The sequence below is a fragment of the Macrotis lagotis genome, chromosome 1 (genome assembly GCF_037893015.1).
Source record: "Macrotis lagotis isolate mMagLag1 chromosome 1, bilby.v1.9.chrom.fasta, whole genome shotgun sequence".
Lineage (NCBI taxonomy): Eukaryota > Metazoa > Chordata > Mammalia > Peramelemorphia > Peramelidae > Macrotis > Macrotis lagotis.
The window spans coordinates 756,977,615-757,049,703 of NC_133658.1; the positions used below are offsets into that span (position 1 = coordinate 756,977,615).

Sequence of the window (72,089 nt, forward strand, 5' to 3'; positions counted from 1 at the left end):
AACTGAAGTGTCACAAACCTAAAAAAGACAGGCAAATATCCCTATTTTCAAGAGGATAGATTCTGTTATGTAGATTAGCAAATATGACTTCAAATTCAGGCAAAAGCCTATAAAATATGAAAGATACAAGTGTGAATGTTTTCAAAAGGAAGCAATAGGGGCAGAGGTGACAGAATGGATAGAGTAGCAGCCCAGAGTAAGGAAAACCCAAATTCAAATCCAGTCTAAGACACCTACTAGCTGTGTGACTCTGTGCTAGTCATTTAACTCTAACCTCCAAAAAATATTAATTTTTAAAAATAATAAAAAGGAAGCAATAATCACCAAGACCCAGTCTGGCTTCATTGACAAGTCATGACAGACTAAACACATTTCCATTTCTGACAGAATTACTAGGTTGACAGATAAGGGGGTTGCTCTATCTTTTATCCAGATTTCAGCAATGGATTAGGTAAGTCTCATGTCAAAATTATAAATGAAATGGAAAAATGTAAGATAGATAATGGTATAATTAGGTACATTCAAAACTAGTTCAAATGACCAGATTCCAAAATTGTCCTTGAAAATTTTTTGTCATCTTGGAGAGAGTTCTCTTAGGGATAGCTAATGAATAAGAGATTCTATACAAAACAAATCTCAACAGACCAGAATGCTGAACTGAACCAAATAAAATAAAATTCATTAGATATAAAAGTAGAGTCTAGGGGTTTAGAAAAATCACCTTCACCCTACAGGATGTGAGATGCAAGGCTAGTCAACATTTTGTGTGCAAAAGATCTGGGGGTAAACTCAATATGAGTCAACAGGGTGTCAAGGCAGCCACAGAGGCTAATTTGATCTTGGGTTGCATTATAAAAGGCAAAGTATTTAAAACAGAAAGGAAGGCAAGAGTCGTGCTGAACTCTGATCTAGTTATATTACAACTACAATATATACTCAATTCTGGACAACAAATTTAAGGACTCTGGATAATGTCCAGGCTCAGGGGAACCAGGCTCATGAGTGGCCATCATAGGATCAACTAAAGTAACTGGGGATGTTTAACCTGAAGAGAAGGTGACTTAGAAGGTACGTAATAGTTCACTGAAGAGGAATTAGAATTGTTTTTCTTGGCTCTTCAGAGCAGAACTTGGAAAAATAGGTTCCAGAAAAGACAACTGAGGTTCAAAGTGATTTCCTAACAATTTGAGCTAACCAAAAGTAGAAGGGGCTGCCCTATGAGGTAATGTGCTTCCCCTTACTAATGGTCTTCAAGTGAAAAAAAGTTAGATGACTACTTGTTGAGGATCTAAAGAAGAAATTACTGTGCATGTACCATTTTAGACTTGATGGTTTCTAAGTCTCTTCCAATTCTTAGATTCTGCGCAGTACCTGATACAGTCTGTGGTAGTTTGGCTGACTTGAGGCAGAAGAAAATAGCTTTACCCTCAATTTATTTGGGAGAGGGATCTCTGTGCAAACATCACGTCTAGTATCTTCCCTTCTCTCAAAGCAATGAGAATGTCTGCCTCCTATGGGCCAGTCAGATTAAGTCAAACCAAATAAGACACATTTAAAAATTTTTCTTCCCCCTTTAATTGACCATGGTAAAGCCATGACATTTCATTTGGTAACCTGCTTATAATTATAAAAATCATTCCACCTGGCCCGGCCTATATTGCCCTGGGCAAAACTTCCAGGCAATTCCGATCCATTCTGCTGTATTCTTACAAACTGCATATAAAAACGATGTCTGCGGCATCCTAGATGAAGACGATTTCAGTGCGATGAATATTAGAGGTGAAGATGATGATTATGTTCTTGACAAGCCTCTATTGTCCAGGTCCTTTACCTGCAAGACAAATTAGCTACTTTAGCCTTTTGCTAGACCCTTTAAAATCAGGAAACTTCACTAGTCAACAAAAACTGTTAGGAAAACTAGAAAGTAGTTTGACACAAACTAAATTTGTTAACATATCACACCATTTATACCAAGACAAACTTCAAATGATGTAGACATAAAAGAGAACAGTATAAACAAATTAGAGAAGGATGAAAGAAATTATCTATAGATAATGGATCAGATCTATGGCTAGGGGAAAAGTTCATTACCAAATAAGAGATAACATATATAAAGTACATGCAATATATAAATATATTAAATATATATATACTATATACAGTACATAAAAAAGACAACTGTGATTTCACATAATTAAAAGTTCCTGTACAAACAAATCCAATTAAAATTTATAAGAATAAGAACATTTCCCAACTGATAAGCAGTCAAAGGATATGAGTAGGCAATTTTCAAAGAAAGAAATCCAAGCTATCAAAGTCCTATAAAAAATGTTCTAAATCACTTTTCAGAGGAACGAAAATGAAAACAATTCTGTACCATCTTATCTTCAGTTGACTAGCAAAGCTCTCTAAAAAAAGGAAAATTGCACGCTGGTGAGGCTAGTTGTAGAGCTGGGAAGTGGTCCAAACATTATGGAAAGCAATCTAGAATTATGTCCAAAAGTTATTAAACTGTGCATATCCTTTGACCAGATAATACTATTAGGTCTATGCCTCAAAGTGACTAACAAAAGAGTAAAAAGACTCTGTTCAAAAACATTTATTGCAGATTTTTTTTTTTTGTGGTGGCAGAGAACTGGAAACTGTACAGGTGTCCACATAAATTGGGAAATGGCTGAATATATTATGGTATATTAAGGTGATAGAATTCTATTGTTCTGTAAAGACATAATGAAGGGGGTGGTTTCAAAAAAATTGAATTAATGCAAAGTAGAGTGAACAGAATCAAGAAAATAATTTATATAATAATATCAAAACTATAAAGATTTAAAAACTTGAAAAGAGTTAGGGACTCTCATCAACACAATGATTAATCATAATTCTAAAAGATTTATGACAAAACATACCAGAGATTCAATAGACTGAGGTATATTTCTTTGGGCATGGCTATTTGTTTTGCTTGACCATACATAATTATAGTAAGATTTTTTTCCCTTGCTTTCTCAATGGAGTAAAGGGAAAGATGGAAGAGAGTAAATATGAGCTAAAAATGAAATAATATTGAATTTTTTAATTAAAATAAAATCAGAGAACATTTCCTCCTTTGGCTCAGAGAAACTGACATCCCATTCCTTATTTTTGAAAATATCTAATACCATATAATAGATACCTTATAATAGATAATAGCAAATTCTTAAAATATATGTAAACAAGCTTAATTAAAAACTAATCCTACAAAAAATCCTTAAAGCACATATTTCTTTTCTACTCAACCACAACCCAAAATAAAAATATAAACACAGATACAGATACACATACAAAAATTCTGATTCAGTTATAAGTTTTGCTGAGAGTTGCTTATGGAAATTCTCCTAGACGAGAAAGAAGCAGTCCATCAAAATCCAGGATTAATCCCCCCAAAATAAAGGATTTAGTACTGATTAGAGAAGATATAAAATTCAGAACTAGAAAAGCCCTCAGTGATGATCCATATGGTTTTGGTTTTTTTTGCAAGGTAAATGGAGTTATGTGGCTTGCCCAAGGCCACACAGCTAGGTAATTATTAAGTGTCTGAGACCAGATTTGAACCCAGGTACTCCTGACTCCAGGGCCGGTGCTTTATCCACTGCTCCACCTAGCTGCCCCCCTCAGTGATGATCTAGTTCAACTTTCTCATTTTATAAATGAGGAAAAGTGAAAGCTAGGAAAAAGGGTTAAATCATTTATCCCAAATCATATATGTACTAAATACTGATACCAGAATTCAAACTCAGATTTTTTATTCTAGTGCTTTTCCCCACAATACAGTACTGTAAAATGCACTAACCTTGTATATCCTGACCAGCCAGTGTTCTGTGGTATATGCTTCTTCCAGGACATCAAGCTCAAAATCTTTGTTACCAATTTCAGCATTTCTGACCCTGTCATAGCCTGGTGGATGCTCTAGGAAGGGGAGGAAAAAGAGAAATATAATATTATTTGCATCAGAAGATATCTGCTGGAGTGAGCATTACACAAAACATTTTCTCTACAAAAGGATGCCCAGTATAGAGCTCATCCTTTCTCAAAAGCACACAACAGCTGGCCTTTAGTTCCCTTAAGGAATTATGAAGATAATGAAAGATCCAATTAACTAGGAAGAAAAAACATACAAACACTCCAGAAGACTCCATGAGAAACTCAGGTAGGAATCTAGATTACATTCTTGGCACAAAAGTTTCCCTGTGTTAAAGAAGGGACTTAAGATATCAGGTTCCTAGACCCAATGGAAAACTCATTACTGGCACAGCTCTAAGATATGCAAAGTAATCAGGGGGTTTTATGGCTAAAGCAGGTTTCCCCTCAAAGTAGCAGACTAATGAAGTTAGGGCCCTTATCCTATTCAACCTCACATCATTCCCATTCTTTACCACAATGTCCTTTACTCACTGGCTTCTGTGTAGACCTGTCCAAAGCGGTAATAACACATCTTGTACATGAGACAGTTGAGAAGCACTGGGGAACCTTCCCGGTCAACACGGAACTCTCCAGTTGGAGTATAGTAGTCATGCTCCTTGATGTGCTTGCCTGTGTCTGTGCTCCCTCCAATCCGTACCATCCATAGAAACTTGTTAATGTCTACAAAACAAAAGGAAACCAATCAAACCAGACCAATCCAGACAAATAAATTCTCATATATGTCATTATTTCCAAGGAAATTTCTTCTTGAGATCAAAACTTTTTCTTTTGTGGTGGGAGGAAAATATCTAATCTTAACCAGTATGCCAAGTAGTAGTGGAGGGAGGGGAAAAGTAAGATACTGTGTTTAGTACTCTATCACAAGACCTCTTCCTCAGCATCTGAGACAATAAAACCTAAACATAAAATTTTTAAACTGACATTGAGCAAGAATGCATAATGGTTTTCAGCTGGGGACAATGTATAACTGTAAGCCCCTCGAGAGATACAGAACAGGCTCTGCCTTATCAGTCACAAAACCTCATAAATATGTTATGTATGATGACTATCAACAAAGTATATACACTAAAATCTATTCTCAATTATCCAGTATGGTCACATCATCAATTTTAATCCATCACCTTCAATGTTGTCCCCTTTGCCAAAAAACACTAAACATAGGATTTGAAGAGTTAGATAAATAACTAGTCAGAAGGCTAGTTTGAAAATGGTCTACGGGGGGGGGGGGGGGGAGTTAGGTGGCGCAGTGAATAGAGCACCGGCCCTGGAGTCAGGAGTACCTGAGTTCAAATCCAGCCTCAGACACTTAATTATTACCTAGCTGTGTGGCCTTGGGCAAGCCACTTAACCCCATTTGCCCTGCCCCCTCCAAAAAAACCTAAAAAAAAAGAAAAAAAAAGAAAATGGTCTACAGACATTAGAACTTTGCTGCTTTCCATGAACATACTTTCAACTAGGCAATATAATTTTCAAGGCTACATTACCATCTCTATCTTACAGATAGAAAAGCTGAGGTACAAAAAAAGTAATTTGTTCATATCATATAGTCAGTTGGGGAAAAATTATATTTAGAGTCCCAGAATCCTCAATCTTTCTACTCTCTATTATTAGACCAGTTGTCCACATAACATTGGCATTGTGGCTACCTGTCTGGTAGTCTCTGACTTGGAAACCTGAAGTTATTTAGGGATAGAACGGTGTATGTGATCAGGGATAAGATAAACGACTATGCAAAGATGAACCTTCAAATAGTTAAAAAAGTGTGAAATGTCATGTAATATCATACTATCTCACACTGTCCAGAGAATCTCTGATCATTTTTTATTTTGTTGTGTGACTTCTAGAAAATATATATTTATAAGAAATAAACAATACTTAATTTGAGGAAGAATATAGTTTGCAAAAATTCAGTATTTTTCATGATGGACATAGAAAGGGACTGAAATTATGGACATTTAAGAATTCTAATAATATAATAAGAGGTATTACTATAAAGTAATTAGAGAACCTATCAAGATTTAAACACCCAGGGGCAGCTAGGAGGTGCAGTGGATAGATCATTGGCCCTGGAGTCAGGAGTACCTGAGTTTAAATCTGGCCTCAGACACTTAATAATTACCTAGCTGTGTGGCCTTGGGCAATCCACTTAACCCTACTGCCTTGCAAAAAAACTGAAAAACAAAACAAAACAAAACAAAAAAAGATTTAAACACCTGAAAGATTATGATTCCCTTAAAAAGAAGTCCCTTTAGGATGCTATACTTTTATTCCAATAATGTGCCAATACTCAAAACATCTCACACCCTTGGAAAGTATCTACAGAGACTATCACCAACTTGAACAAACTCAGTGGTACTAAATCTTAATCACAAGAGTGAATTTGATTTTCTAAGATAATAAAAAAAATCATGTGATATTGAGTCTGAAAAATAAAATGGATGGTCAAATAGGATTAAATACATTTGGTCAAAACCTTTCACAGAACATACACCAAGTTGGAATACTCTTATAATGAAAAATATCACTGAGCTTTAATTTATTTTATCATCCTACAGACTCATTCAAATCCTTTAGAATGTCTACATGAGGTTAACTGTCCACAAAAGACAAAATCTACACAAACAATGCTAGTAAAATCAAAGATATAACATCCCCTAGAATTCTGACCTCAACACTTTCCTGAATAAGGGTTGTTAGAAATTTTTCCACTGCAGACTCTGATACTACTTTTGGGTTATATTGCAACATTATACTTCAACACCAGTTATTGTTTTCCTCAAAAAAGCATTAAGTATATCAAATTTCCCTTGAAAGACAAGTCTTTATTGTTTCTGTTCATCAAATACATTATGCAATTTGCAGAAATTTTCTTGCAAAGTCTGTTTCTTTAAAGATAATTTTGTAGCTAACATTCCCACTGTTAACCATTTATGTGAAAACTAAACCTTTGATCTTTTCATTATTCTTTTAAGTCTCATAAGGACAAATATTTTATGTAGCACATTTTCTTCACCTTCTCTAAACTTTTTATGTAAGCCATATGCATTTGTTCTTGATCATCTATCTCCATAGTTTCTTTTACAGAATTATCTATTTGCAGATATTTTTATATGCTCATACTAAAAGATACACTCCTTTTAAAGACATAAAAACATGTATTTCTAATAGGAAAGACAAGCTCAAAACTGATTAACTGAGAGTTCTTAAGTATTGTTGATGCATTATATTGTTATATGTCCTTGCTATGATGATCTTTACTTCTAGAGATCCCACAAAAATTTCTCATTACTGGTAGTCTCATCTAATACAGTAAATAAGACCTGGAGGGCAAATAATTGATCTCTAAGACCCTTAGCACTAATTCAATCCTGTATTCTTTGTCAGTGCTATATTTCTCAGAAAGCAAAGATGATCAATGATGTGAACTATCTTAAGAAAACAGCACATGGTTTGATAATGTGTGTTTAAGTAAAGTAGGATTATCCCAATGGGTATGTAATCTCTTTGGCAGCAAATATAAAAGATACATAAACATATGGCATAATTCCCTTTGCAATGGCAAGAATCTATGGTCAGGAAAAGAGACTGTTATTTAGAGTACCATAAGACTAATTATTTACTACATTCGCATTAGGCATCTGAGTAATTTGGGAGTGTGGAACTGTTACCAATTATGTAGCCAGTTTCAATATGACAATCCTAAAAATCACCATTTTTAGCACAAAGCATACAAATAGTTTCAATTTCACCATAGCCTTACTGGTTATTTATTTTCTACCCTAAGACAAATTACTAAAGAGTAAGTCTTTGGCTGAAAATGCTTTCTTAGCAGGATACTGCCAAGAAGAGGAAAAAGATTAGAAGCTTGAATTTTAAAAGTCCTCTTTAGGAGTTATTTCTCAGGCTGCTCAGTGAAATAATCCAAAAGAGAATCAGGGACATTACCATCAGAAGAGTATCCAGTGAGGCCTCCAAATATGACTAGCACATAGCTGACATCAAGCTCCCTCATGATCTCATAGGCCTTCTCTTCTGTGGATGCCATAGCCTAGAAAAATAAAAGAGACATCTCAGTTTCACATCAGGGTCCTACTGATCCCTCTAAAAAAAAAAAATCTCCTCCCAGGTCTCATATTCAGAATGTGTGAAGAGACCTTCCACCTACCTGCCCTACTCGAGAAATGTGAGTATTGTTCCAGGTGTTGTTGTCCACTAGGATTGTCCTGTTTGCCATCGCTGTAATCTGGTAGCCATAATCCCACCATGACATGATCTTTGCATCCTGCAAAGGAAAGAAGAATAGAAATTGGGTTCCTGCTTCCACATACATGTCATGTTTGTAGGGAAGTTAAAGGAAGAGGATGTATAAGTAAAAGGTTATCCAATCATCCTGAACAACTAACTCAGCATTTTCATACAGCTATGAATTCATATGTCAGTATACACATCCTCTCTCTTATAAAACTACATCCAAACCCACATTCTGCAAGGGAGAAAAGTGAAGTAATTAACAAAATAAATACCCATGAAAATGACAGCACTGGTATAGAGAAAACAAAGTACAGCTGAAAGGTGGCCAGGAGTTGAAAATATGGCATTATGAAGAATGTGGAAACCAAACATTTATCAAGTGTTTAGCTCAAATATGAACTGTGCTAGATGCTGAGAATATATAAAATTAATAACAATATATGATCCTGCACTCAAAATGCTGATAACCCTGGGAAACAAGTCAGGGAAATAAATAATAACTGCTACTTTTACCTATGTAGCACTTACTTTTTCTAATTAGAATATGGCAACTAAATAGAAAAGACATAAAATGTTATGAGAAAAAAATTTATTAAAAAAATAAGAGAGGGGCGGCTAGGTGGCGCAGTGATAAAGCACCAGCCCTGGAGTCAGAAGGACCTGAGTTCAAATCCAGTCTCAAGACACACTAATAATTGCCTAGCTGTGTGACCTTGGGCAAGCCACTTAACCCCACTGCCTTGAAAAAAAAAATCTAAAAAAAACTTAACAAAAAAAAAAAGAATAAAAAAATAAGAGAAAACTTGAGGAACTAGAAATATTTAGTCTGGAAAAGAAACCATGGAGGATAAGAATGCAAATGATGGAAGGGAAGGCATACAAGACAGAGGAAAAAAAAAAAGCTTATTTCATGCAATTACAAAAGGGTAAAGTTAAATTCTACATTCATAGCTATCTCTGTATGCTTATTTTATGCAATCACAAAAGGGTAAGGCTAAATTCTACATTCATAGCTGTCTCTGTATGACAAAGATGTTAATAACTCAGTATTTTCATCTACAAAATAAAGAATTGGCCTAGATCAGTGGCTAACTTTTTATGTGTCATGGACCCCTTCGGCAGGCTGAAGAAGACTATAATCCCTTTTAAGAATTACACAAAATAAAATAGGATTGCAAGGGGAACCAATTATTTTGAAATAGTTATCAAAATATTTTTAAAAACAAATTCACAGGGGTGGCTAGGTGGCACAGCGAATAGAGCACCGGCCTTGGAGTCAGGAGTACCTGGGTTCAAATCCGACCTCAGACACTTAATAATTACCTAGTCATGTGGCCTTGGGCAAGCCACTTAAACCCATTGCCTTGAAAAATCTAAAAAGAAAAAACCCAAACAAAAACAAAAACAAATTCACAGATTCCTGATTAAGAATTGCTGTAGTAGATCACTTCTGAAGTCCATTCAACTCCAAGAATCTATGATTTTATTGTGGTATATGAATGTAATGGAACCCTATCGTTCTCTAAGAAATCATGAGGGATGAAACTTCTAAAATAGCCTAGAAAAACTTGCAAGAACTGATGCTAAGAGAAGTAAGCAGAACCAGAAGAACCTTATATACACTAACAGCAACACTGAATGATGATCAACTCTGATGGACTTGTCTATTTCAGCAGTACAATGATCAAAAGACATTTCTAAAAGACTTTCAAGAAAACCCCCCATCCATTATTATCTTCAATTCTTAAAAGCTGTTTTATGTACTACATTTTGTTTTGGGTTTTTTTAGGTTTTTGTATGGCAAATGGGGTTAAGTGGCTTGCCCAAGGCCACACGGCTATGTAATTATTAAGTGTCTGAGACCGGATTTGAACCCAGGTATTCCTGAGTCCAAGACTGGTGCTTTATCCACTACGCCACCTAGCTGCCCCTGTATTATGTTTTAATTCTTTTTTTTCCCCTCCTTTTTGATCTTTTTTCTCATAATATAACCAACATGAACCTATGTTTAGCATGATTATACAGGTATGGCTTTGTTGGATTGCTTTCTGTCAAGGGGAGGACAGAAGGAAAAGAGAAAAATGTAAAAATTAAAACCTTGCAAAAAGAGATTGTTGAAAACTACTATTCCATGTAGTTGGAAAAATAAGTAAATAAAAATTTTAATTTCTAAAATAAGAAAGAAAAAGAAAAAAGAAGAATCTAAGATTTTACTCAATCAGGACTTAGTGTACTGGAAATTGCTATTCTAATCATCATGAGCCATTTCCCCATCCCTTAGCACCCCAAATCTTTACCTCCGGAGTGTTGTGCCTAAGCCAATAGTATGCCTCTCTAAAGTCATCAAATATGATCCTGCTTCCATCTCCACCTCGTGCAGAAAGTACAATAGAGGGAGAAGAGTAGGCTTCACTGGTGACCCATGTTGAGTGGAAAGTGTAAGTGATAAGGAAAAAAGCCATGACCAAGATCATCCCACTTGCCACCTAGGAAAGAAATAAATCTCTTAAAAGACAACACTTCAAGTTTCTCATTATCATTTCTCAATCTCTGCTCTTTACTTCAACAATCTCTTGGCTTTCTAGAAACTCTCTAGTTTCTTAATACATTCAATTACGAATGCCAGATGAACCAAAACAAGAACTGGATTAAATTTGAAAGGATATAAAATTGTGTCTCTTTTGAGATAAAAAGAGCAAAAATTCCAAAGAGATGAATGCTACCATAGAAATACTCCAATTATAATTAGCATTCATGAGGTTGTGAAAAAACAGGCACATAAATTCAAACTACTGTTGGTAGATGTATAAACTGATCTACCATTCTGGAAAGTAATTTCAAACTGTATTAAGACACTAAAATGTTTAATTCTCTTTGATTCTGAGATCCACCACTAGGTATATATATACTCAAGGGACAGTCAGTGGGAGGGGGAGTATTTTTTTATGGTACTGATAAAATTTGGTGTTTATATGGCCTTTTTGTAGCAGTAAAGCATTAGGAAATAAAGTAGATCCTCATCAATTGAAGACTGGCTCAATTACATGAATGTAATGGGGAATTATTGTTCTGTAAAAATTAGGAAGATATAAGCATGGTTAAAAACCTATGGGAATTAATACAAACTAAAATAAGTAGCATCAGGAAAACAATATACACACTGACTACAACAATTTAAATGAACAACTAGACAATAATAAAAATTGAATGTTTTGAAATTATAGTAACAAAGCTTAGCCCCAAAGAGATATGAGAAGGCATCTTTTCTTTTTGGCAGAGGTGGGAGAATATATTAAACTTCTCTGATGTGATGGTTGATTTTATTAAATTTCTTTTTTCATGTCTTTTATTATTATAAAAAATGGCTCACTGGGAATAGGGGAAAGGATATACTGGAAAATAGGGGGAAAGGATATATTAAGCTATCTAAAAAATAGCAAAAACAAGTTTTAAAAATTTAAATAAATTCCATCTACATAAATCTAGAAGTCATAAACAGAAGCATCGGTTTCTTAATCCTAGCAAAGACAAAAATGTTAGCAACTCAGATTTATTAGTAATTAACATAACAGTAAGGAACCAAATTATTTAGGACTCTATAAATACACGTGGAACCAGACAAACTTCTGGTAAAGACTGGAAGGCAGAAATTATAGTCTTCCTTTGATTTCTACAAGTTAGTAATTGTGCCATTAATAAAGTAGTCCCAGGTGACCTATAAACCCTACCTATCTCCAAAATGCTTTGGTTTCATTGGTTATTGCCCACCTCATTCTTGATAGGATAGGTAGAATCCTGTTGCTTCTTGCTCTTCTTATCTGGACGACTGATGTCCAGATTTTTCATGTAGGTGGACAGGACCTGGGAGACTCCAATGCCAGAAAGAATGCACATCACGGGGGCAAGGACTAGCATCAGACGTACCTAGGAAGGAGAAAGGAAGCATGATCAATAACAAATCACCTCCACAGATAAGTAAAATTATTTCTCTTTCCTTCTTTTAGTTCTGAACCTATAAAGTCTAGCATTAATCAATCAATAATCAATAGAAATTTATCAAGTGTCTATTACATGCCAAATATTATAAGAGTTGGGAATAAGAAGACTTCTACTTTAAAGGAATTAACATTTCTTTAGGGGAAATGATATATACACATATAAATGTAAACAATTATGTACAAATTAAATACTAATTCATTTCCACCCAAGAGGCACAAGCAGTTGGGTACGTGTTGGTGAATGAGGATAGAGGAAATTAGAAAGACCTCATGGATGAGGAGATACTTGAGCTGACTTTTGAAGGAAGCTAGAGATTCTAAGAGACAGAGGTAAGAAAGAAGTGAATTCCAGCCTTGGGGGGAAGAGTTAGTGCAAAAACACTGGGATGATGAGATATGGACTGCTATGTTTAGACAGAAATTTATATTTGATCCTAGAAGCTTTTTGTGACAATGTTCACACCTGTACTTTAATAATATTACTTTGGTAGAAGACTGGTATAAGACTGGAAGAAGATTATTGAAAAGAAGAGATCAATTATGATATTATTACACTAGTTCAGGTGAGAAATAATGAGAACCTGAAGTGAGGTACTTGGCCATTTGAATAAAAAGAAGCACAAAGATGTGAAAGATGACAAGGAGGTAATGACAACAAGACTTGGCTAACTGTATGTGGAGTAAATGAGAGTAAGGAATTTAGAATGACACTGAGAAAAGGGTTTGGTACCCCAAATAGAAATAGTTAATTAGTAGAAATATTTAAGAGTAAAAGCCATTTCCCCACAAAAATAGTCAAAGGATGTGAATAAATAGTTTTCAAAAGAATTGTAAACTATTAACAAAATCAAATGAAAGAATGCTCCAAATCACTAATAAGAGAATTGCACATCAGAACAACCCTGAGGTCGCTTTGATAACCAAAACTCTACTTAGCTCAAATAATTTTTCAGTCTCTTGAAGTTAGTGTAGACTTCTATGGTATGTGCTAGAATAACATAACTCACTACAATATACTTGGTGTGGAATTTGTGAAGATTGTTGTTGGCTTTTCATTCTTGATTAATCATTGTTACTGTTATCTTTTGAGCTTGTGTAATGGAAGGAGTTTGTTTTTCTTTGTATAAAATATTTTCCCTCTCTTGGTAATTCAACCCCAAAGAATTGTTTAACTTTTCCATGGTGTTTTTTGCAGTTGATTCCTTTTGGGTATGGTAAGGCTATAGTTTATCTTAAATATGCCAAGCAGCTGTCGTGTCACTCTTCTATGTGAATGACTGAATTTAGGGGGGAGGGTTTGACTTTGCTTATCATTTTTCCTGAATGAGTCTCATACTGTCTAATTTATAACTCATCTTAAAAAATGTTAGAACAAGACCTAAGTTATGCTGTGTGTATGTGTGTATGTGCTGTGTGATGTATCCCCTATTATGTTTGTTGGTTTTCAAAATATTAATAAAAATTAAAATAGAAGAGAAAAAAGTCAATGACAAAAAGACAGACTCTCTACATATGTCAAAATGGTTATAGCATGGGGTGGCTAGGTGGCGCAGTGGATAGATCACTGGTCCTGGAGTTAGGAGTACCTGAGTTCAAACTCGGCCTCAGACACTTAATAATGAACTAGCTGTGTGGCCTTGGGCAAACCACTTAACCCCATTTGCCTTGCAAAAAACAAAACAAAACAAAACAACAAACCCTTAAAAATAGTTATAGCAGTATTTTTTGTGGTAGTAAAGAACTGGAAACAATGTAGATGTATACTGTAATTTGGGAGAATACAAATGAATTCAATGAAGTATAATATAACTGTGCCATTAAGACATGACAAATATGATGAACATAGAAAAACATGGAAAATCTTACTTGAATTGACACAAAGTAAAGTAAGCAGAACCAAGAAAATAATATATACAATGACAACAATGTGAATGGAAAAAACAAAGACCAAGGGGTGGCTAGGTGGTGCAGTGGATGAAGCACTGGCCCTGGAGTCAGGAGTACCTGGGTTCAAATCCGGTCTCAGACACTTAATAATTACCTAGCTGTGCAGCCTTGGGCAAGCCACTTAACCCCATTTGCCTTGCAAAAGCCTAAAAAAAAAAAAGAAAAAGAAAAAAAAAGACAAAAACAAAAACAAAAGACCACAAACACTTGGAAATTTATGAAGCAAAATTACAAAGAACAAGAGGAAATAGGAAAAGATATGGGAAAGGGTGGGGGTATCAAAGTCCATGGGTGTAGAACATTGCATATGTTCAATGGATTTTTTTTTAATGTATGGATTCATTTTGCTGAATTTTCTTTTCTCTCTTTTTTTTTAATTATTTGTCATAAGAGATGGTTGTCTGGGACATGGAAGGAATAGAGGGGAAAAGTTAAATGATATAAAAATAAAATATATCATTAACAATTTTTTAAAGAAAGACAATGACTTCAACAGTGTCACCCAGAATGACTGGAAGGATGGTGCCCTTGATAGAAATAGGGTAAACCAAGATGATTGGTTAATCTTCATGAACCCCTAAAAATATCATGTCCTGATTTCCAAAAGATAGAAAGGAAGTGACTTGCTCTAAATCCCCCAAGGAGGAAATATTTGGACACAACCTAGTTCTTTGACCAAGGTTGGAGAAAAACCTAGGATAGAAAGTAGGTAGCTACCATTAATTCACTGTGTCTCCCCACATCATGCTGCTGAACTACTTGAAGTAAACCTACTACAGGCAGAGGTACCAAACCTCTCACTACTATAGTCAGTTCAGGTTCTGGCCTAGAACCAGAAGGGAAATAAAAATTAGCAACCCCTTAGCCCTCCATTGCCACCAACCTGGGTACTAGGGTAGACTTGTTTCTGCTTCTTATGAATGTTGAGAAAACTGTTATGGCTAGCAAATTCCCACTTCCATTTTGAAATCCTTCAGCACCGAAGGCAGCATAGGCAATAACTTCCCCCACCATCATTCCCCATTAACTCAAGATCCTATCCCTCTGGAGTCCCTATTCTTTTGGAATTCCTACTCTTTCATCAACAAACTTCCCTTCATATCAGACTACTCACTCCTTCAGTTTTCTTACACTCAAAGAAACCCAGTTTTACCACAAGCAGACACTGCATTCAAAGATCACCAGTACTGGACGAACTTTCTTTTCTCATGCTCTCCAACACATTAGGCCAGGAAAGAATTGCTGTATATTCCTTGCTAAATTTCACTTCTTGACCCTTTCTGTATCACCATTTAGTCATCATTTCATCTTTCCATGTCACCCCATCTTGATCCAATTTACTCTTAACAACAGGTTCCCCAGCATTCTACCTCCTCTCTCAAGGATTTTAGCAACTGGATCATACTCTTCCTCTACACCACAACTTTTGTCTTCACAAAAGATACAAGTTGATATCACTTCAAACACTCTGGTCTCCTAGTTCATCAATCCTTCCAAATTCCATAACTCAAACCTTCATCTTCACACATAGAAACAGTCATACTCCTCAACTCACCATCATCCATAATTGTTCAATTCCTTTGATTTGGGAATTTGATATTCCTCTCCTTCTATCTCTTCCTCACAATCATTCTTAAATTTATTCTTCATTTCATCACAAATTCTAGTTGATTCACTATTCACTGCTCTCTCAGCAATCACACCTGCTCTAGTCTCACTTTTCTCCTTTTGAAATATTAATTCTGTAGACTAAGCAATTCAACTTTATGCTATCCTCTACCCTCAAATTCCCTGCACCCTTCTATTACTACCACAAAAATCAAATACCTATTCCTAATCTCTCCCATCTTTAAAAAATTTTTTATAAAAATTTTTATAAAAAATTTATATCCATCTCTTGCACTCCTGTGGACACCTCCCTTTATTGGCGAGTTCTTTTCAGAATCTTTACTTTGGGGAAGGATCCCAGACTAATCATTCCTTATTCCCCAGTCTTAGCCACCAGACCCATATTTGGGTATTCCTCCTACCCACATCTCCCCACTTCTCACTTTTCAGTTCTCCTTTTATGTGTTGTTTTTTCCCTTTAGAGGGAAAGTCAGGGTATGGATTTTTTTTAAGGGGGGGGGCTTCTATTTGCCTCTCTAGCACTTAGCAGAGTCCCTGGCATATAGTAAACACTTAACAAATACTTTTTGTAGGACTGAATCCTTTGTCCCCCTCAACTCATTATACTAAGAAAAGCTGTCTACACTCACTGCCCCCACTTTCTCCTCTTCACCCATCTTTTAACTCTTTGCAATCTGGCTTCTGACCCCAGTCAACTGAAGTGGCTTCCTCCAAGGCTGCCAGCACTCTCAGTGGCCGAACCTCTTACCCTCATCATTCTTGATAGGTTACTGCACTGAACACTCTTGACCTCCAACCTCAAACTTCAAGCCTCCCCCCCACCCCCCCTTCATTACATTGTTCTTTCAGCACTCTCTTCCTCCCTATCTGATAACTCACTCTCTCTCTCTCTCTCTCTCTCTCTCTCTCTCTCTCTCTCTCTCTCTCTCTCTCGTCTTGGTGAGATCTTTTTCAATAATCTGAGCCCTAAGCCAGAACACACTCCTGACTCCTGTCCTGAGTTTCCTCTCTCTACACTCTAATTCATAATGTGTATTCCTTGCCTCCACCATGAGAACCTAGTTCCTTGGGAACAGGAAATATACTATTCTTTATATTTGCATAATCAGCACAGTGGCTGGCATATGGATGATTAAAAAAAGTTCACTGTTTAACTGTTCATTTGTTTCTATATAGAAAACTCCTAAATCTATCTAACATTCATCTCTTGAGCTCTGGTTTTTTTTTTTAATCAACTACCTGCGACATGGACTAAATCTGAAAAACCCATGGGATATCTGAATTAAATGTCCCATAGGTTTCTCAAATTTAGTCCATTTAAAACAAAAGGCATTCAACTTCTCTCTAAACTTGCCCCCCTTCCTAATTACCCTGCCAAGGCACAAATACTGATCACCCAGGTTTACCTCAACTTCCTCCAACCCTTCTTTCTCTTGCATACATCCAGTCCAATCATACCTAATTTAGATCCAACCCACCTCTAGCCAAGACAACAGCAAGAGATTCCTAGATAATTTCTCTGCTTTTCTAATCCACCTTTATACTGCTGCCAAAGTAGCCTTCCTAAACACTAGGTCATTCCCCCTAGGAAGACACTTAAATGGCTCTACTGCCACTGGAATACAAGTACCCTTCTTCAGCAATGACAATCCTTCAATCTGACTTGAGTGCCTCTTTCTAGACTTACTTCACTGTACTCCACCCCTACTGATCACCCCAACCTTGCATACAGTTTACATTCCAGTCTCTTCTATTTCCTCCCTGCCTATAGATGGAAAGCTCTTTATCTTCAGGCTCATCTTTCAGTATCCCTAACTTCTTTCAAGGTTCAATTCACAAAGCACATATATTATACCATGTCTTTCCTGATCCTTCCAGCTGTGAGTTCTCCATACAATCCCAAGTCCCCACTACCAAAATTATTCTATCATTGTATTTACTTATCTGTGTATGTTACATCCTGTTAAAAGAATATAAGCTCCCTGAGAGCAGAAGCTGTTTTACTCTTGTATGCTCAGTATCAAACACATTGTCTTGCAGATAGGAGATTAATGAGTACATACATATTGATTTGAATCATAAATTGAAAAAGCTAAATCAGGTCATTGAGATGTGTCAGTGCCTATGGGAACAACAGAAGTAGAACCTTATCCTGGCTTCTCTAGAGAGATTCTATCTAAGGCCCCTACATTCTTAAAGATGGTACTCCCCCAACCATCTGCCTAACATCTCTGAATATCATGAACCTCACCAAGCGGGAAGGAAATGGAGAAAAGAGAACAGAAGACATTTCTCACCATGACAGCTGAGAAGTACATACTGGTCACACCATACATGATGATAAAGATACGGGCATCAGACAAGTTGCTAAAGCAGTAATAGAGGCCAACTGCAAAAAAGGAAAGGAGAAAAACATAGTTGAATCCTCAAGAACTGGACAAGCAGTCATATCCATTGTAACAACAACAAAAAAAAAACTTAAAATACACCTCTAGAAAGGAAAGAACATTCAGCTCCAGCCTGAAGATAGCATGCTAGGGTTTTCAAAGTTATTTCTATGGAAGCTTGGCAAGTGCCCAAACTTCCTTGTAAGTGAAAGTTCTTTTAGATTGGCATAGAATTATGTCTTTAAACAAAGAAAATTAATTTTGAGAAACAGGCAGAAAAGCTATCTTCTGCAGGGTCTTTGTGGAACAAGAATAAGAGTTATAATCAGGTCTGTATCCAAGAGATCAAGATAAAGGGTAAAAAAAAAACAACCCACACATATCAAAATATTCATAGCAACTCTTTTTGTGGTGACAAAAAACTGCAAACTGAGGAAGGGTTGAACAAATTATGGTGTATGACTGTAATGGAACACTATTGTTCTATAAGAAATCATGAGGGATGGGATTTCAGAAAATCCTAGAAGGATTTACATGAACTGATGTTGAGTGACATGAGCAGAACCAGAAAAATATTATACATACTAACAACACTGGGTGATGGTCACTATGATAAGATGTATTCATTTTAGCAGTATAATAATCAAAGACAATTCCAAAAGGCTTGTGATGGAGAATACTATCTATATCCAGAGGGAACCGTGGAATTTAAATGTAGACCAAAGCTTAATAGCTTCAATTTTCATTTTTTTTCTCTCTGTTTTTGTTTTTCCTTTCATTTGGATTTGATTCTTCTTTCACAACAAGATTAATATGAGTCTATATTCAGCATAATTACAGGTGTAAAATCTATATTAGAATGCTTTCTGTCAGGGGAAAAGGAAAGGAAGGGAAGGAGGGAGAAAAAGGTAAAACTCAAAAATCTTACAAAAAAATGACTAGTGAAAACAATTACGGAAAACCATAAATAAAAATATTTTTTAAAAAGAAGTTATATATTCTGTTTTAGATACCTGTCCCAACAAAATTGCCAATGTTGTTCCCACCCCTTTTTTTCTCTCTCTCTCTTCTTTATTTCTATTCTCCTTGAGATATATAAGAAATATTTTTAGCCATCCTCTGTGCAACGTAAGGAAAAGAAACAGTGTTTCTCTTGGGAAGCTTAGATTTTATTTCATGCAGTAACCTCTGCCAAGGAGGCTAAGTCAGAGATTTCAAGATAGACAGACCTGGGAACATGAAGACTAAGAGCTGCAGGTCGAAGTAGTAAGAGGACCAGGTGGTAGGTTGATGCTCAGACACAGAGGCAATGATAGGGATATTGTTCTTAGCATAAGAAGGATCCAGCAGAGAATAAAAACGTCCCGTCCAGGGAGAAATTTTTCCTGGTAAGAAAAAGAAAAATTAAAGTTTCATAACAACTCCTGAGGCTGCAAATATCTAACAACTCATTGTACGCATTTTCTCATCCAAGAAGATGATCTAGAGTCATCCAATCCCTAAAATTAAGTTATCAGATCAAAATTCTATATCAGTCTCTCATATTATTTTGCTTTGAAGTTTTCACTCTCTTCTCTCCATTTAAGACCAGAATGAGAATGCTCCTATTAGCATGCAGAGAAAATAGAGAAAGACTACATGAATAAAATGCTGAGGAAAATGGAATAAAGGCATATTCATTTGCCCAGCATATCACCTTTCTAAATTTGTAGGCCATATTGATTCTAGAATCTCTGAAGAAGATTAATAGAGTCAACATGATCTCTATGCTCAATTACCTTGAACAAACTGGTAGTACTAGAGCTAGAATCAACCTCTGGGATACCAAAACATAAGAGGAAATATAGAGGGAATTAAGGACATTGAGTAAAATAACTGGTCTCTACTCCCTGGAACCATATTGAGGCCCCCATATACTCATAAATAAGAGGGAGATAATCCAGTGTGTAGTTGAGATGTAACTGACAAGGCTTAAGATTTACCCCCTTCCCAAACCAATGAAAATGGACAGGGAAAAGATGGAGATAGAATAGGTCACTCATTTAGTCAACTAGTTTTCCTGACATCAGAGGTCATTCGACAAGACATTCTCAAGATGTACTTAATTCTCGGACAGGAAAGGTAGCTGAATTTAGAAGAATTCAGTATTTGGACCCAAAACAGAATAAGAACTCAAAATAATCCCACTTCTCAAATAAAAGATGATCAGAGAATGGGGAAAGAAGAATGGAATGTGTGGAGAGAATCTTCCTTGGACAAGGAAGGGTCTTTCTTCACATACCCAGTATTCCTGAGGTTTATAATACCTCTGTACTCAAAGAGGTAAACTTACCACAGAGCTCCTGGCCTATCTGTGGCATGAGGATTTCCCTACCTGTCAGCATGAGGACAGCTCCCAGAGTGAGGAGGACAAAACCAACCAAGGAGATAACACTTCGGAAAAGGACTTCAAATTGCTGAGGATTTAGCTTGCTACGCAGGTAATCCACAAAGGCATGGATCTGACACAGACCAAAGACCCCAAAGGCTGCCATATGTTCTGATGATAAAACAGGCTGTGAAGGAGAAGCACTGTGAATAGTAACCAAGGGATAAGGGATAGCTGGATACAGCCCCAGAGCTCTAGTTCATATATACATTAAACTCAATCCAGAGGGCTAGGAGTAGGCTATCTGGAATGATCACTCCAGAACAGGACATTGTTCATCTCAAAGTTTCTGAAACAGTTTCTTATTCATGTGGGAAACAAAACTCAGAAACAAAGCTTCTGTTTGTCTTAGCAATTGATCTTTACAAAGATGGGCCCTGTACATCCATCAAAGGACTTGGGCTTTGGTCTCTTAAAAAAATCTAGGTTCCAGGAGGTGGTCAAGAAATCACTACTGTTAAGTGAAGATATTAACAACTAACAAGAGAGGAAGAATAACTTTTCTTATTCCCATTAACTCAAGTTTCTTCAAAATCCATCCCCCAAACTTTCCCAAGATAAATTAAAGATAAACCAGTCCAAATAAAGGTGACAGAGAAAATAGTCCACCAACAAACTGTTCTAACCAAACTTTAGTGTGTAAAGATGTTTTTGGGGAGGTGGGTGGGAGAGTTTAAAGTTGATAATACAGAATTTTGTAACTATGATTTCACTCCCATCATTAGAAATAAAGTTAGGTTATTAGCCTAGTCAGGCAATATTCCCACGTAGCCTAAGGCTCACCTGGAAGCCCACAAAGGAGATCTGCATAGAAAGGATGGTCCCCAAGCAGTACACAGTACAGTAAGCCACATAGATCCGGTGAGAAAAACGCCCTGTCAGCATCAGCACCAGTACGTGAAGAGGGATCAAGTTGATCAAAAACACATAACCTCCCCATGAGGAGACCTGAGCAAGAACAGAAAAAGACAATTTCTTTAAGTTTTTTCCCTTGATTCACAATCCATATGCCCTCAAAAGGTGATTGCTACTGCCTCTGGAAAAAAACTTCTCTTTGCAGCAACTATTACCTTTCTTCCAAGATTAATTACTTATAAATGATGTCTAAATTCATTGGTGGGGATGCTAAAGTCTTATCTATTACTATTAATTACCCCCCCATGCTCTTCTGGGGCTACTAAAGACAAGGCCATGCTTTTTAACTATTCCCACCCATCCCAAAGAGCCCCAAGAAAAACAAAAGGTGGAAGGGAAGGGGAGTCAACAACAATAGCAACTGTTCAATTCTATGGCCTGTACCTCAACCTCAGTGCCAGCCCAGATGCTGCCTACTCTCAGGTCACATGGAGACCCTAGGGATGTAAGGGAAAGGTATAAGAGTGGAAGAGAGAGTGCATGCATATATATGCTTGAATAGAAAAAGTAGAATGGGTAAGGAAAATATAAAAAGAAAAGAGAAAAAAGAACAAACTAATCAAGCAAGGAGGACCCCCACGGTATATAATGCAGTTCCAAATGTGAAGGTATTTTTTAAAAAAGGGAGGGGAAAACCCCCCATATTTACTTGCTATTAGGCTTGGCATCCACCCCTCTATTAGACCATGATCCTAATGGGAATCAAGGAGACAATTCATATTGTCTGCCTCAGCCCTAACACGGTTCAGGGGAGAGGATCAATAGCTGATCTCTATTTATGTCAGCTCCCAGCATACTACAACCCAAGCCTGAATATAAGGCAGAAAGAAGAGCAGATGGTTACCATGTAGAAATAGGCAAGGGCACATTTGGCAGCCCAGTAGGTGGAGCCTGTCTTTACTGCCTTAATCCACATGTAGTAGGTAAGCAGCATGCAGAAGATGGCAATCCCTGCAAAGAAACACACCATAGTTCATTCAAGGAGGGAATGACAGTTATTCATTCACAAATTCTATCAGGAAAGTCCTTAAAATAAGAGATCCTCATTTAGGACAACAATGTCTAACCAGAAACAGATCAGATCAAAATGCTGATGATATGCCTTCAAATAGAACTTCTGTCTAGTCCTTAGTCTTAACAAAATCCTCTGAACATTATAATTGCTAGGCAAGGAATGGGTAACAAACATCTCCTGAGATATAAAATCAAGGAGATTTAACAAATGATGTCCTCTGGGTGGCCTCCCAGACCTCATCTTCTTTCTTCTCATTTCTTCCCAACATCAAACACTATTTTAGTTCTTAATGCAGCGTAATGGGCCTGGAGCCCACATCTTATAGCTTTTACTGAAGATATGATTAGGAAGTAGGGTGAGCAGACTTCTTTAGCATTTTAAAAGATTTACCTTCATTATCATAGGAACCAGCCACAGATCGGGATATATACCCAGGAACCACAGCAATCATGGCAGCAGCAAGGAGTCCAGCACCTGCATCCTGACAGAATAGAAGCACTAACTTAACACCAACACACCACTGGTTGATAGGAGTACATGAGCTGGGTCTCTAGGTCTCTCTCTATGCCAGGTTCTCTATGCCAACAGCTATTACAAGTAGTTTCAAAAACACATATCAGATAAGCAGACATGTTCAAAGCAAGTCCATGGTATTGCTAAGGAACCAGTTGACACACATACTGAGAACAAACAGGTCATATAACAGCAAACATCAAACAAGAGGGGAAGCAGAAGTGTGATGAGCAGTCACATTTGGGTCATAAAACCATCAAAATATAAGTTAAATAACCCACCTAAGATAAGGTTATCAAATGATTCCCCTATTGGAATACTTGTAAATCCTTTAAAATGCTCCCAAAATATACTTGATGGAAAAATTATATTTCAGTTATAGTTCAGACAGGGGAAGTAGAAGAGAGGTGAGACAAGGGCTTGGAATGCTGGATCATTATTAGGCAAATTGGGAGCTCAGAACAGAGGAGCAGGACTCATAGTTTACACTGCAAAAGATACAGGACAGGTGCTCCAAGAAGCTAAGAGCTGATTTGGCCTATAATAAAGATAGTGCAGGATAGAAGCAGGAAAAGAAGTATCGTCTTGATTTAGAAAAATGAAGGAGTTAGAATATACTCTCCCTCAAGTATCATTTCAAAATCATTCTGCAGCAAGACAGCGCTGCAGAATGTCAAACAAACATTCAGGAAGTCACTATTGGCAATGCTGAAATCTAAAAGGATGATTAAACAGCATGAAATTCAGTAAAGAAAATAAATGGTTTATAAACAAAATCAATAAACCTACATTTATTAGTATCTATCATGTGACAAACACAGACCTAAAGTTTAAACCAGAAAGTAAACACATAGAGAAGACATCAAAGACTCAAGAGTTTTGTCTACGGTAATTCTAACAGTAGGATGTGCTAATCATAATCAGCAATTAGCAGAATAAGGCCCTCATCCAGAGTTCCCAATATTGGTGAAATCGTAGGTTTAAAAAAAAAAGTATTTTTTCACACATAAATGACAAAAAGTTCTCTATGTTTTACAGAAAGGAATGTAGGATCATCAATGGTGGGTAACAGCTTTACAAAGGGAATAATAAGAAAGGACTCACTAATCCCAGTCTCAAGTTATTAGTAATCTTTCCTCTCTTTAGTAATGACTAAACATACACAATACCATTCCCAAGACCCTTGCTAATTCTTCACCTTGAGCTCTTTGGTAAGGTGGTATGTGACGATGGTGGTGAAGGAAGAGAAGAGAGGGGCCAGGAAAACGCAGACATTCCGAATATCAATAGTGATGTGGAAAAAATGTAGGACATGGTAGATTGTAGCAGAAGTGATCATTAAACCTGTAATAAGCAGAAGATAATTAGACAATCCAAAGTGGTTAAGGAATTAGGAGGTAGAAAAGGGGACTATAGTCAGCATCAACTGACTGGTTAGAGAGATCAGAAATACCATTTTATTAAGGCTTTCTCTCTTAAAGAATTTAATCACACACACTTCAAAAGCATGAAAGAACTTCCAATATCCACTTTGTCTTTATGTAAACATTTAGAAATCTACAATTACAATAAAATTAATGGAAGTCCATGAAGCAAGGCTGTTAAAATTTAAAAAAGGAACTCTAAACTGAAGCATACAAATTCCACATTTGAGATTTCCTGTGCACCTGGATAAATTGTTCCTCCGATGATTCGCCCCAGAGGGTACCAGGCCCGGTCATCAAACCAGTTGTGGAATTTATAAAATCCCTCCTCAGTCAGGAACCGGGTAGTTCGATAATTAAAATACCTACAGCAAGAAAGAGAAGCTTATTGTCTTAACTTTTTATTTATTTTTATTTTTTTTTTAGGTTTTTGCATGGCAAATGGGGTTAAGTGGCTTGCCCAAGGCCACACAGCTAGATAATTATTAAGTGTCTGAGACCGGATTTGAACCCAGGTAATCCTGACTCCAAGGCCAATGCTTTATCCACTATGCCACCTAGCCGCCCTGTCTTTACTTTTTAAACACAAATTCCTGTCTCTCTCTGAACAACAAAATAATGGGCTTTGCTTTTCACATGACATTAATGAAGAATTAATCAAAATCATTGGTCCAATAAAAGTTGCCTTGATGCCACAATTACAAAATCATGTTACATCTTATCAGTCTTATTTTCTAGCTGCTCAAATATAGCTAAAGTTCTAATTCTCCATAAAGGAAAAACATAAAACCTTAACACTATCACAAAAAAATAGTCATGCAGGCAGCCTTAAAATGCAACTTTCTAGCAGATTCATGCTTTGCTTGGGCAAAGTCAGCCAGGGAAGTCCAGGAATTCACTTAAATAATTTAGTGATGGCATGGACTGCCAATACCTTGTAGTACCCACTATGGCATTTTTCCAATGGCAGGTTTCCATAAAATAGTTATTTTGCTAATACAGAATGCTGTCAATGGTGAGCAGACAATTCTAGCAGGGTGGTTGCCCCTAAGATAAAAATTTACAATCTCAAAAGATGTTATGAAAATGTTAATCTTATTCATAAAAAACTTTCTACTGTACACTGAAATTTGAAACCTGAGGTATATTCTATTTATTTTAAAAACTTCTGATTGCCACGTACACCATCAATATCAACCACAAAATTTTTTTTTTTTTGTCTTTCATTGTCAAAGAGGACCATGATATCAGGGAACTGATGAAACAGCAAGCCCATGGATTGGGTATGAGTGAGAGGGTGCTAGCCTAAGTCACCATCTTCCCTTTCTCTTCCAGAGCCATCTGGTTCCAGTGGTCAGATATGAATCAGAACTGGAGATGGCCCTGGATAGGAGGCAATGAGGGTTAAGTTACTTGCTCAAGATCACACACTTAGTAAGTATCAAGTATCTGAGGCTGGATCCATACTCCTATTCTCCTGACTACAAAGTCAGGGCTCTATCCACTGCACCACCTAGCTGCCCCCAATATCAACCAACATTTCATAAGTACCACAGAAATCTAGACTTCTCCTAGACTCTCTTGTAAAGATGTTCAAAAATTACCTGTTACAAAAATGTTTCAAGCTTTTGTGGGGATCTAAGATCTTCAATTCCAAGAAGAAAATCCCTGACCTTAACTATAAGCTGACAACAAAGACACTTCACAAATTCTCCCTTCTCTGCAACTTCAATTTTATTGCAACCCTTCAAGGATCTATGACTTCCTCAGGATGGTGTTCCTTACATGGAAATAGACTGTCTTAGTAGAAAATTTTCATGAGTTGCCCCAACTAAAAAGAAAAAGTCAGTTTCCAAGGACAAATCTTTTCTGGTAAGTGACTCTGAACTTTAGCTGGTTCTTGTCCAACAGACAAGGGTTACAGGACCCAAATGTGAAGCCTCTTCAGATTAGCCTAAACTTGTATGTATTTAGCATAATCTAAGGACACATTTATGCCACACTGAAGCACCACAGCAGGATTGTAGATCTATTCTGCATTTTATAATGGGACAAAATGACAAACTTTGTATCTCGGAAGAAGTTCTAGCATTTAGAAGTCTGATGATATTTTACATGTTTGCAAAGAAAGAAAAAAGAGGAATAAATAGCAGTAAATTGCCACCGAATTCTAAGCTCAGGTTGGTAGCCAAATACAATACAACAAAGAATGTTTCATAAATAAGTACACAAAAGAGTTATAATATGCTGAGAGTTTGTAAACATTACCAGGAGCAACATATATAAGCTTTAAGATTTGAAATGCACTATATATTGTCTCATTTGACATTCACAGAAATCCTGATAGGTGCTATTATTATCCTCATTTTGCATATGGAGAAACTGAGGCTGAGAGACATTATGTGGTTTGCCAAAGGTCACAGCTGTTAAGAGTCTAAGGCAGGATTCCACTCACTGCTTTTGAGTTCGGATTAAAAAAGCTACATGAAAGATGAAACGTTTAAAAAGGGCAAGACTGCAATAGGGAAAGATGAGAGATTAAAAAAAAGGTATGCTACCCATAAAAAAAATTGTCCGAGTAAAGACCAAGTGGTAAAATATACAATCTGCTTGAAAAACAATGAGACCAGTTGAGTTGTTACATCAGTTTGAAACACTGGTCAAACACAACAGGAACTGCATATAATGAAAAACTTAAGTCTGCCAAAGTTGATACTTAATGCTTAAGAATGACATGACACTCTATTTCAAACTGATGGGATCACATGCTCCCCAAACAAATAAATCCTCATCACTCAAAATTAACTGGAATGTGAACATTAAATCTGGGAGTCTATACAAATGACAACAAAATAAGTACTTACGGGTCAAACTCATGGATGACACTTTCAAATCTCAGAACAGCAAACAAGCGTGTGGAAAAAGCTACAGGACCAAAGAATTGATGCATTAGTGGTCATGTGTAGAGAGTATAGTTACACTAGATCAGTACTAAGCCCACAATGAACTACCAAATAATACTTGAACAAAATATCATTTATCTTTTTGACTAAACTAAATCAAAAAAGAGGACAAATATACAAGTTGCATTCCTGACAGAAACCTTTCTGATTTATGCCCCCATAAGTAGGATGCCTTAAACCCTATGGAAAGCACTATAGATATCACAAAAAGGTCACTGGATTTATGTTTAGAATATCTGTGTTCAAATCCTTTCACTACCACTTATTAAATGTGTGTCCATGTGAAATCATTTAAACTCTCTAAGTCTCAGTTTCCTCATCTATAAAAATGAGGTGATAAGAAGTTCTAAGGGTCCCTGTAAATCTAAGATCATGATCCCAAGCCCTACTATAAATAGTTAAACTCCTGAAGACCTTGTTTCTTTACAAGGGAAATCTCAGATTCTAAGAGAGCTGGAAAGAAGGTGAGACTGTCTAGTTCAATCCCCTCATTTTACAAATGTGGAAACTGAAGCCCAGAAAGGTAAAATAATTTGTCAAAGATAATTCAGGTAATAAATATTAAGAGTGGAATTGGAACACTTACTTTCTAACTCCAAATCCACTGCATTTTCCTTTCTGCCACAGATACATTTCTATGTAGCACCAAACAGACCAATAGTAGAAAGAAATCAAGAGATAAAGAAAACAAAAGTCTACTAATGCTTCTTAAGGAGCTAAGAATATGTAGGGAGGACAGGACACAGAGGCTTTCTGAAAATGTTAAAATAGGTATATGGATTGAAGATAACTGCTTGTCTTCTTCCCACATTATGTATCCAAAGTTCATCTGTATCCATTTCAGCATCAGTACAGGATGGATCCTTGCCTGTATATTTCCTAATTTCTAACAAAAAAGCTTTGACTTTTATCTGTCTCACCTCCTTTCCAGTTCAAGTACGGGGAATAAAAACTAAACTTCTTTTTAATTTACATATATGCTAAGTTAATGAAGAGGAAGTAGAATAACAATATTTTTCTCTTTTGGAAGGCAATTGAGGTTAAGTTATTTAGCCAGGTTCCCATTAATAAGTATAAGAGAATGGATTTCAACTCAAGTCAGGTCAGGTACTTTATCCACTGCAGATGCCCCTAGAATAATAATATACATAACAGTAGTTCATTTTACAATATCTGAGATTTGTAAAATGCTTTACAACTATTATTTCATTCTACAGTCACATAATAACCCTTTGAGGTAAATGCTCTTAGTCCCACTTTGTGAAAAGAAAGTTAAATCAGAAAAAGATGGATGGATACTCACATAATACAGCAGCCATTGACAGGATAAGAAGCTTCAGAAGAGTGTCTTGCTTCTCATAGGATAGCCGCAGAAATCCCAGCTTGGTCATCTTGGCATCAAAGATAATGACGGATGGCACTCAAACAGCTAAAAGGGGGGAAACAAAAAGATCAACTACTCTTAAAATCAATTACCCAAGAATTTAGTAAAAACTATCAGCCAACCTTCTAACTTTGCCATAGGAGGAAGAGACCTCGTTAGAGAAAAACAAATACTTAATAATCAAAAGAGATTCAGAATTAAACTACAGACTTTATGAGTCTTGCCTTTATAAAAAGAAAAACAAAAAGCCAAACCAAAGCAAACAAACAAAAAACATCAACAGAGAACTTAGTGCAGGCCTGAAAATATAACAGTCTTCGCATAAGAAAATTAAAGAAGTAACTTGTGATACTTATTTCTACACTTCCTTATATCCCAACAACATATTTAGACAAGTGACAATAGTTATGGTATAATGAGTATCAGTAAGAGGCATAAGAGTAGAAAAGAGAAGGAATAAAGGAAATAGGAAAGACAAGGATAAAATAAGCTCAAAAGAAAATTAAGGATATATATAAAAGAGAGAATATTATAAAAAGCAGTTAAATTAGGAGAGACCAAGGTGGTGGCTGCCAAGTCAGCATCATTCTTAGTTCTAAATCCCAGCTCCAACTAATGCTACAACCAGTTTTTTCCACCCCCTAAATTACAGTAGACTACAGTCATTTAATGGTCATGACTGGCCAATAATCATTGAGGCCCAGATACCCAATTCCAAATCCCAAGGAACAGAATCTCTCCAATCCTCTCTTATTGCATTACCGTTATTGTGCTATTAGACACACTGCATAACTAATTCTCCTAGCGTAAGCATTTGTTTCCAAGACATTAATGGCATCTAATAACCAGAGCAAAATGAAGATCAGTTTTCTCCTCTGAAAAAGGATAAACTGATGCTTTCTGGAGAAGCAACTATGAGCCTAATCTATCTAGCTACATTCATGTTCAAATTATACAATGGGTCTTCTCTTGAGGAAAAAGTGAGATGAGTATCTTTGTGCAAATGTAAAATTGTTAGGAAGCAAGGATGCTCCTGGATGCTGTTTGTTATTATTATCACTAAGGGATTGGACCATGATTTCCTTAGTGTAGGGAACCAAGGAAGGTCAGATCTTTGCTGCAATTTATAATTTCAGAGAGTTGTCCAGAGCTCTGAGAGGATAAGGTGATCTGTCTCTGATGACACAGACATTAGAGGAAAGACTTGAACCTAGATCTTCCTTGCTCTAGTCCAGCTTTCTACCCACATTGTCTCCCTAATTATTAGATGTACGGGGTTCATTCACATAGAAACAGTCACTAAAGACCTTAAATCCTTTGAGAAATGAGCTACCTCTGTAGAAAATAACAATATTAAGCATCCCCTTTCATGCCATAAAATACAGAACAATCTGATGCCTTTAACGAAGAATGTACAGAGACCCGGGTCCTGCATCACGTCATCAAGCATCCAGAAGAAAGAAAAGGCTTCCCTGGATTGGGGCTATGGCTAGGACGAGGAGGAGGATTACTACATCCAAGAACGTATAAATCTGGGCATTCTCGGATTGTGCACCATCGCGGTGCCCCCCATCTGCGAGCACCGGCGGGCCGCCCGCTCCCGAGTCCCCACACCCCTGCCAGGGCCCTGCAGGTGCGCGGCCGGCCGCGGGGGGCTGCAAGCCGGCCTGCGGATGGCCGAGGGGGCGGCACACCGGGGCGGCACCGGGAAGCGGCGCTGCCCGGGAAGGCGCCGGCTCCCGCCGCCCCCCGCCTCCCCAGCCCGGCTGCCCGCTCAGGGGCCACAGGCCCGCCGCTCTCCCCGGGGCTCCTCATCCGCCGCCGCCGCCCGCGCGCTCCCGGGCCTGCCCTCCGCAGCGCCACCTCGGACAACGTCCCATTCAATCCCGTCCACCGTCGCCTTCCCGGCCCGCGGCATCCCCTGAGGCCCGGCTCCTCCAGCGACGCCCCCCTCTCTGCTCCAGCCCCATCCAGCGCAGCGCGCCGGCCGGCCCGCGCTTCTCCCCGCGGCACCCGCCCCTTCTCCCCGGGCTCCCCCTCGGGGCCCTCACCTGGCTTGGATATTGCCGGGCTCGGCTCCTCTCCCTCTGCCATCCGTTTAGCGGCCGGCGCACCCAACCCTGACTCTCTCCTGCTCCGCCCCTCCATTGGCCGCCTTAGCGCCCATCCGCGGTTTTCGGCGAGAGATTGGATGAGACAGCTGTCTGTCAAATGCGGAGGCGGAGAGACGGTTGGTATTCCACGGTCCCATTAGCGGATGACTGTGCCGCTTAGCCGTATGGAGGCGGGACGATCGGCTCCCGCCGAGCTTTTATTGGTCCAAAGGTGAGGGACTAAGAGAAGTCCAGAACATGCTCCACAAAGTTTGGTTGAAGCCCATAGAGTGACGTGTCCGTCTGCCGACCGAGCTGGAACCGGGAACAGTGGGTGTGACGAGCGTAGGACGGTCACGTGACAGGAAGCGGGCCCGGTCCCCGGAAGGTGGTGGAGGCTGGCCCATCCCAGCAAGCACAGCGGCAGGAGGTTGCGGCGGGATGGAGTCGCCGCTTTTCTCAGCGCCTCACTGTTGTCCAATGAGCGACCTCTGCCCGCGGCTGACCCTCATTCTCACCCATTGTCCACCCCCCCCCGCACGTGTCCGGGGCGGCTGCGGAGAAAGCCTACAGGAAGGCCCCTTCTACACCAGAAGCTGCCCGGGGGTCGGGGGCTCTGGCAGATGGCTTCTGTTGGCCCGAGCTGCCGACAGAACCGGGGAGAAACTCTCGTCCTTCTTATCAAGAAAAGACGCAAGGGCGGCCAGGTGGCTCCGTGGACAGAGCACAGGCCCTGGGGTCAGCAGGACCCGAGTTCAAACGGGACCTCAGACACTTAGTTACCTAGCTGTGTGGCCTCGGGCGAGCCACCTGACCCCACCGCCTTGCAAAAACCTTAAAAAAAAAAAAAAAAAAAAGAAAGAAAAGAGGCAAAAGCTAGCAGCCCAGAGCACTCCTAACAAGTGGAAGAAAACCCCACATCTGTCTCCACATTCCTGGGTCCAGTAGGACCAGTTTTCTAATTTGAAAAAATGAGAGGGTCAAACTACAAGGTCTCTGGGATCTCGTCCAGCTACCATATTAATAACAATGTTGTGGATGATGACGATGTCCTTCATTCTCTTAGAAGTCCATGACATCAGGAAGGTAATGCCATGACAAGCGCATGAATTGGATGAGTGAGGGGTGCTGCGCTGAGGCACCAGTCTGGGGCCGGTGGCTTGCAGAAAATGACTTCAATCAATCAAGAGAAATGTGCTAGGTGGCGCAATGCATCAAGTGCCGGGAAGATTCGGTTTCCCTAATTCAAATCTGGTTTCAGACACTGAGCCAGTCACTTAGCAAACAGCTCCAGTCTCTTTCACGAGGAAATCACCAATGAAGTCATGAAGAGTTGGACACAATCGAAAACCACCGAATTAAAGAATTAACCTTTTTTCCTATTCACCTATAAATTAGTAGACTCAGACTCAATTTTTTTGCTGAGATCCATATGTGAAGCAGAGTTGCAAAAGAACTCAAGATCATTTTACTCCAACCTGTCAATCTTCCCTACTACATCACCTTAGAGATATCAACCAAGCTTTATTTGAAGATCTCCTACGAGGGAAAATGCACCATTATCTATGGAAGCCAATCCATTGTGGGACAATTCTAGTTGGAAAGTATTTTTTTTCCCTTTCCAGTGAACCTAAATAGGTTTTGTAAAATTGAGATCTTCAATATTAATCTCCACTGACTCCTATACCCTCTTTCTTCAAAAACGTTCATGTGTGGGGTGGCTAAGGTGTCACAGTGGGTAGAGCACCAGTCCTGGAATCAGGAATACCTGGGTTCAAATCTGGCCTCAGACACAATAATGACCTGTGTGGCCTTAGGCAAGCCACTTAACCCCATTTGTCTTGCAACAAAAAAACCGTTAAGGTGTCTTTATCCTTTTTATTTTTAAAGCCTTCCCTTAATTTTTCTACTTGATTTAATGATAATTCCCTCTCTTCTGTTATACCTGGTGGGACTGAAAGAGCTATATACTTCTCCACGGGATTTCTGACTTTTTACCTCAATTCTTTGCAATTTGGTTTGTCCCCAACCATTCTCCAGAAACTCTTCCAAAAGTCACTTAATGTTTCACTCCTTTACTGCTTTGTGGAATGACTTGATCACTCTTTCCTGGACTCTCAACTTCCTTTATTTCAGATAACCATGTACCTGATTCTCTTCCTACCTTTGCATTTCAGCTTAGTTTTGATAGGATCTATCATCAGAACACTTCCCAGGCAGGATGTCCCAAAAGTTGAAAACTTAAGAGCTTTAAACACTTTGAAACTTCTTTCAGATTTTTAGGACACCCTTCTGTACAATCTCCCTAGTCAATCCCAATTTTCAACTGTCATCTTTATATAGATGATTTTCAGATCTATGTGTCACCTTTTTGTAGAGAGAAAATCTGATTGTCACACTGCATCTGAAACAATAGTGATCAAAATTAAACATCATTCTCCCTAAAGCAGCTCCTTTTAAATTGAGTGGTACCAGAATCAACTCATCCCATGTTTGAAATTTGGGAGCCTTTCCCCTCCCCCAATATCTCAAATCTATTCAATCTACTTCTACAATACTTCTGGCACTATCCCCTCCCCCTATTCTCACTACCATCACTCTAATACAAGTTCATTATCACCCATCTAGAAGAGGCCTAACAAGTCTTCCTGCCCCTAATCTCTCTTTCCTCCAATATATCTGGATATATTGCTCTATCATATGAACAGATTTGGTTATATAATTCCTCCTTTTGTCTTAAGTTCAGATTCATGTCTTAACTTTCAAGGCTCTCTGTAATCTGATGCTACATCTTTTCAGTCTTATATTATTCTCAGCTCCAGCCAAGCCTGACCAATCTCTATCATATATTCTTATTTCATCTTTCCCCATTGTCCCCTAAACTGAGTGCACTTTCTCTTCATTTTCATCCTCAAAACCTAACCCAAGGGGCAGCTAGGTGAATAGAGCAAGAGGGACCTGAGTACAAATTCGACCTCTATGTGGCTTGGGCAAGTCACCTTACCTTGCAAAAACAAAACCTAACTCAAATGTCTCATAAGTTTCTATGATTCCCATCAGTAGCTTCTATTCCCGAGATCTCAAACAGCATAGAACTCCAGAATATCGGAACTAGAAGTGGCCATGTAGTCCAACCCATATTTTAAAAGGAATTCCCTAAACAACATACTCCATGAATGGACATCCAGTCTTTGCTGGAAAATCTCAGATAAGAACTCAGTACATCCTAAAGATGGATATGTACTATTAATAATCAGAACAATCTGGTACTGGCTAAGAAATTAGTGGATCAGTGAACTAAATTAAGTACACAATTCAGTAACACAATATTAAATGATCATAGTAATATAATATAGTTTGACAAAGGTAAAAATCCAAGATAATGGGACAAGAAAGCCCTATTTGACAAAAATTGATGGGATAGCTGGAAAGCAAATTGGCAGAAAAAAGTTATCTCACACCATATACTGAGATAAGGTCAAAACTGAAACATGATTTAGACATAAAGGGTGATATCAAAAGTAAATCAGAGATGCATGGAATACTTTACTGGTCAGATCTATATATAAAGGAAGAATTTATGACCAGACAATAGATATGGAACATTACATAATATAAAATGAATCATTTTGATTACATCAAATTAAAAAGCTTTTACACATATAAAACCAATGCACCCAAGTTTAAAAGGAAAGTAAAAGGGGGGGAGAAATTTTTACAGTAATTTTCTGTGATAAAAGTCTAATTTCTCAAATATCTAAGTCAAATTTAATAAGAATTAACCAACTGATAAATGGTGAATGAAGTTTTCAGATAAAGAAGCCAAAACTATCCAAGTCATGATAAAATGCTCCAAATCACTATTCTGAGGCAGCATCTCACACAATCAAACTGGCTGATACAATAGAAAAGGAAAATGACATGTTGGAGAGCATGTGAAAATAAGAACACTAATGTACTGCTGGAGTTGTGAATTGATCCAACTATTCTGGAGAGCAATATGGAACTATAAACTCAAATGGCTATGAAACTCTCCTTATCCTTTGATAGAACACTGTATTGCAAATACATATTTTTAAAAGGGGAGTGGGGGGAAATCATCTATACAAAAATAGAACAACTTTTTGTAGTGCTTAAGAATTCAAAATTGAGATGTCCATCAATTCAGGAATGACTGAACAAGTTGTATATGACTGTAATGGAAAGAAAAAAATACCTATAAGAAAATGATGAATAGGCTGAACTTTAAGGTCTACTTTATTATTATTATTATTATTAGGGTTTTTTGAGTATTTTGTTTTGTAACATGGTTAATATGGAATTTTTTTTTGGGGGGGGGGGGGCTAGGAGGCAGCTAGGTGGCGCAGTAGATAAGAGTACCGGCCCTGGAGTCAGGAGTACTTGAGTTCAAATCCAGCCTCAGACACTTAATAATTACCTAGCTGTGTGGCCTTGGGCAAGCCATTTAACCTCATTTGCCTTGCAAAAACCTAAAACAAAACAACAAAAAAATTTGTTAAAGGAAATGTTTTGCCTGACTTCACATACATAACCTAAATCATTGGAACTCAAAATTTTTGAAAAGTTTGAAATTATTTTTACATAATTGAGAAAAAAATATTCTAAATTTAAAAAAAGCTAGCACTAATGGTTAGGAATGTTTCCTTGATATCAAGTCTATATTTGCCTCTGTAAATTCCACTTTGCTTCTGGTCCCACCTTCTTGGTCAAGGCAGAATTTATATAATTTCTTTTCCAGATGATATCCCTTCTATGTTATATTCGATTCCACCCAAATCCTTTTCAACATAAGACATCTCCATATTTTCCATATATTGGCCTCCTTAATGTAACCTGTTTCAATATGAAGGAAACAACTGAGTAAAAATTTTAAATTCTCTTCTGTTTGTATTTAAGTAACTAAGGAAAAATGAATATATAATTTCTAGACAAAACTATGGAGTTAACTACTAACTTATTTCTACTTCTACACAGTCTTCATTTTACTACAAATAGGAACTATGGCCTCTTGAAAAGTTACCATTCTACAATTGGCTGTATTCAAATGCTGTGATTTTGGTATTTTTATTTCTTGTGTAAAGTTTAATAATTAACTATGTTGTGGTGCTTAAAAAAACAACCAATCTTTTCTGGATCCTCAAGTTTATGAGTATCCTTCCTAAGGGCCCAAAATTAAATAGAATATTTTGTACATGGTCTGACCAAAATACAGTAGAGCTATTACCTTCATTTTTCTGGAGGAAAAGTTGCAATTTAAGATTAACATTTCAGCCATTGCCAGTTCGCAATCCATTAAAATTCTAAGATCTTTCATAGAGGAATATCTATATACTTCATCCTAACTACCCTCCCCTAAAAAAACTAACTTAATTTTTTTAATCCTAAGACTTAACATTCATTCCTATTAAATTCCCTACTATTTGATGTGACCAAGTGTTCCTTTCTGTCAAAATCAACATGTTATACCCATATTGCAGATGGGAAAACTGAGCTTGTCCTCAGTTATACAGCTAGTGTTGAAGTTAGGAATCAGACCAAGCAGTCTGTTCATCGATAATACATTGATCACTTTTTTCTTTTTTCCAGTGCCTAGCATAATAGGAATTTAATAAATGTTCACAGTATGAATGGGCATTAATGGGTTATGGAGAAAAATCAAGGACAATAGTCCTCTTCCCAGAATGCAGCCAAAGCTTTATGATAGATCAGCATGGGGCATTGCAGCTAGAGTCACATAGGTTTAATTAAGGCAAAAATAAATTACTAAACAAATGGTACAAGCTGAGAACAATACACTTTGAAGAACTGGTTCCAAAGGGGTTCATTTTATTGCGAAAAAAAAATTCCAAAAGTTTATATTATGACTTTTCAAATTACCAAAATGCCTGACAGCTTAAACTATCTCTCCCAAACCACCATAGCAGCAAGGAAAGTCCTAAAGTGGTTCTTTATAATGCTGCCTTAAAATGTTTTGTCAGAACCACAAATGATCTTATTGGAGCATACCAGAGGTACTGAAATAGCCCAAGATGTCTTTAACCGTATGCTTTACAAATAATTCTTGTGTACAAATTTTCAATGTGTATAATTTCCAACTTAGAGATTCCCCGTGAGACAGACTTGCAATCACCCACCCACAATTGTGGACAACTCTAGCATTTAATTAACATTTTCTTGTGAAAAAAACCAGAGAGGTTCATCTGCTAATCAACAGTAGTTATATTATTGATTGCACTCCTCAAAGGCTTTCTTAATGCTTCGAATAAACTGCTTATCTTTTTCCCTTGCCTTATGAGAATTTTTTTATGCATGAAGAACACTGGAATCTAAATTGATCTTTCTCCCTTTATGAAACAAATACAGCAGAAATGTACATACATAAAGATGCTTTACACACAAAAAAGTGAATTTACCATTCCAAACTCATCAGTTTTTGAGAACCAACCACTAAATGAATGGACATAAGCCAATCCCCCTTTATAAACTACATGAAAGAGATGAGACCTGAGTTTCAGATCAACACTTTGTAGAACCATTTCCCCATCAATTACACTTAGTGCAATAAACTTTCCTATTTACTTTAAATTCCCTTTTTTTCTGAACCCAAACAAGACCTTGTGTTCCTTAAATACCATTATAAACTTCATGATTTTCACCAATCAGCATGCCTGTTTCCATAAGAAAGCAGAAGCTCCTACTTGTTTAATTTCTTTCTTCTTTCATATTGTACAATTTTTTGACATGTGCTGGACCCCCAACCTCACTGAAAATGATAGAAAAACTCATCCAGTCACAGGTTTAATATTTTTCATTAAGTTTTCTACTGTAGTTCCTGATCATGTGTGCAGCACCCAACATCCCCCTGAAAGTGCCTGACATAACTGGCAATGGCCCTGACAAAGTGAATTTCAGATTTCCAGCTCTGAGTAATGGAGCTGTAACCAGTATTTAGCAAAAGTTTAACTTTTCAGGGCATCTTGTGCTAAAGGTGGCATTTGTTTAGAGCTGGTACATTCCCTTGAGATTAGGGAACGCTAAAAAGTACCAGTGAGAGAATTCCATGTTCTCCTCACCCACAAAAGGATGGAGAGACAATTACTCTCCAAACTAACATATGTGGTAGTGAGGTCTGTTTCCTACCTAGTCCCACCTCTTCAGGTTCATTTTTTCTTCTTTTTTTGCTGTGAAGTAGGAGGGATGAAAACCTAACCTGAGTTACAAGAACCAAAGACGGTGAAGGCTGAAGAAGGAAGCTGGGAGACTTCCCCCTCCCTCCACTCAATGAGCAGGTTTCACAAAAAACAGAACATAGACACACACACACACATACACACACACACACAAACTGGATTTACAAAAATCCATTCATCCAAGGGTGGCAGAGCAATGGGGAGGAATGGCACAGGGAGAATAGCAAAGTGTTCAAATCAGCACAGGCACAGGGCTGGCAAAGGCTAGAAAACAGCTGCAGAAAAATCTGCAGTCATCAAGACGCACAACAGCATTAAAAATCCATGCCTGGCATCAAAATTCTGGCCTACACTCATGAGACAGTAAAAACCCAGATCCCACAGAGAACAATGGGAATGTGCTAAGGGCCCTTGGCAGGGTGGGTCCTGCTTTTCCTGGGTGAGGGAAAACTGAGGAAGCCCCACCACCAGTGCCTCCCCTCAAAACCATCCCTCCCCTTGTAGGCAGCTCAATGGGCTGCAGTAGCCTTCAGTTTGGCAGGAGATGGGTGAGGTGAGGGGAGCTTTTCGGTAGAGGCTGAGCTGCTCAGGGCTGACTGCAGATAGACCGTCTTGTGAAAGAGTCTGTTGCTTAGGAAGACTACCAAGGAAAAAAGGCGTAACTGGAAGAGGCTGAAAGGCAAGAAAATCATGTTACATTTTATATCTGGACCATGCTGACTCTTGCTCTTCTAACATGCTCTTCCTATGTGGGGTATGAACCTTTAACCTGTTGATAGGTAGGTTCAGTGAGGTATCCCTAGGTGCAGGAATATCCCTAGGTGCAGTTAGGTGGCACAGTGGATAGAGCACTGGCCCTGAAGTCAGGAGGACTTGAGTTCAAATCCAGCCTCAGACAATAATTACCTGGTTGTATGACTTTAGGCAAGTCACTTAACCCCATTGCCTTGCAAAAACAAACTAAAAGAAAACAAAAACAGTTAAAGTTCTGAGAATATAAAGACTTATGTTCTGATTAATAGAGAGCATTTAGGTAACTAGGGCCTCTTTGTGAGTCTCATCTGACCCCTTGAATTAGAAAAAGTCAAAAGAAACACCAAAAACTAAGCCCAGTTGCTTATGGTTGTCAACTCTTACAGGGGCCCAGTACTAAGTACTTACTACGCTTTCCCAGGAGTCTTCGCTTCATTGGCGCTGATGATGAACAGAGGGAAGAGGATAGAGAAGAGGCATCCACTGCAGAAAAATGAAAGAAAGTGACTTGGCTTTACAAAAAAAAACAGTTTCTAACTGAGAAGATGTGAGAAGCCAAAAGTATCATTTTCATATCTTTCAACTCCCTTGTTGGAAGAAAAGAAGAAAGAAAATCTCAAATGATTTTACTGGATATATTTATGGACAAACCCCAGCTTTTATCCTCCCTACCAGCCCCAAATTCTTTAATTCAGATTACCTGATGATGTAAGACGACTGCATTGCTGTAAGGAAGGCCAAGGGTAGACCAAATCCAAAGTAGTAAGGCCAATTCCTTTCAATGTTAGATAATCGCTGATGCATTTCAATTCCTGATGAAGTAAATACAATATTGAGACTGAGAAAATCTTGGAGACCATGACTGAAACATTTTTGCATTCTCTAACTACATAGAATACTCAAGAAATTCAGTTGACTTTAGCAAAGTGATTGTTCCATTATAGCTATCCTAAGTAAAATCTCATGACAAATACGATAATAAGCAGAAATCAAACTTCATTTGTTGCATGATTTAAAGAAGTAACTAGTACCTATATAGGTAAAGTTATTTAAGATATTCATTATAATGTTATTCTGTCATGCAGTTAAGAGAATGTCCTAAAAAATATAATCTCTAGAAAGAGCCATCTGGCAGGACAGAAGTCATTTTGATTCACCCAAATCAGGATTGCTCAAGTATTCATCTATTCTCCTTTAGTGGCTTCATCACCTTAGATTCTTTGTGGGTATTCTTTAAATTTCTGTTTACTATTTGTTCTATATTCATTCTTTTTGATAAACTCATCTACTCTTACAGCTTGAACTTTTACATAGAAGTAAATTACTTTCTCCATCCCTACTTTTTCTTTTAAGCTCCAGAACTGTAATTCTGTCTACAGGGCATCTCTGATTAAATGCCTGTACCACTGGCACATCAAACACAAGAAGGTAGTTAAGATTAAAACTCGGGAAGTAGACAAGAGCAAGATATATAGGACATGGAACTAGTTTATGGGAGTTGATGAGTTCACCAAGTTTAAACAGTATAGAGGGAAAAGGCCCAGAGCAGAACCTTGGGGATCCACAGAAGGAATATGTGTGACAAGGATGCAGAACCAGAAAGAATGAAGAGGACAAGACACATCAAGTCAAGATTTATGATGTGCTTAATGTGTGCCAGGTACTGTCCTAAGCTATGGGGACACAAAGGAAGGCAAAACTGTCCTTTATCTCTAGCTAGCAGCTTGCAATCCAACAACACATAGAGCAGGTCACAGAAAGCCAAGAGGAGGATTAATATCCAGGAAAAGATGGGGGTTAATGGTGACAAATCCTCCAAAAGTTAAAAAGAGTCGAACCAAGAAAAGGCCACTAGACTTGGCAATTAAGAGATCACTAGAGGGGCAGTTAGGTGGCGCAGTGGATAGAGCACCAGCCCTGGAGTTAGGAGTACCTGAGTTCAAATCTAGCCTCAGACATTTAATAATTACCTAGCTGTGTGGCCTTGGGCAAGCCACTTAACCCCATTGCCTTGCAAAAACAATAACAAAAACAAAACCAAAAGAGATCACTAGAGGGGCAGCTAAGTGGTGCAGTAAATAGAGCATGGGCTCTAGAGTCAGGAAGACATGAGTTCAAATCTAGCTTCAGACACTTAATAATTAGTTAAGTGACTCAAGTCACTTGACCCCATTGCCTTGCAAAAAATAAACCAAAAAAAAAAAAAACCCCAAAAAAAACAAAACTTGAGTTGAACTGGACCTTGAGGTGGATGGGCTGACATGCAAATTGGAAGGCCAAACCAAGGCTGAAACAGGAAGGACCATGATGCTGATTAAGTTTCTTGGACAGAGCTACAAGAAGTTGGTCAATTACTACTAGCTTCCCAGAGAAAGATAATGGGGTATTATCCTTGCTGTGAGTCTAGTACAGACCACTAACTAGTACTAAATTCTGGAAAATGAATACTGTACACACATGAACAGTAAATTGGACAATGAAGAATTTTTGGAGGGAACTGCTTTTCTCATTCACAAACATTCATTCACAAATATAAAATGCTCAGGTGGACTTCAAGAAACTTGATGTTTGTGAGCACTTTTGAGGCATCATTTGTATATGGATAATTAAATTCTCATCTGATATATATTGGCTGCTTATCTACTGAACACAGAAATAACAATTACAACAAACTGCATTGTGTCAGATTTCACAGTGAAAACAAGTGTGAAATTTAAAAAATATCACCAAAACAAAAAGAAAGATTTCAGTCCCTTTGAAGACTATAGTTTCAGATAAATGAGGTCAGGAGTCAGATTGCAAAGGATTCAGAAACTGAGAGGATAAAAGTAGAGGCATCTAGTTTAGATGGGAAAGGGAAATTTGAACAGCAGCTAGTATGGAGAGTAGAACTGATCTAGGCCTGTCTGTAGGAAATAGGAAAGGAGTTCACAGATGACAGATTAAGCACTGATGATGGGGAGAAGAGGAGAAGATGACAGTGGGGACATGGGAGGAAATATGATCCAGAATACACGTAGAGAGGCTAGTGTGATATCGGAGATAGTGGGAGGGTTACGTTATGAATGGAAGAAGGAAGCACACTCATCAGTCAGTATCAGTTTTTACTGGGTAAGTCTGAGGCTTGGTTCTTGGAGAAGGAAGGAGACTGGGGGAAAGCTGCTGGGGAAGAGAGACTTAGAAAAGCCACTGTAGCAAAGGACCTTAAAAATACAAAGATTTCCTTGTGGCAATAAGGACCCAGCTGAGAATAATTAAAGTGTACTATATACCAGGCATTATGCTAATCACTTCACAAATATGATATACCCTGGGAGGAAGATGCCATCACAACCCCCATTTTATAGATGAGGAAACTGAGGCAAGCAGAGGTGAAGTAATATGCCCAGGGTCACACAGCTAGTAAGTGTCTGAGCCTGGATTTGAACTCAAGTTTTCCTCATGCCAGCCACAGTCATCTATCTACCGCATCACCAGCTGCCCCTAAATTAAAAAAGAAATTTGTAGTAGATCTGATCAGCATGGTCACTAAACTCTAAGGTCCATAAAGGTACTCATCATGCCTTATATAAAGCTTGTATAACTAGTTCTTAGCAGTGTTTTTCATACAGGAGGTACTTACCTACCCTGCAGAGTAAAAAGGAAAGACTAGTTAACTTTTTTAAAAAATTTAAGATATGAGCTTCTCTTGAGTAGTAATCACTCACCTTTGTTGAACCAACGGTACTCAAAACAATAAAGGGAGTAGAGAAGAGACATGTGCAGGAGACTGACCAACTGGCCAATAAGATGAATCGGGAAAAGACTGACAAACATGCCCTGCAGAAGAATCACAACCAACTTGAGTTCTTTTCAAGATCTAATGGAAAGAATGCCATCTTCATCCTTCCCCCAATTAACTCCATCTGTAAAGAGAGAGCCTCTCTCACTTTATTACTGAAACAGGTTTCCAGAGAAATATTAACATTCCCCATTCCACCTAAGGCATCTAGGCTGCACTGACCAAAGACCCCCTCCACTTTGCCACCCCTTCTTGTTTATACCATTAGAAAGCTAGTCTCACCTGGATCAGGAAAAGGGCCTGTAGTAAAAGATTAAAAAGCATGTCGGCGATGATCTTGCTGACACTTGGAAATGGTTGAGGTTTCCTCCCAGATACCTCGAATGCCAGGTCAGCAATATCCTGCAACACAGTAAGCAGCTCATCAGAACAGAAAAGATCCTGATCATAAAGTCCTAATGCAGGTGTTCGTTTTTTTTTTTAATTTTTGCAAAGCAGTTGGGTTAAACGACTTGCCCATGGCCACACAATTTTGATTAACTTTATTTCAATATAATCAGTTTCCTTTTTAATCTAATGAATTGTATTTTATTCATTTAAATATATTATTCTGAAAAATGATCCACAGACTTCATCAACTTGACAAAGGGAGCCTTGGCAACCCAAAATGGTTAAGAACCCTTGTTCTTGTTTTAACCCTTGTTAAAAACCTCAAGTTCACTGGCTCTACCAGTATTGTTATTCTGGACAGAAATGCCAGGAAAAGCTCTCTTCTGATTCAGGAAGTTATTTAGCAACAAGTTGCTCTGAACACTTCTAAAATATCTAGTGATTTCATTTAAACAGAAGGCTAAGAATTTCCCTACCTGTGAATACAACTACATGTTTCTTGGACATGCCACCATGCAGAGGTACATGTAAGGAAATGACAGCTACCAACAGTTGTTTCCAGACTGCTTTGAAGGCTACAATGTTTCAGGGTCAAGAGGCTTATTTCTGACTTGGACATACCTGAAACCATATGGCATTCACCACTTTACTAAGCACAAACAGGGGGAGTACCCACAAAGCACTAAAGATAGAGGTGAGTATAAATTCCAACCAGGACCATACATCTCCATGCAGAGAGGGATCTCCTAAGAAAAGGGGGAAAAAAAAAAATCACTATAAGCTGTAGAAACAGACCCTAGACAATGCACTAAATTCATCTGCTTTTCATGTGTTTCTCCCTTGCCCCTCCTATTTCTGGTTCAAGAACCACTAAGGATCTGGTGATTCTCATGATCACCCCTATGCCACATTATTTTTTTTATTTTCAATCAAAAGCAGAAAGGATAAGTTCCCTTAACAAAGCAATGCTTACTTGGAAATAGAAAACGGCTTCTTTGGATGTTAGTATAAGACTTAAAAAACTCGTGACCTCTTATCACCTCACACCAATTAGATTGGCTAAGATGACAAAAAAAGGAAAATGATCAAGTGAGAAAATTAGGACATTAATGAATTATTTGGTGGAGTTGTGAACTGCTCTAACCATTCTGGAGAGCAATCTGGAACTGTGCCCAAAGAGCAATATAACTGATCAAATCCTTCGATTCAACTCTACCAATAATATTATGGACCATATCATCCCCCCAAAAATCATAAAAAATGGGAAGTCTCACATGTTCAAAAAAAATTCTTTTTTGTGGAAATTGAGGGATTGCCCCTCAGCAGGTGAATAGATGAACAAGTTTTGGGATATGTATTTTATGGAGTACTATCATTCTCTAAGAAATCATGAGCTATAGGACTCATGGAAAGACTAGCATGAACTGATGACGAGTGAAGGGAGCACTTGTACATATTAACAACATTGTGAGATGATCAACTATGACGGATGCAGCTCCTCTCAACAGTTCAGAGATCAGGACAACCCTGAGAGACCTGTTATAGACAATGCCAGCCACATCTAGTGGGAAAAAAAACTATTGAGTCTAAATACTAAGTTCTCTTTTTTAAAACTTTTTTATGCTTTTCCTTTCCCTTTAGTTCTAATTTCTTTTTCACAACATGACTAATATGTAAATACATTAAACACAAACGTACATAAACAACTTTCACCAGACTGTTCACCACCATAAGAAGGGGTGGTAGGAAAGGAGAGTGAAAGAAAAATGTGGAACTCATAAAACTGCAAATGGATGAATGCTGAAAAACTACCATTGCATGTAATTGGAAAAATAAAATAAAATTTCAATTTATAAAAAAAAAACACAACCTCCCTCCTGAACTCATTTCTCAATGAGGAAAGAAATGTGTACAAAGACAACAGGGAACAATTTAAGTACTTACCAATAATTTGAGCTGTTACTGACTGAAGCACAGGGATAAATACTCGGTAAAACAAGAGGAGACTCAGCTAAAGAAGAAAGTCAATATGGTAAATATGAAAAAAGAGTTTTTCATTAAAAATACAAGTTCAAATATTCTAATCAATGGCCCTCTCTCTCTCTCTGGAAAAGAAAAACTGTTGAGAACTTCAACTATACAAAATCTTTCTCCAATTTAATTAAAATTAGTCTCTATGATTAGCCACCTTCATTTGAGGTTCTCTTAGCTTATTTCCATCTCCCAGGACTCCAAATGATTAGGATTGATGGAAAGGGCAATTTTCAGTTGATTGTGAGTTACTTGTTCTGCTAGGGGTTTTTGAAGGTCAGAAGCAGTAAGACCCTTTCCCTCAACATGGAAACCTAATGGTTTGGCTGAAAAAGCACCTTGGCTAATAGGTTTAGAGAGTCAAATAAAACCAGGATCTAGTGGAAACAGAAGAATGTTTGCATAGTTCCTCAAAGGACATGATATCTAAGTGAGCAGAGTCTCATCTATTATGTATTGATTCCTAGTCCACAATAAAAGGAGCTCAAAGGAGAAATTCAAATACTAGCTACACTTAAGACCAAAATAAATCAAAAGACCTGTGTTCATCAACTGTCAGCTGACTGTGAGGTCAGCTCTTGTTCTGCTGGGGGTTTTGATGGTCAGAAGCAGCAAGATCCTTTTCTTTCAACAACCGAACAGATAGCCTTATTCAATAGCATACTTATACTCAAAGACTTAAAGAGTATTTCTACCCCCCCTAAAGATACCAGAAAGGCAAAAAAGCAAGAAGCAAGACATCTGGAATACTTGGTTTCAGTTCTGGTCAAGAGAAAGGATGGCAAAAGCTTACTCACCCAGAATACTCCTCCATTCCAAGCACAGCACTGGAAAATTCTGCTCACTATCCTTGGCTCACTAAAAAAGATCCCACACTCAGTCCATGAAGTAAGAAGGCTGCTCCTTTTTTATCAAGTAGGTCTCTGTTTTTATCTTATATATTTATCATGTTGATCTTTTACAAGATTTTTTTTAAACTGCATAGCTCACAACCAGCAAATTTCCAAAGATAACAAAAGATGAGAATGGTTAACATTGGAGAGAAGTGGGAAGATAGGCATATAAGCACATTTTTTAGTGGAGCTGTGAACTGGCACAATCATTTGAAAAGCAAATTGGACATTAAACAAATAAGGCGATCAAAACGTTCATACTTTTTTAACACAGTGATTATACCACTAGGCATATACCAATAGGGAAGCTGTTGACAAGAATCAAGTTCCTCTTTATACCAAAAGATTTATAACAATACTTTTTCAATAGTTTAAGTACTAGAGATTGGTTAAATAGTGCTTTTTTATTTAGTAATTTTTTAGAGTATTTAGGATATTACTATGTTATAAAAAATGATGAATATGAAGAATATACAGAGAAGTATGGGACAACTTATATGCAGTGATGCAGAATGAAGCAAAGCCAAGAAAACAATATACACAATGAATACAACAACACAAAGAGCCACCAACACAGGATAATAAAAAGTCGATGTGGCAAAATTACAAACAAGCAAGGCTCCAAAGAAAGGATATAAGAAGATACCTCTTCCCACTCCTTTGCAAGAGGTCCATGAATGTTAAATGTATATATTTTCAAAATATATTTTTAATAGTTATTGTTTTCACAGATTCCCCCCCTTTTTATTTAAAAAAATACACTATCATTTGGAATGACTGGTGAAGAGGAGAGGAAAATTTATGTGAGGCAAATAGTATTTTGATAACAAGATTACTGAGGGCAGGGCAAAAGAATGAGAAAGTTATTTATTGAATAGTTTAGAAGTTAAAACAACGTGCCACTTTAATGATTCAGTAAACATCCTAGAAGTTCTTACTCTTGAACTTCCAGAAGCTCTGTTTCATTAACTCTCAATCACAATTAGTTCCTATCATCCAGTTTCCTTCTTTCTGCTCTGAGACTGCTTGAGCAGGAAGGGAACATGCATACGATCAAGTACCTGCTGTGCCAGACACTATATCTTCATAACAACCTTGTATGGTAAATGCTTGTTCTTATGCTCATTTTTACAGTTGAGGAAAATAAAGCAAAAATTAAGTGACCTGCCCAGGGTCGTCATAACACCTTAGTAAATGTCTGAGGCTAGATTTGAACTCACTGCTTCTTTCCAGGTCAATGCCCTTTTCTATCCTCTGAGCATCTGGCTACAGTGATCCTGGAATCAAGCTGGTTTCCACCACTCCCCTCCAGCTATCTCCTCCACAAATTGCCCTGCTGCATAATATCACAGACCAGGGCACAAGAAACTTCTGCCCTGCCCTGCCCAAACCAACCCTGCTCCATTTATGTCCCAAGGTGGTCATTGTCTGTCCTGGAACTCTATTTCAGAAAAGCTCCTCCCCTCCCCAGATCCCCAGGTTTCAGTTCCTGTCCTCTTCTGGATTCCTTGCCCCACTGTGAACCTGTGTGCCCTTTCCTTTCCTACACTGGTTCTGGAACCTTGAGCAATGATAAAAATCAGCTCTGCTTGAATGGGGCTTATCAAACACCTGCCCCATTACCATCCCAGTAAATTTCAATACCAAATTACCTAGGCCATTACTATCTGTGTTGCTTTTTCTCATAAGATCCTTAAAAGGAAGGAGGTCATTCATAGCAGCCCTGTTTGTAGTTGCAAAGAATTGGAAATTGAGTGAATATTCATCAGTTGGGGAATGGCTTCATAAACTGTGGTATATGTTCTATTGTTCTATTAGAAACCAGGAGGGATGGGAATTCAGGGAAGTCTGAAGGGATTTGCATGAACTGATGCTGAGCGAGATGAGCAGAACCAGAAAAACATTGTACACCCTAACAGCAATATAGGGGTGCTGATCAACCTTGATGGATTTGCTCATTCCATCAGTGCAACAATCAGGCACAATTTGGGGGCATCTGCAATGGAAAATGCCATTCTGTATCCAGAGAAAGAATTGTGGAGTTTGAACAAAGACCAAAGACTATTACCTATAATTAAAAAAAAAAATCTTATTATATAATTTTGCTCTCTTATACTTTATTTTTCTTCCTTAAGGATATGATTTCTCTCTCATCACATTAAGACTAACAGACTGTGGGGGATGGGGGAGGGAATCAAGATTAGGGGAATAAATTAATTTTTAAAAAAGGGGGGGGAGACCTTTGCTTTTGTATTGGGAGTCCCAGAGTTTAGCACAGTGCTCTACACATCCTAAGTCCTTAATATAATTATTTATTTATCGTATATTTAAGGTTTATCAACTTAGCATGATCTTTACTACACTTTTAGCAGTTGTTACTCAATTACTCTATCAATTCTATTCATCATTATCAGTTAATTCGAACTTTTTCAGATCTCTTGAACTCTAAATTCTACCCCTTTATCCATGTCCTTTATAACATATGACTTATTCTCCTATTATATAATTGGGATCACAGGTCAAAAGTCAGACATCAGAACTCATTTATTTCAACCCCCTAAATTTTAAGGACAAAAAAATCAAACCACAGGTTCAGTGACCTTCTCAAGGACATATAGTTTATAAAAATTATAGGTGAGATTTGAACCCAGATCTTCGTGACTCCAAGTCTAATGCTAACTACTATGACAAACTGTTTTCATAAGACTGGAATTCCCTTAAATGTCCTTATACACCAACAAATTTCCATATATCATCACTTATTCTCTTATAGAATTAATTTTTTTCCTCCTGATTCAAAAGAACAAATATCTCAACTCACTGTTAAACTCACACACCCTTCTAGATCTCTGAGACCTTGTTACAGCAATTACTCTTTTGCATCTCCCTCTTCACTGGCTCCTGCCCATCTGTCTAAATACATGCTCATGATATGGGTGCTCATTGATTTGGTAAAGGGCCAAATGATCTAAGGTAAATGATTAGAAGAATACTGTGAAATAATAAATGACCAAAGGATAATTCAAATAAACAAAAAGGCATGCAAATTGATGCAGACCAAAGTAATCAGAAAAATAGTTAATAACTAACTATAATAACAGAGAAAAACACTAAAATAAAGCTAATGAATAGTTTTAGTCCCAGACAACAGACCATCAAACAGGCTCTCTTTCATCTTGTTAGAAGATGGAATTTATAAGGAGCAAATCCCTGCACCTACTAAATCATTTTATCATTATTCTTGCTGAACTCCTTTTTTTGTTACAAAGGAACTTCAGCATAGGTAATTGGTTGGGAGAATATAACCAAAAATAATTATGTTTTAAAAATCGAAGTCACCAATAAAAGTTTAAAAATAAATAAAAACTTGCTCAGGACTTAACTAATTCTAAAAATAGGATACCCTGACTCTTCTATCATATCTAGCAACTGTCCTCTCTCTCTTCTCTTTATAGGGAACTTTTAAAAAAAAATAATTCATATATTTCCTCCTCTATCTTAGCACCTTTTTCATTAACTTCTACAATATGTTTTTCAATACCACTATTTTACCAAAACTGTTTTAAAGATAACCAATAATCTGGTAATTATCAAATTTAAGGGCATTTTCAATCTGACCTCTCTGGAGCATCAAACATTGCTGACCTACTACTACTACTTTAGGGTCACATCTTGCCCCTTGGCTTCAGACATTATACTCTCCCGATTCTCTTCTATTTCTTACCTTTCCTCACAACCTTGGAATTATTTCTTGTATATACACTCTCTCTCCTCCAAGTTCTAGAACCCCATTTTTCAACACCTCTTTCCAACCTTATTCACTTCCATGCTCAATCTGTCTTGAGGACTGATATGTCTTTCCTTCCATTTTTTAAATTTCTATTATTTTTTAAAGTTCAACTCTAAAGCCACTTCCTTCGAAAAGCTTTCCCAGATTAGTCATTAATAAGTGCAGCCAGAGCACTGGCCTTGGAGTCAGGAGGATAGAAGTTCGAATCCAGGCTCAGATACTTACTAGCTATGTGACCTTGGGCAAGTCACTTAACCCTTATTGCTTTCACATCCAGGACCATATACATATGATTCATATGTGGCCACTGGACCCAGATAGCTCTGGAGGAAAAAGCAAAGCAAGTGACTTAGCACAGCACCCCTTCACTCAAATCCAATGTTTGTGCTTGTCATGGCATCACCTCCTTGAGGTCATGGTCTTCGTTGCAAATGAAGGACAAAACATTAATTATTAATAATCTTCCCTTTTCCCTCCCCCATCCCCATCATCATATTGCATTTTGTAACTACAGTAAGGCTTGGTGAAAGAGGTGTTAAACTTGGGGCAGCTAGGTGGTGTAATGAATAAAGCACTGGTCCTGGAATCAGGAGGATCTGAGTTCAAATCTGACCTCAGACATTTAATAATTATCTAGCTGTGTGACCTAGGGCCAAGTCACTTAATCCCATTGCCTTACCAAAACAAACAAAAAAAACAAAAACAAAAAAAAGCATTTAAATTTCAAGTCCGCAGATCTGGGGTCAAATCTCCACAGACAATTTTATTTATGAGATCATGGTCAATTTACTTTAACTAAGTCTTAGTCATGATATTCTTATTTTTATTTACAACTTTCACATATTATGTCAGGAATCATGTCTTACCCAAACACTATAATTACCAATGTGCCCAGCATGCTATCCTACAAGCAATAGGTTATTTATTGAATTTGAAAATTTGGTATTTTCTCCAAGATGGGATTTTCTGAAGAGTCTAAAACTTGGTCTGTTCTCATAATCAGTGGAACAGTAAAATTAAAGATCCCTCAAATCTGGTGCTTCATCCATGAACTTTCCCTATAAAAATATCTGCTAGCTAGTGCTACTGATAAAGGTCTCATTTCTAAAATATGGAGAACTGAATCAAATTTATAATACAAGTCATTCCCCAATTGATAAATGGTCAAAGGATATGAACAAGCAGTTTTCAGATGAAGAAATTAAAGGAATAATAGTCATATTTAAAAAAAATGCTCCAGATCATTATCAAGCAAGGAAATGCAAATTAAAACAACTATTAAAACAACCACCTCAAACCTATCAGATTGACCTTTATGGGAAAAAAAAAGGAAAATGATTAATGTTAGAGAGGATGTGGGAAAACTGAGGCATTAAGACACTATTATTGATGGAGATGTAAACTGATCCAACCATTCTGAAGTTTAATCTGGAACTATGTCCAAGAGCTATTATAACTGATCATATGCTTTGACTCAGTAATACCAATAGAACTATATCCAAAAGAAATCATAAAAAATGGGAAAAGTCCCATATGTTCAAAAATATTTATAGCAGCTCTTTTTGAAGTAGCAAAGAACTGGAAATTGATAGGATGTCCATCAACTGGGTTGAACAAGTTACAGTACATGTATGTTATGGAGTACTATTTATTGTCCTATAAGAAATCAGGAGTGGTTGGACTTTAGAGAAGCATGGAAAGAATTACACAAACTGATGCTGATTGAAGGGAGCAGAACCAAGATAACATTGTATACATTAACAACATTGTTGTTCAATTATGATAGTTACAGCTCCTCTCAGCAGTTCAGAGATCAAGGACAAGGCCATTCATCCACATCCAGAGGGTGAAAAAAACAAAAATAAAACCACAGAATCCGAATGTATATTATGTTCCCTTTCAAAAAACTTCTGTTTTTCCTTCCTATCTCATTGCTTTCTTTCTTTTCCCTTAGTCCTAATTCCTCTTTCATAAAATGACTAATGTGGAAATATGGTAAACACAAATGTAAGATGTACAACTTTTATCAGAGTGTAAGGGGAGGAAAGAAAGAAGGGTGGTAGAAAAATGTGTAACTTATAAATCTGCAAATGGATAACTGTTGAAAAACTACCAAAGCATGTAACTGAGAAAATAAAATATCAATTTAAAAATTCACCAATCCATTTCTTAAATTGCCTAATATTTTATATATGTAGAGCAGTTAACTGCCAGTTTTTACATATTTATCTCAAGAAGTATTGCAGATGTCTCAAAAACAATCAAACCAAAGTTAAATTTATTTTATCTTAAAAATTAAATGGCACACTATTTTGTTAGGGAAGTAGAAAAAAAATTATAAAAAAGACATTCAAAAGATTATTGCAACTCCAAAAAGATGGGGAATCATTCATGGTATTTCTCAGTCAGAATCCACAAATATTCACATCATATCCCTACTAGGAGCTTACAAATGAACTCCCAAAACTAATCTCATTATAATCTGTTCTCACCTCTCCTGCTTCCGCTCCTCACTTTGGGCTCTTCTCTGTGCTAAAACGCTGCTTGCCCTTCTTCGTCGTTGCTCTTCCCTTTTCTGTTGGATCCGGGCATCCAATTTGGAGATGGTGCAGATGCCCCAGATGGAGTCCTTAATTCCCTGTAAGTTAAGGTGTTATGATCTTTTTATTTTTAAAGCAGGGAACATGCTGGTAAAATGAAGAAGGCAAATAAAATCAGAAGCCAACTAATAAACAGAAAACTGATAGCAATTCTACTTACCTTGCTGAAGGGCTAGTCCACAAAAAAATATAAAACTTAAAGTTAACATAAAAGGAAATCTATATGAATGAGGGCCAATTCGTAGCCATATATTTAAGTTAATTTTCAATATTTTCTCTCTCAATGGAACCAGCTCCACATGGATAGAATTTGGTGGCTATGAAAGGGAAATAGTATAAAAATAATTAGTCAATTTTCCACCTGACTTCCCTGTACTTGACCTGATAAAGATGTAGGAGCATTTGCCGACCTTGCCCAGAGTTCCCAGCACAAGGAGATTAAAGGAATTCCAGTTCAGTGAATGACTGCAGGCTCTGTAAGCTTTGCTCCTGTCATCTAGGTCACTGAATGGACTAAGTAGCAATGAGGAAGTAGTGTGAAAGAATCAAAAGAACTGGGAATCAGAAGGTTGGGTTCCAGTCACATTATAATTAGCTGTGTGACCAAAGAAAACACTTCTTCTCTCTGAATCCCAATAATTGGAATATTGAGTTCCAAGTCATCTTACAGTTCAAATACTCTAGCATCCTTTTTAGGTTTTTTTTTTTAACCAGGCAATGGGGTTAAGTGGTTCGCCCAAGGCCAAACAGCTAGGTAATTATTAAATGTCTGAGGCCACATTTGAACTCAGGTACTCCTGACTTCAGGGCTGGTGCTCTATCCACTGCACCACCTAGCCACCCATAGTATCCTTAATTTAAAAAGTCAACTAACATGTGCAAGATCTGAAGGTTTTAAAGATAACTCCTTCAGCAAAAAGACCAGGAGGCAAGAGTTTCAATCTGAAGCTTGATAGCTTTACTCACCCTGACAAGATCATGGAGAAATGTTTTGACACTGTCAGCCATCTCTACTTGTGCATCGCTTCCACCACCCAAACTATCAACTACAGGGAGAAGGGAAGAGAAGGACTCCAAAATCTCTCATTGTGAAGAGCCTGAAAACACAGAGCCTAATGGAAACAGAAAAATATTTTATTGTAAAATATATAGCTAAATGCCTAGTTGGTGGGTAGGAGAGGTAGCAACATCAACCCTACAAGTAGAGATACTGACTTTGATATGCTCTAGGCCACAAGTCAACTTTCAAACTGTCTCTATAAAATTAGCAGTTAGATTTCTCAATTAATCTAACTTTATTGTTATTGTCGAGTAGTTTCAGTCATTTCTGTCTCTTTGGGACCCCATAGGGGTTTTACTGACAAAAGATAATGGGAGTGATTTGCCATTTCCTTTTCCAACTCATTTTACAAATAAAAACTGAGGCAAGCAGATTAAGTGACTTGCCCAGAATCACACAGCTAGCCAGGGTCTGAGGACAAACCTGCACTCAGGTCCTTCTGTCTACAAGTCAGGCACTCATATCTACAGTACCACCTATTCCAACATATCAACCCCAAAGACACAGCTCTTCCTCACATTACTATCTTGAATTTATAAAGTACTTTCTTTCCACAGAGGTCAAGGTATTTTTGTTTCTATTTTCTTTATTTACTTTTAATATGTCAGACAGAAAAAAAAAAGGCTATTTTAATATTCTCAGTTTAAGTCACACAGTAGGTGGCAGTCACTCAAAACCATTCCCCTGACTGCCCTCCCAAGGTCTTACTATACAAGCCTAATACCTACCATGATTTCAATGGAGCCCTGCCATTGTACAGAAAGGTACATAAAGTAGATTCTCAGTTAACATCTGAAAGAGCAAATGGACAGGATATTTTAAAAACTACCATAAAATGACATTTGGCCAATGTGTGAAAAACTATTATTGGACATCATATTTAAAAGTCCAAACAAAACTGAATTTCAATTCATACTGGAACACACTCACTTTTGCAAATAGTGACTAACAGCTATCTTTGCCTAAGAGAGCTATGTTTATGTTCCCATGTTCTACTGAGGTAAGATGATGGCATGACCTATATGTCTAACTGCGAACAGCTAAAGTATTCATGGCACATGAAATCTCCCTTTTATCCCCTTATCATGCATTAGCTCTCCCTACAACCACTTAAATTTTCAGTTGGAAAAAAATTCAGTATATAAAACACTGAATGGAAGGAAGGGGTTCCTCACTTTCCCTCTCTGGGCCCTGTTTTGCCCATCTTTTTCTTCTCATATAATGGAAAAGGATTAGCCAGATCTAGAGGAATTATTAATGATGGACAAAGAGAAGCTAAAATCATTACTATTGCTCTGAGAACTTGGAGGGAGTAGTCATATTTCAACAGTACTCTGGTATTACAATAATATTGTTCAAAAGGGAGGAAATCTATTTCAATTTCATCTATTCCAATCTATAACCTAATTACAGATAAGGATGTTACTTCAGATTGTGAGTTCATATGAAATCTGAGCTATGTTCTTATGAAACTACTAATTACCATACTCCTGCCACAAATCCACCTCTCCAACAAACCACACAGCAGTAGGCACCTATGAAACTGGTCACAGAAATGATGTCACCTACCCTTCTGGACCTTCTACATTTGAATTTTCATTCTGACATTTATTGATAATGTGCATTTTTAATCAATACGTGTGCTAGACTAGGATGTAATTTTCTAGAAAGGATGAACAAAGTTTAAGGTGAAGAATATAAATATATATTAACTTGATTTTGGATGTGGGAAAAGGGACACCAATCAAAGAGTGACTAAAAGTATAGCCAAATATAGCTAAAAATATCCTTCACATTCATCTCCTGAATTCTTTGCCAAGCAAAAATCCTTAATATAATACTGATTTTCTTTTTTGGCTTATTATGAAAGGAAACATCTTGTGTTTCACAGCACAAGAGGAATAAGTCTGTGCTTTGTAAGCTTTCCCCATCTCACCAAACTTCAGCTGAGTTTGACCCAGCTGGATGGATGCCACTCAGAACTGGAAGAGCAGGGAACAAAGCCTCAGGAGGAAAACTTACACAATCAAACACCTGCTCTTCATGTCAACATGCATAAAGAAACCAGGTCCACACACACACATGCCTACATATAGAGGCAAACAGACATATTTTCCTATAGGTAAGGAAATTTAGGCCTGGCAGCATTCATCGTGCTCACTAAGATTTTTCGATGAATGGCAGCAGCTGCCATTGTGATCTCACAGCCTCCTGTGCCCAGCTGAGCCCCCTTTCAGCGGCTAAGATGCTGGCCACCCCTTCAGCGCGCTCCCCTCGAGCCGCTGGCGCCCGGGCCCGGAAGCCCGTCCCTGACGCCCGTCCCTGACAACAGCTGGGCGCCCGGCACACCCCGGCCCGGCGCCCGGCACACCCCGGCCCGGCACACCGGCCTCCGGCCTCGGGACGCGGGCCCTTCCCGGCCCACACCGGGGGCCCCTCCCACCACGAGGCTCTCCCGGACCAGGTCCCTCAGCGCAGGCTGCAGCGCCGGCCCCCCGCGGGATAACCCGGGGCCCGCGGGGCCTGGCTTCCCGGGGGGATGGGAAGGGGGGTCAGGTGACGGACTCAAGGTCACTCGGCGGCCCGCAGGCCCCGCGGCCGGCCCGGCCGCCTCCGGGCGCGCTTCCACCACTCCCCGGGGCGGCGGCGGGCGGCATCCCGCACACGTGCGCGCTCACGCGGCCGCGGCCGGCCCGGGCGTGCAAGCCGGGCCCCCGCCCCGGCCCGAGCCCGAGCTCACGCCGCCGCCGCCCCGCCCGGCCCCCGCACACCCCCCGGCTCGGCCTCCCGGCCCGCCCCGCGCGGCTGACCTGCCCGCGGCCCCAGCCGCCGCCGTCGCAGCTCGCCGCCTCCCAGCCGGCGCCGCTCCCCAGGCCGGGGCCCGCACCTCCCGCACTGGGCATGCCCGGGCTGCACGGGGCAGGCTGGGAAGCGAGCGGGACCGGCGCTGCGCCGAGTGGCTGCCGGAGGAGGAGGAGGAGGAAGGGGAGGAGGCAGGGGCGGAAGGAGCCGGAAGGAGCCGGAAGGAGCCGGAGGAGGGAGGGCGGCGCAGCGCAGGCCCGGCTCGCGCCTGGGAAATGGAGTTCCGAGGCGCCGCCCCGCCCCCGCGCTGCAGCCCCGCCCCCAGGCGCCGCACCACCCCCGGCCCGCCCGCCCACGTGCTGCGGCCCCGCCCCCCCCCCAGGCCCGCCCACCCACGTGCTGCAGCCCCGCCCGCTTCCACTCCACCAGCCGGCCAATCCATGCTCGCGTTTGGTCCGGCGCCGCCCACGGCGCGGGGAGGCCCTCCGGGTCGGCGGTGGCGTCCGAGCCGCAGTTCCCGGGCGGGCCAGAGGCCCGGCGGTGGCCCGGCGGTGGCCCGGCGGTGGCCCGGCGGTGGCCCGGCGGTGGCCCGGCGGTGGCCCGGCGGTGGCCCGGCGGTGGCCCGGCGGTGGCCCGGCGGTGGCCCGGCGGTGGCCCGGCGGTGGCCCGGCGGTGGCCCGGCGGTGGCCCGGCGGTGGCCCGGCGGTGGCCCGGCGGTGGCCCGGCGGTGGCCCGGCGGTGGCCTGCGGTGGCCCGGCGGTGACCCGGCTCGGCGTCCGCAGGGAAGCGGGGAGTTCGGGGCTGGCGGCAGCCCCGGAACCGAGATGGGGGATCAGTTCTCCAATATTTAGAAACAGGATTCCAAAAACACGAGGGAGGCGCAGGTGAAAGCAGGTAAAACTCCCGCCCGAGGGAGGCCGCACTGTCCACTGACGCCCATGCCGCCCCGGTCCGGGCCCTGGTCACCCGAGGGGCGCCTGCCGAAGCCAGCCCACCTCCCCGCGGCCCCTCGCTTCCCCCCACTTCCTTCCCACAGAAGACTGGGTTTTTAAATTGTCCCAACCGACTTAACAAGGCCAAGGACACCCGCGCACTGCCTGCCCCGCCTCCTCGGGCTGGCCGCCTCTCTTTACTCTTTCACAATGCTTGTGCCCCACTTTTCATTCATGTGGTGAGAAGAAACAGAATTTCAGAATGAAAAATTGTTCTGACCAGTGGTTTCAATCCGAGCATCCCCCGGAGGCAGAGCCAGGACAGGAGCAGGAAGAAAGGGAGTGAGCCCCGCCATCCACCAGATCTACAGACCCCCATGGGAAACGCCAAGAATAAGGCACAGCACGGATTTGTAGAGACCGTGCCTGGAGCAATAAAGGGTCCCGGCCGAGACGGGCACATCCAGCAGATGCACTGGCACGAACCAGTTCCTGCAAGGTCAATCCCGGGTGCACTGAGGAAGGGGAGGGGTCATGGGACAGTGGAGAAGGCAATAAGAATTCATGAAGCCCCCCTATGTGCCACACATGTATCTCGCATGATCTATGATCCTCCCACAACCTTGGGAAGTTGGTGTTAGTTCTATCCCCATTTTAGAGTGAGGAAACTGAGGCAGAGATGCTTGAGGTCCTGAAGTAATATAACTTGATAACGGCACAGGAAAGGACCCGAGCCTAGACCCTCCCAGGAGAAGTGCCCTAAAATCAAATCCAAACTCAGGAAGGCAACTGGAAGAATGAGCAAACAAACAACATAAAGAATATCATCATTAACAGCTATTTTGCTGACATGGATGCTCAAAACACAAACTCAGAAGAGAACTTCAAATCATTTACAAGCAAAGCCTCAGAGAAAAACACAGCTTGGGCATAAATTCAGCTAGAATTCTAGAAGACATTGAAGCAAGAAGTTATTGGTTTTTTTAATTACAAAAATTTATAAATGAAAGAGCACTAGAGGAAATAATTGCAAAAGATATGAAAGCTGTAGGAGAAAGAATTGTAAAAGAAATTAACAGGTTGGCACAAAATGTACAAAACCTTGCCTAAATAACAAACTCTGAAAATTAGTGGACTAAATAGAAACCAATGACTTCAGGAGACAAGAAATAAAACAAAGTCAAAAGACTGGGGTGGGGGGGAATAAAAAAAAGACTGGGGGAAAATAGAAGAAATCTAAGGTATCTCATAACAAAAACAATTGACCAAGAAAACAGATAAAAGAGATAAAAAGATTTAAATCTCATTGGACTACCTTAAAGCCATGACAAAGCAAACAAGAAAAAAGTCTAACCCACATATATTTCTAGGGAGAAGGGGAAATTAGAGGGAGGGTACATTAAGAAAGTACCAAGCATAAAAAGCACTAAGGATATACAATGCACAATTCTTCCTCACTTAAATCCAATTCATTCACAAGTCAAAACATCACCATAATCCATTATTTTACTATTTTGATATGTAATTACTTTATTATTTTACTATTTTACCTGCCTTGAAATCCTGTGACCATGGAAAAGTGATTAAACAGGTACAGATTGTCACAACCCTGAAACACAAGCAGCTCAGAGAATAGGGTCCTCTTCTCACTAAACTGAAGCAGCAGTACCATTGGCAGCCCTCTAGAGATTTGAGCAGCTTTTTTTATGTACAACACTGCTCACCTGACAAGAGGAAGGGGAAAGAAAAAAAAATGCTGCAAAATCATCTACCCAATTTTAGCCTACTTACTGAGGCAGATGGGAATCTCACTCTGGGGTCAAAACATACGCAAAAAATGTACAAAAATGTTTGCAAAGATTTCACTCACCCTTGAAACAAAGAAGGTACACAAGTTCACAGATAACATGAAACCTAGTAGATCTGAAAGATGAACATCCCTTGTTTCAATAAAACTCAGTAGATAACACAACCAAATAGCAGCTCTGAATGAAACAAGACTGGGAAATGGAGACCAGCTTACTTACTAAAGGTGGAGCTGGGTACACATTTTCCTGGAATGGTGCTGTGAGGTGGGATGCCATGAAGCCACCATGGGTTTCAAAATCAGATCTAATCTAGTCAACCAGCTTGTATGCCTTCCAATAGGAGTGGAATACCATGCTATCATCATCAGTGACAATGTTGCCACCATGACAAACCCTGATGAGGTCAAATAAAACTATTATGAAGACCTGGAAACCCGTATCATCAATGTGCTAAAGGAAACCAAGTTTGTAATTCTGGGTGACTATCAGACATGACAGGGAGTCATTAGGATAAATGGAGCAGAAACAACAGTCACTCACCTCTGAAGCTTATGCATCTCATGACCTCATTTCCAATATTGTCATTTACCTAAATTCAACAAAATCATGGATGCAACTATATAGCAAGCATTGAATAGACCTCATCACTGTAAGGAGAAGAGATAGGCAGTATGTGAAAGTGATAAAGGCAATGTGTGGTGGTGCATGCTGGACTGATCACAGACTTATCCTAAAAACATTTATATTTAACGAAAGTGGCTACCCCTGGGGTGGCTAGGTGGCATAGTGGATAAAGCCCCGGCCTTGGAGTCAGGAGTACCTGGGTTCAAATCCGGTCTCAGACACTTAATAATTACCTAGCTGTGTGGCCTTGGGCAAGCCACTTAACCCCATTTGCCTTGCAAAAAAAAAAAAGTTAAAAAACAAAAGTGGCTACCCCAAGGCAAAATGACTGTCAGGGAAATTAATATCAACAGATTAGAGAGCTTCTCTGTGTGTGTAGTTTATTGCTGACCTGGAGGAAAAGTGGAGCCAGTACACAATCATCACTAGTGGAACAGAAAAGGAGCTGTTATGCTTATTTCATCAGTGCAACACTCAGGGACAATTTGGGGCTGTCTGTGATGGAGAATACCATCTGTATCCAAATAAAGAACTGGGGCATTTGAACAAAGTTCCAGGACTATTCCTTTTAATTTAGGAAAAAAAATCTTATTGTCTGATCTTGTTATCTCTTATACTTTATGTTTCTTAAGGATATGATTTCTCTCTCATCACACTCAATTTGGATCAATGTACAACATGGAAACAATGTAAAGATGGACAAATTGGGGTGGCTAGGTGGCACAGTGGATAAAGCACGGGCCCTGGAGTCAGGAGTACCTGGGTTCAAATCTGGTCTCAGACACTTAATAATTACCTAGCTGTGTGACCTTGGGCAAGCCACTTAACCCCATTTGCCTTGCAAAAACCTAAAAAAAAAAAAAAAGACTGACAAATTGCTTTCTGTGGGGGGTGGGGGGGAAAAATTATAAAACTCAAAATCTTTAATTTAAAAAAAGGAGCTGTTAGAGACATTGTAGAACATCACATTTGCTCAGCTGAACTAGAACACTCTGAAAGCATCAATGTTGGTTTGACAAAATTAATTCAATTAAGAAGCAGTTAAATGAAAAACAAGAATTCCACAGGGTTTCCAAGCAGGACCATTTATACTTCCCTAAGAAAGCAGTAAAAGTAAAGTTCAAGGGGGCCTCAGAGAGATGCAGGTTTCTATGGGGTGGCTAGGTGGCGCAGTGGATAGAGCACTGGCCCTGGAGTCAGGAGTGCTTGGGTTCAAATCTGGCCTCAGACACTTAATAATTACCTAGCTGTGTGGCCTTCAGCAAACCACTTAATCCCATTTGCCTTGCAAAACCTTAAAAAAAAAGATGCAGGATTCTTGACTCAATAAGAAAGAATATGAGAATCAGTTTTATGCAGATAGCAATAATCCCAAGTACTTCTCTGATACCCTGAGGACTATCTATGAGCCCAAACCCTCTGGTTCATCTCAGCTTCTCAGCACTGATGGAGAAAAGCTGATCAGTAATAAGGACAAGATCCTAGAGAAGAGGCTGAACCATTCCTTGATATTTTCAATAGCCATTTTCAATAGTCATTAACCAATGCTGAAGCAATTTGAAGTTAATCCATCTCAACGAAACTTCAAACGAAGAAGCAGTTTTGAATGCCATTAAGCTTCTCTCATGTGGCAAAGAACCCCTCACTGATTCCATCCCAGCAGAGATCTACAAGGAAGGGTCCACTGTTCATACAGAGGCTGAATGAAATCTTCTCGATTATATAGCAATCCTCAGGAGATCAAGGATGCCTCCATAGTCCATTTTTATAAAGGAGAAGGACAATCAGGATCATTACAGTGATGGTGATAGTGCTGGGGAGCTGTCAGAGCTCTCTTTAATAAGTTTTTCATTCATCTGAAAAATGGACATTCCTCCAAGAGCCAGTGTGGTTCCAGAAAGGACTAAGGGACAATCAATATGGTAATTTCAGGAGCAGAACAGAGATCATTTCACAAAATATTCATTGATCTGACCAAAGACTTTGATATTGTTAGTCATGAAGATCTGAGAAAGATCATGGTGAAATATAATTGCCTGGAGAAGTTCATCAGTTTAGTATTCCAGTGTTATGATGACATGCTTGCACAGATCCTGGATAAAGGTCAATCTCACACTTTCCCAGTCACCAAAAGACTGATGCTAGAGCTCTATGCATGCTCCTATGTTGTTTTTGATAATGTTGTTGGCTGCCTTCTATGAGAACAACGGTTTTAAGTCTTCCATCATGATGATAAATTATTTAACTTGAAAAAGCTACATACCAAGACAAAAATGCAGAATTAATGCACAATTTTTTTGTTCACAGATAATTATGTACACAATGAAGTCTCTCAGGCTGAGATGAGATAGAGTATGAATCTATTCTATGCCACTTGTGCTAATTTTGTCCTGGTAGTTAGCACCAAGAAAACAGTGGTTCTTCACCAGTCAGCACCACACCCTCCATGTGTGGAACAATTCATTACAGTAAATGGAGAAGTTTGAATGCCGTGAATAAGCACTTACCTTGGCAGTGTACTTTCCAGTGAGGTACACATTGATGATGCTAGAGCTAGCTCAGTGGTAAGGAGGAAATTGTGGTAGAGAAGAGGTATTAAGTTGCTTTCCAAACTGAAGGTCTAAAGAGCCCTTGTGCTGATTTCACTGTAGTTTGTCTATGAAACCAGTGTACCAGGGTCATGCCAGAAAACTGATTCACTTCCATTTGAATTTCATGTGAAGATTTCAAATTTCACCTGACAAGATAAGGTACCTGACCCCAAGGTCGTTTCTTGAACTGAACTGCCCTGAATTCAGACTCTACTGCAGAGTCCAACTCCAATGGGCTGGTCTAGTTGTTTGAACTATCTGCCTAACCATATCTACCTAAAAATTTTTTATGCAGAACATGCACAAGGCAAGTGCTCACAGATCAAAAGAAGTAACAAGGACACTCTCAAGGTCTCTCTGAAGAACATCAATATTAATTGTGAGATAGGAGATGCTGGCATCTTCAGCTGGCATCCTAGCATGATGTGACTGCACCAAAGAAGGAAGCATAGCAGAATGAAAGCAATATAAAGGAAACATGAGACATGCAAATTTCCATCCAAAATTGTTCAAATGGACTATTTGTGTTCAATCTATGGTAGAGTCTTCCAAACTCATATTGGACTGATCTGCCTCAGTCAAACCTACTATAGTTTGATTCTAACATCATGATGTCATTGGTACTCTTTAAAGACAAAAGATCACCAATATGTCTCTTTGTTTTTTTTGTGCAGTCATTTTAGTCATGTCTAACTCTTTGTGACTCCATTTTAGGTCTTCTTGGCAAATATACTAAAATGGTTGCCATTTCCTTCTCTAACTCATTTTACAGATGAGGAAACTAAGGCAAACAGGGTTGAGTGACTTGCCTAGGATCACATAACTAGTAAGTTTTTGAAATCAAGAAGAGAAGTCTTCCTGTCTCCAAGTCCATCATTCTGTTTACTGGGTCACTTAGTTGTGGCAATACTTATGTGTCTCAAATTGGAGTTAATCCACCTCGATCAAATTTCAAATGAGAAGTGATTTTTAATTCCATTAAGCTTCTCTCATGTGGCAAAAGTAGGACCAAAAAAAAAAGTTGCATCTTTTATGTGCATCATTGTTTGCAACTTGTCTCCCTCATTGCACTGTGAATCAAGAACCAGGCCTTTAGTCAGGAAGAGTCCTTTTCCTGAGTTCAAATCTGGCCTCAGACATTTACTAGCTGTGTAACTCTGGGCAAGTCAATCTTGTTTGTCTCAATTCTTCATCTATAAAATAAGCTGGAGAAGGCAATGGCAAAAAAATTATACTATCTTTTGCCAAGAAAGCTCCAAGTGGGGTCATGAAGGGTTAGATATAACCAAACAACTACCCTTTACTGTCACCTTCATTACAAGGTGAATTTTTTGAAGGCAAGGACCATATTTTTACCTTTTGGTATCTCCAACACTTACTATAGTGTCCAATACATTGTAATTGTGTAATAAGTATAGATTGAGGAAGAGGAAAAATAAAAAAGTTTCATTCCAAGCATATAGGAATATAGCTGCTAGTCAAGTATAGAAAAATAGATTTGAATCAAATTATGAAAGGCCTTAAGTGCTAAGTTGAATAGTTTTTACTCTATTTTTGAAGCAATAAGCACTCTTGCTAAGGAGCAAGAGATTGGCATGGTTGGACTTATACCTTAGGAAGATGTTTTTAAAATTATTCATAATTTAAACCCAATTGCCCCTCCCCAGCATCTTCATAAACATTGCAGAACACAAAAAAGGAATTCTAAAACTTAAATATCTGTTTCATTTAGTTTGAATTTTTTAAAGTATATAATAAATTTTACATGTTAATCTCTACTTTTTTATTATAGGACAACAAGGTAGGTCAGTGGACAGAGTACTAGTTCTGAAGTCAGGAAGAATCATCTTCCTGAGTTCAAATTTAGTCTCAGATACTTAATAGCTGTGTGACCCTGGGCAAATGACTTGTCTCAGTTTCCTCATCTGTAGAATGAGCTGGAGAAGGAAATAGCAATCTTTGCCAAGAAAACTCCAAATAGGGGTTGCAAAGAGTAGGATATAGCTGAACATACTTTTTAAAAAGGAAAATTATTATTAGAGTAGTAAGAGAAGAGACTGGAAGAAAATAACTAATTAAGAGCCTATTACATTTGATCAATTATGAGATGATTATGGCTGAACCAAAGTGGTAGCCCTGAGAAATGAGAGAAAAAGAGGAAACCAATTGATGTGAAGGTAGATTTTAGAAGACTGACAAATGATTAAATGTGGAAGATGAAGGAAGGAGAAAGAAGCATCAAGAATGATTCCAAGGGGCAGCTAGGTGGCGCAGTTAATAAAGCACCGGCCCTGGAGTCAGGAGTACCTGGGTTCAAATCCTACCTCAGACACTTAATGATTACTTAGCTGTGTAACCTTGGGTAAGTCACTTAACCCCATTTGCCTTGCAAAAAAAACAAAAAAAAAAAAAGAATGACTCCAAAGGGATAAATCTGGTTGACTGGACAGCCAACAAAAATAGGGAAGTTTGGAGGATAGAGAAATTTAGGAGTATGGAAACATATTGAGGGACTGACTCTTACCTCCCTTTCTCTTTTTAACTAGAAATAACAATATAACTTTATGACAGTACTTTAGTCTGAAACCCTTGATCTAATCTAAATGTGAAATTCTTATCAATCATTAATTTTCAGGTTCCAAACAATGTCCTACGCTGAAGTCTTTTAAAATTATTCTGCCTGGAGGTCTAGTTTGTTTTGACGAGGGAAAGAACTAAACATCTCATATTAGGACTCTTTCCTGAAAACATTAGAATAATGAATAGACTAAGAGAAGGAAGAAATCTTTTTCTAAGTCTCATAAGTGTAGTTAAATGGTGCCAGGCCTGGAATAAAGAGAACTTGGGTTCAAATGTAACCCTGGGCAAGTCAACTCAACATTATTTGCCTCAGTTTCCTCATCTATAAAAATGATCTGGAGAAGGAAATAACAAACCACCCCAGTATATTTCCTAAGAAAATTCCATATAGGGTCACAGAATCAGACATAACTAAAAAATGACTGAACAACAAGTAATCTGTTAAGAGAAGTATTTCGTGAGTTAATTTTTAACCAAGTGGAAAGGAGAATCTTTTAAGTATAGATTCTTAAACCTAAGGTCTGTAAGCTTGCATTTAAAATATCTTCACGACTATATTTCAATATTATTAATTTTACTATAATTTGATGTTTTTATTTCATGTATCTATTAGTAGTGCCTGGGATTTAATATAGAACTTAATAAATATTGATTGATTGCCTGACTGAAAAGGAAATCATAAATTTCACTAAATTGCAAAACCAAAAAGTTTAAGAACTCCTATCTCAGGGGAAGTGTTAAAGAGGGATCCAGTGAATGGTCTTAGGGCCTAGCAAAAGTTAATGACTATTCTTTATTTGTTGAATCAAAACTGTTGACTGAACTCTGTATAGTATCAATGTTTAATTTTATTGTGAAATTTTATCTTTGTTTAGAAATACTGTGATTTAAATTTGTCTCTGATAGATTTGTGCCCAAAATAAAAGTAACTGATTTTTTTTCTTTAGAAGGAAAAATGGTTTCACTTCTGACTTGTGGAATTTGAGATACCTGTGAGTATCCTGAAAAATATGTGACCAAAAGGTAGTTGATTAAGGGGTGGAGCCAAGATGGAGACATGAAGGGATCAAGTCTTAGGAGCTCTCTGATAAAAACTCATAAACTAAGGACTCTAACTAAACTTTCGAGGGACAGAACCCACAAAGGGACCCAGTGAGGCAGTTCTCCTACTCAAGGTAACCTGGAAAAGAGCAGAAAGGCTCTGCTCCCCGGGGACGGACAGGTGGCCCACCAGAGGGGTGGCCCACCAGAGCCAAAGAACCTCAGCCTCCCGGAGGCAGCCCCAGGGCACTGGGAGCCTCAGCTTACAACAGCGGGGGAGTCTCCTGAGCTGCACCCTGGGGAGCACCAGCACAAAGTGGGGGAACAGCGGGGGACCTCTGCCAGAGCAAGAACGCGGAGCCCAGCCCTCAGGGCACACAACCAGCAGCCTAGTCTTTCAGCAGCCTAGACCCGGAAACAGAAGCAGGTAAGCAGGAGCCCCCAGGGCATGAGCCCATTGAGCTGAGGGAGGGGAGTAAAGAGAGACTGCAGAGTTCTGTCCTCTGCTCCTGAAACAGGACTCTGGAGCTCTGACCACATTCAGATCCTGATTGCAGTCTAGGCCCCCCCATAGAACAGCAGGCCCCCCCCACCTCAGCCCCGTGGCAGAGGGGGGCGCTTATGGTCATTCACAGACCAGGAGGGAGGACAGAACCTCACACACTGAGACCCTTGTGGGAGTGTCCCAAAAGCTCAGGAAGCACCCCAAAACCAGGCCCAGGATGGGAAAATGGGCAAGCAAACAAGAGGAAGACCATTGAGAAATATTTTGCATATGAGCCCAAGAAGGATCAAAATAGCTGAAGATGAGGAAGCACAAGCTCCTGCATCTAAAGACTCCAAGAAAAACAGAAATTGGGCTCAGGCTATGATAGAGCTCAAAAAAGACTTTGAAAATCAAATGAGGGAGTTAGAAGAAAAACTGGGAAAAGAAAGGAGAGAGATGCAGGAAAAACATGAAAATGAAGTCAGCAGCTTAGTCAAGGAAATCCAAAAAAATGCTGAAGAAAATAGCATGCTAGAAACCAGCTTAGGTCAAATGGATAAAACAGTTCAAAAAGTTATTGAGGAGAAGAATGCTTTAAAAAGCAAAATTGGCCAGATGGAAAAAAGAGATAAGAAAACTCTCTGAGGAGAATAAATCCTTCAGACAAAGAATAGAATTCAGGGAGATTGATGAATTTACCAGAAATCAGGAATCAATACTTCAAAACCAAAAAAATGAAAAATTAGAAGAAAATGTGAAATATCTCATTGAAAAAACAACTGATATGGAAAACAGACTTAGGAAAGATAATTTGAAAATTATTGGAATACCTGAAAGTCATGATCAGGAAAAGAGCCTTGACATCATTTTCAAAGAATTACTACAGGAAAATTGCCCTGATATTCTAGAAGCAGAGGGCAAAATAGAAATGGAGAGAATCCACCGATCCCCCCGAGAAAGAGATCCCAAAAAACCAACCCCCAGGAATATTATAGCCAAGTTCCAGAATTCCCAAGTCAAAGAGAAAATATTACAAGCAGCCAGAAGGACACAGTTCAAATATCATGGAGCTGCAGTCAGGATCACACAGGACTTAGCAGCAGCTACATTGGAAGCTCGTAGGGCTTGGAATACAATATACTGGAAGGCAAGAGAGCTTAGAATGCAGCCAAGAATGAACTACCCAGCAAGGCTGAATGTCCTCTTCCAGGGAAAAAGATGGACTTTCAATGAACCAGGGGAATGTCAAAGGTTCCTTTTGGAATGGCCAGAGCTGAACAGAAGGTTTGATCTTCAGATACAGGACTCAGGTGAAGCATGGAGATTGGAGGAGAGGGGGGAAATATGAGGGACTTAGTGAGGATGAACTGCATGTATAGAAAAATGATACTGATAATATTCATATGAACCATCTCAGTTAATAGAGCAAGTAGAGGGAGCTTTTATAGTTGAAGCACAGGAGAAAGCTGAATTCGAAGATAAAATATGATGTAAAAATGGAGTCAATAAGAAAAAAAGGGAAATGGAATGGGAAAAAGAAAAAGGAGAGGGGGAATAGTCCAAGCTATTTCACATAATAAGATATTTTTTTTATTACAATGAGCTATTGCAATGACATGGAAGGGGGGAAGCAAGGGGGAATGAGGGAACCTTTGCTCTCATTAGAGATGGCTAGGAGAGGAAACAGCAAATATACTCAATGGGGTATAGACATCTGGACTAAGAAGGAGGGGGGAGCAGGGGGAAGGGGTGGGGATGTGAATAAAGGAGGAGGACCATGGGGGGACACTAGTCAGATATAAGACATTTTCTTTTTTTACTTCTTGCAAGGGGCTGGGATTGGATGGCCTGCTCAGGACCATAGGGCCAGGTGGATTCTGGGCCTAAGGGGTGGTATGGAGGCTCAGGCCTTCTTGGCCCCAGGGCCAGGGATCTGTCTGCTGCGCCACTCAGCGACCCTACAGCAGAGTCAGAGTGAAAGGAGAGAGAAAATATAGTACATGGTAGTGGAGAAATAAGAAAGGAGGGAGTTGCAATCAGCAATGGCAACGTTGGAAAAATATGGAAGTAACTTTTGTGATGGACTTATCATAAAGAATGTGATCCACTCACGACAGAATTGATGGTGTTGGAACAAAGACTGAAACACATTTTTTGTTATTATTATTTGGGGGAGGGTGCAGGGCAAGTGGGGCTGGGTGGCCTGCCTGGGTCCACATAGCAGGGTGATCATTGGGTGTCTGGGGCCGGATTTGGACCTAGGTGCTCCTGGCTCAAGGGCCAATGCTCTGTCTGCCACCCAGCCACCCCTACTATTATTACTATTTTATTTTATTTTGGGTCTTTTTTTTTTCCTTCTTTTTGGTTTTTGCAGGGCAGTAGGGATCGGGTGGCTTGCATGTCACATGGCTGGGTGATTATTGGGTTTATGAGGCTGGATATGGACTCGGGTGCTCGTTGCTCTAGGGCTGATGCTTTGTCCATTGCACCACCTGGCCATACCTACAATTATTACTATTATTTTTTAATTTTAATTTTTTTCTCCCCCTTTACTTTTTTGCCCAAGCAAGTCTATCTATATTCAATGGGGGGAGGGGTATTTTGTTTACTTGTAAACAAGTATATTTTATTAATGTAAAGAAAAACATTTGTACAAAATGAGAATAAAAAATAAATTAAAAAAAAATGTAGTTGATGTAGAACTAGAATCCAGGATAGAACCAGGAATTAATATAAAGATGGGAAACCAGAGAGCATTAAGAGAGAGAAAAGTGAAGAGGGTCCAAGACAAAGTCCTGTGAAATAGAAGGGGATGGATGGTAATTAAATAACAGAGATAGAGAAGAAACAGTAGAAGGACCAGGGGAAAGCATTGTCTCAGCAGGCAAAAAAGGAAATATTATGTAGTGGTTATCAGAGTAAAAAACTACAAAGAAATCAAGGAGATGAGGTCTTTGGATTTGGCAATTATGCAATCTTGAGAGTATTTTTTAATAGGGTGAATGTTTAACAACTGCTCTCTCAGGAAAAAAAGTGAGCACAAGCTTCTCATTTTCTCTATCACTTTCTTTAAGTCTAGAAATCAACAAATTATAAATTAAGCTAAGATGTGTATCCAATGTAAATGCTCACATTGAAAATTTAACAGTGGTTTGAAAGACAGTAAGAACAGACTCTAATGTGCTCTTGAGGGATGGAGTCAGAAGTCAAATAACAAGGAACTGAGAAGTGAGTATCTCTTCAGGTGGAAAAGAAGGGAGCTTTCTTCTGTTATGTTTCCTTTGCTTTCCCTGGGCACAATCTTTACTCTCCTAGACACAACCTTCTTCATTTATTCCCTGCTTTTTAAAAAAAATTTGGATGGGGCAATGAACAGGAACTTTTCTTATCACCTCCAAAGAACTGGGAGAGTAAATAGAATGATATAGGGAGATGATTGGAGTTGGATGGCCCCATGAAAGAGCAATGAGGACCTGCATCTTGTAATTGTGGGTAACACTACATGAGAGAGAATATTCTGCTTCCTGAGCAGTAAGTGCTTCCTGCTTTCCACTGGAGGGGTTAGGTCTCTAGAATCATTAATTTCAGCTTTTTTATATTTTATATACATAAATAAATGCATATAAATTTATATTTTATATAATTTTATATTATGAATTTTATGTTTTATATTTGTGTCATCTCCCCATCTAAATTCTAAAGTCTGCATGACTTTAATCTGATTAACGCAACTCTTAAAACCATATGGCATAGCATTTGCAGGATAAGCACCCTCTTGTGACTATCAGGTATACTGCACACCCTTTGGGAGGCTCTGTCACCCATGTGCAGAGACTCCGACAAGACCACTAGGCTGGTGGCTTGAGTTGGCTGCCACCTGGTGGAAGATTTCGATATTACACTCCCTAACTGTAATCAATCAATGTTCTTTTTGGGTTAAGGAAAGCTACAAACTAACTGCCAACGCTTCAGTACCCCAAGTATCACATGGTAAATAGGAAAAAATGTTTGGCATGTTGGAGCCTGTCCTTACTGGCTCTCAGATAACTACTAAATTTTAAAAGTGAGCATATACATTGAATACACATCATGGCTTGATATATAGTTTTATTGATTTCTAGACTTAAAGTGATAGAGAAAATGATAAGACCAATTCACCTTAAAAGTTTGTGCTCACATTTTTTATCTGAGAGAGCAAGTTATTAAACATTTACCCCATTTAAAATGCTCTCAAGATTTCTTAATAGCTAAACATAAATGCATGATGAGAGACAGTATTAAATAACCAGACTTGGAGACAAGAAGTTTGAATTCAAGTCCTGTCTCTAGAACATACTAGCTGTGTAGTTCCTGATCAGTCACTTCCTTGTAGTGATCTAGTCAGTTCTTTAAGATCTCAAATTACAGAATGTTGCTAATATGCATTTGTAAAGGTAATTCCCTATGTCAATGAAGTCATGGGGCAAATACACCCACAAACAAATCAGAATTTTTTTTTTAGGTTTTTGCAAGGCAAACGGGGTTAAGTGGTTTACCCAAGGCCACACAGCTAGGTAATTATTAAGTGTCTGAGACCGGATTTGAACCCAGGTACTCCTGACTCCAAGGGCCGGTGCTTTATCCACTGCGCCACCTAGCCACCCCCAGAATTTTTTTCCTTGCATGGAACCTATATCTGCCACCCTACTACTTTTGTCTTTTGGGGCAGATCAGAACAAGTCTAATCCCTATTTCCACATAACAGTCTTTAAAATATTGATGATGATGATGATGATGATGATGGTAGTTGGTATTATTATGAGTGTGAAGGGCTTCCTCTGTAGAGGGCATTTGTATTCTGGGAGTTCCCCACAATGATGTAATCAAAGATCTGGTCCTAGATAAGACTTTGAGGAAATGACATTTGAGTTGAACTTCAAAAGATGTAGGAATTTGGGTCTGGAGCTGGTAGTTGAATACCAGAGGAAGGAGGATAATGTGGACAACCAGAAGGATATATATTCTAATAGCAGGGTAGGCAAAGGAATGAAACCAGGAAAGGATAGGAATTGTACCAAGGATGGTAAGTAGCTCAGTTTGCTTAAAACATGGAGACTATAAAGGGAAACAAGTATAAGTAAAGAAAGATAGGCTGGTACCATAGTTTGTATATCCTTGATTTTAGACTTTGCAATTAGCACTTCATTACATAGGCAGTGAGAAATTATTAATGGGATGTAATGTTATTCTTTAGGGCTCACAGTCTATGATCTTAGGAACCCAGGGATTTTGAGAAGAAAAGTTATGTGGGCATAAGGAAAGATGTTTCATAAAGAAGACAAGTCACTTTCAGAAGTGAGAAGAATAGTCTGAAGGAAAAGAAAATTTGTAAGATGAGACCATGTAATAAGGATAGAAAAATAGTCTGAAGCTAAAGACTTGTACAGGACCTTGTAAGCAAAGACGATGAACAGAGTCTCAGGATTAGAGCTATTCATTTGGAAGATTAATTCAGCAGTCCAAGACTAATTGAAGCAGAGAGAAACAGGAAATAGGCAACCAGTTACAAGATCTTACAATATTCCAGATGAGATGTAATAATGGTGATGATGACAGTGCAAATGGACAAGGTAAACAGATCCCAAAGATGCTTTAGTGGTTTAATTGACATGGCATTTAATTAGATGAAATGGGGAGAGGGTGAAGGAAAGGGAAGAATTAAAACTAATGCTAAGATTTTAAGTTATGGGTGACTGAGAGAATGGCAGTGCCTTTAATAGAAAGAGAGAAGTTATGAGAAGGAGCAGATTTAGAGGGAAAGATAAAGAAGAG

General features: G+C 38.9%; 2 protein-coding genes across 5 annotated transcripts; both read right to left on the bottom strand.

Moving 5' to 3' along the window:
• Positions 1-1,551: 1,551 nt before the first annotated feature.
• Positions 1,552-31,000, bottom strand: STT3A (STT3 oligosaccharyltransferase complex catalytic subunit A). The gene is made up of 18 exons (XM_074216398.1): positions 30,863-31,000; positions 28,731-28,856; positions 27,329-27,389; positions 24,708-24,829; positions 24,239-24,384; positions 22,918-23,008; positions 22,357-22,463; positions 21,381-21,545; positions 20,544-20,724; positions 19,399-19,554; positions 18,080-18,171; positions 11,977-12,132; positions 10,506-10,694; positions 8,123-8,239; positions 7,903-8,005; positions 4,429-4,617; positions 3,827-3,942; positions 1,552-1,831 (listed from the first exon to the last, which is right to left on the bottom strand). Exons 2-18 carry the CDS (start codon positions 28,816-28,818, stop codon positions 1,793-1,795), a joined length of 2,118 nt encoding a protein of 705 aa, XP_074072499.1. The 5' UTR covers positions 28,819-28,856; positions 30,863-31,000; the 3' UTR covers positions 1,552-1,792.
• A 3,235-nt stretch (positions 31,001-34,235) lies between these two features.
• Positions 34,236-56,367, bottom strand: EI24 (EI24 autophagy associated transmembrane protein). Of its 4 annotated transcripts, XR_012474339.1 has the most exons (13): positions 56,224-56,367; positions 54,142-54,205; positions 53,320-53,465; positions 52,246-52,391; positions 45,868-45,928; positions 44,984-45,050; positions 43,661-43,785; positions 42,932-43,051; positions 42,576-42,687; positions 39,569-39,680; positions 39,277-39,351; positions 35,624-38,787; positions 34,238-35,394 (listed from the first exon to the last, which is right to left on the bottom strand). XR_012474339.1 is itself a non-coding variant. In XM_074216399.1 (12 exons), exons 3-12 carry the CDS (start codon positions 53,359-53,361, stop codon positions 38,625-38,627), a joined length of 1,023 nt encoding a protein of 340 aa, XP_074072500.1. In that variant the 5' UTR covers positions 53,362-53,465; positions 54,142-54,205; positions 56,224-56,367; the 3' UTR covers positions 34,236-38,624. The 4 variants fall into 4 exon arrangements, 3 of the variants coding, with proteins under 3 accessions (XP_074072500.1, XP_074072502.1, XP_074072501.1); XM_074216399.1 differs by having other exon boundaries at positions 34,236-38,787; XM_074216401.1 differs by lacking the exon at positions 54,142-54,205 and having other exon boundaries at positions 34,236-38,787.
• Positions 56,368-72,089: the final 15,722 nt, after the last annotated feature.

Excerpts from the sequence above, each read along its gene's own strand:
- STT3A (XM_074216398.1), bottom strand. The coding sequence starts at position 28,818 with ATGACCAAGCTGGGATTTCTGCGGCTATCCTATGAGAAGCAAGACACT. Across the intron at positions 27,390-28,730 it reads GTCAATGGCTGCTGTATTAT|CTTTTTCCACACGCTTGTTT; the intron begins GTGAGTATCCAT and ends TTGGTCCTGTAG. Across the intron at positions 3,943-4,428 it reads ACAGGTCTACACAGAAGCCA|AGCATCCACCAGGCTATGAC; the intron begins GTGAGTAAAGGA and ends TCCCCTTCCTAG.
- EI24 (XM_074216401.1), bottom strand. The coding sequence starts at position 53,361 with ATGGCTGACAGTGTCAAAACATTTCTCCATGATCTTGTCAGG. Across the intron at positions 52,392-53,319 it reads TTCTCCATGATCTTGTCAGG|GGAATTAAGGACTCCATCTG; the intron begins GTGAGTAAAGCT and ends CTTAACTTACAG. Across the intron at positions 43,786-44,983 it reads AGTAACAGCTCAAATTATTG|GAGATCCCTCTCTGCATGGA; the intron begins GTAAGTACTTAA and ends CCCTTTTCTTAG.